Source organism: Arachis ipaensis, chromosome B7 (assembly GCF_059453495.1).
Source record: "Arachis ipaensis isolate K30076 ecotype BB chromosome B7, ASM5945349v1, whole genome shotgun sequence".
NCBI lineage: Eukaryota > Viridiplantae > Streptophyta > Magnoliopsida > Fabales > Fabaceae > Arachis > Arachis ipaensis.
Genome location: NC_142442.1, coordinates 129,286,705 through 129,358,793, shown reverse-complemented (window position 1 = coordinate 129,358,793; position 72,089 = coordinate 129,286,705). Strand labels below are relative to the sequence as shown.

At 36.4% G+C, this 72,089-nt stretch overlaps 4 protein-coding genes across 6 annotated transcripts; 3 read left to right on the top strand and 1 right to left on the bottom strand.

The window, feature by feature from the left end:
• Positions 1–21,313: 21,313 nt before the first annotated feature.
• On the bottom strand, positions 21,314–26,475 carry LOC107605856 (P-loop containing nucleoside triphosphate hydrolases superfamily protein). Of its 2 annotated transcripts, XM_016307783.3 has the most exons (6): positions 26,010–26,472; positions 25,155–25,455; positions 24,329–24,487; positions 23,867–24,162; positions 22,453–22,573; positions 21,314–21,673 (listed from the first exon to the last, which is right to left on the bottom strand). In XM_016307783.3, exons 1-6 carry the CDS (start codon positions 26,205–26,207, stop codon positions 21,669–21,671), a joined length of 1,080 nt encoding a protein of 359 aa, XP_016163269.1. In that variant the 5' UTR covers positions 26,208–26,472; the 3' UTR covers positions 21,314–21,668. The 2 variants fall into 2 exon arrangements, with proteins under 2 accessions (XP_016163269.1, XP_016163268.1); XM_016307782.3 differs by lacking the exon at positions 21,314–21,673 and having other exon boundaries at positions 22,185–22,573; positions 26,010–26,475.
• Positions 26,476–26,665: 190 nt separating this feature from the next.
• Positions 26,666–30,637, top strand: LOC107605860 (metal-nicotianamine transporter YSL3). The gene is made up of 8 exons (XM_021106255.2): positions 26,666–27,473; positions 27,792–28,184; positions 28,284–28,456; positions 28,551–28,648; positions 28,760–28,894; positions 28,991–29,180; positions 29,267–29,381; positions 29,478–30,637. The coding sequence occupies exons 2-8, from the start codon at positions 27,803–27,805 to the stop codon at positions 30,407–30,409; spliced, it is 2,025 nt and encodes a 674-aa protein (XP_020961914.1). The 5' UTR covers positions 26,666–27,473; positions 27,792–27,802; the 3' UTR covers positions 30,410–30,637.
• Positions 30,638–33,233: 2,596 nt separating this feature from the next.
• Positions 33,234–36,863, top strand: LOC107605855 (metal-nicotianamine transporter YSL3-like). The gene is made up of 9 exons (XM_088493218.1): positions 33,234–33,435; positions 33,543–33,689; positions 33,889–34,277; positions 34,416–34,588; positions 34,793–34,890; positions 34,992–35,126; positions 35,219–35,408; positions 35,502–35,616; positions 35,734–36,863. The coding sequence occupies exons 3-9, from the start codon at positions 33,911–33,913 to the stop codon at positions 36,663–36,665; spliced, it is 2,010 nt and encodes a 669-aa protein (XP_088349344.1). The 5' UTR covers positions 33,234–33,435; positions 33,543–33,689; positions 33,889–33,910; the 3' UTR covers positions 36,666–36,863.
• Positions 36,864–59,677: 22,814 nt separating this feature from the next.
• Positions 59,678–62,309, top strand: LOC107605859 (cytochrome b5). Of its 2 annotated transcripts, none has more exons than XM_016307787.3 (4): positions 59,678–59,943; positions 60,092–60,189; positions 61,264–61,330; positions 61,632–62,309. In XM_016307787.3, exons 2-4 carry the CDS (start codon positions 60,103–60,105, stop codon positions 61,880–61,882), a joined length of 405 nt encoding a protein of 134 aa, XP_016163273.1. In that variant the 5' UTR covers positions 59,678–59,943; positions 60,092–60,102; the 3' UTR covers positions 61,883–62,309. The 2 variants fall into 2 exon arrangements, with proteins under 2 accessions (XP_016163273.1, XP_016163274.1); XM_016307788.3 differs by having other exon boundaries at positions 59,817–59,943; positions 60,061–60,189.
• The last annotated feature ends 9,780 nt before the right edge of the window (positions 62,310–72,089 follow it).

Below are 72,089 nucleotides of genomic sequence, written 5' to 3'. Positions count from 1 at the left end.
ATTCTGAGTCAATTTTATGAAACACTTTCCTTGATTGTTGGTGAAATTAGTCAACAGGATCTTTCAATCAACCCTTTCGGTCCCCTTTGGGTTGTGAATTTGTGGCTCAAAACTGTTCTTGAGCCTCGACTTACAGCTTCTGAGTTGGCAATCCCCAATACTCCAATCGATGGCATTCGTCTTTCTCAAGTTTCTTGGACGAAACCAAAAACCATGTCTCCCATTGGTGCCTTTAGATACTTTGTCAGAATTCTGTTCGACATTAATGAAGACAATAATATTTCACATTTTTCAAACCCATTTTCGTTTCATCCTAGTTCTATTTCATGCCTAAACTCTTTTACTAGCTCTCAACCAGAAAAACAAGCACTAGTCAATGATATGTGGGCTAAGATCTTAACTCCTCAAATCCTTCCTGTCAGCTTACCGCATGAATCGATCTCGGCACTTAAGAAGAAACTAGTCGTTTATTCGCCCCAGTATGTAGCTCGACAATTTGGCTTAGCTTAAGCCTTACGCTCTCTTTTGTCTCTCGACCCTAAGGCTCAAAAGGTTCATTATGAGGTGTTGGAGACAAAAGAATTTGATGAGGTATTAGAAGTGAACCACCAGAGAATGTCGACTCAATACCAACATCTGAATGTCACTCGTCGTTTCCTGTCAACTTCTAGTTTTTACAAATGGTGGTCAAAGTACTTCTTTGCTTATTATATATCTGTTGATCAAGCCCTTTCGAATCTTGTCTTTTCTCCTACGCAGATAACGTCAAATAAAATTAGAGGTGAGTAAAAGAAATCTTCTTTCAAGTACTCAGTACTTTCTTAGGCATAATTTCAATACCCAACTTACCTCATCTTTTTAATTTCTCCAGTTACTCGACACACACCTATCAATCAAGTTGCTGCTAACCCACAATTAGTTGAGGAAACTTTGGATATTGATGAAGATGTAACATCAACAGAAAAGACCACACAAGATAGAAGTCAAAGTAGAGGAAGGTCAATTGGTGCAACTCTTACTTCAAAGAAGCATGGCCCCATTGATGTTCTGTCGAGAGCTGAAACACCAAAGCCTAAAAAAATTTGACCTACAACCTCAAAGGTATATACTTATTGATGTCTAATACAACTTAGTAATTTCACCTTATACTTGTAATTTTTCAATATAATGCAGTCAAAGAAATCCCATAAAATGACTTCCTCTCTAGTTGCTAATGTCGACAATCCTTCTAATCAAGAAATAGATCAGCCAGTCTATGCTGAAATAGAATTCCTTCATCTCGCTCAACCTACTCCAACTGTTAATCTGTTTACCCCTGTTTTGATTCCGACTCAGAATCTAGCAGCTCATATTTCAATTTCTTCTCCATTGGTACCTCTTTTACTTAGATTTTATGTTATGTTCCTTTTGACTGCCACCTGATCCTATGTTTTTTCCTAAAAAATTGACATAAAATTCATCAACGAAGACACTACTCCCATACTGTCGATACAGAAATTCGTCGATCATGTTCCTGCTAAAAAAGCTGGAGATTTGAACTCTGATGATTTTGACTTCGACCTGGAAAACCTTTTGTCCGAAGCTTGACAGGTCTATTCCTCTAAAGGAACTGTGGCGATTTCTTCTAGTCCAGGGTTTAAAATAACTGAAAACTCAACTCAGGTAGCGTCGACCAAAGAAGAAGAGGTCATAGAAAAATCTACTCCCCTTGTGGTCCTGAGTCTAAATCCTCAAGTGGTTGATAACATCAATCTTATTCTTGACTGCCTGAATCATTCTATTGAGGATATTAACAATAACGTTCTAATGGCTCAACTTACTGATGCGCTTTCCTTTCTCGATCAACATATTTTTTCCAACATGTCTTCTGCCCTTGGTTCATTTATTAAGGACGTTTCCTCCCACTTTTCCAGAATTCATGATGTTGAGTAAGAACTGAACAAATCACTTGAGACTTTAGTTGACTATGACACTTAGCTAACAAAATATAACGCGACTAAGTCTCAAGTTACTGATGTTTTGTCAGAGGGTCAGACAAAAGAACAACAAATAGTGTCAAAAATGGCAACCTTAGAGAAAGAATTGGCTGATCTAAAATCAGGAAGAGACAAAGTTGTATCCACCAATGCTGCCCTTTATCTTCGACTGGAAATGATTGAAAAAACTCATGCTTCCAAGCTTACCGGTCGAGATGTTTTAGTCGAAGCTGTCACTCGAGCCACCAACGCTAAAGAAGCAGCACACAAATCTTCAAACCTGGACCAACTTCAATAAGATTTGAAGCTAATGTTAAGGAGCATACTGTAATTGCCCTTATTTTGTTTAGTATTTTTGACTTTCTTTGTTTTGTTGACAATGATATTTGTTGAGATACTTTATTTTTACATGCGTTGTTCGATCGTTATTTGTATCTCATTCCATACGCATTATCATCAACAACTTCTCCAATTTCAAAGAGCATCAAAATATTTTTTACTGCAAAAAGATCCCACTTTTGTCCTTTAAAACTTGTGTCAAAGTAATTTTACTAAATCACATGCTCTTAACGTGTTTCTATCAAATTTTTAAAATTTGAAAAATGCTTATAAGAAAATGAAATGGTTTACGTGTTTCTTGGAATGTTAACATTTCTAATGGGCTCTAGGGCCTTTCATTGATTTAAATTCTTTTGGTATTCCTAAGTCCTCATCATTACTCATTACTTTCATCAAACACTTCCCAAAAATTCGTCTCTCTCAAGACTTTCTTACTTTTTTTGCAAAACCTTCTTCATTTGAAAATTTCATTCCATGGCTACTCAATTTGGCCTTAATTCTAGTAATGCCTCCTCTTCATCTACTACTATGGCTGCAACGATTACCACCAACATCCCTATTACTACTTCTACTACGGGGATGACAATGGCATCTGCTTCTATCTCTGCCGCCAAAGCTACTACTGCTGCTCCTCTAGGTAGGGCTTCTACTACTCCCATTTCTTCGTCCCAAGAGAGTGATGACAACGTTCAAGTCGTAAGTCCTCCACCTCTGGTAACCATCATGTCATAATTTTATAATGATGATGGGGCTCTAAGAGATTCCAATCCCGATGTTGAGACTACCGCCTTATAGTGTAGTCAGGTACTACTTTCATTTCAAGTCTCCAATGTCACATATTCATTCTTAGGTCCAATCTCGACTTTAGGACAATTTAAGTCGATTTCTTCTTTCTTTCCTTCTACTCTGGAACACCTTCCTTTAACTTTTTGTAAGAACACCAAAGCTATATACTTTTCCAGTCGAGTATTTAGGACTGCTCCCTCAAAAGAGTCAAGCTCATCTTTGGTAACTTGGCTGTCGAGACTTTCTCCCACTTACAAATCTTTATGGAAGTCTCTAAGTATAATATTGACTCTTCGACTTTCTATCCATGACCTTTCCTACACTGCCCCTTTACTTGGAGCTAGTTTATACTTTTGGTGTCCAGCCACAAATAATTTTCATTTTTCTTATGGGATGATGGGTCCGACCCTAATGAAAATCTTAGCTCTGGCTGGTTTATCTCTCGATGGAGATGTCTGCTGGACAATCCCATGTCTTGAAGATGTCTATGACATTAATTTCGACTCGACCTCCGTGTCGGGATTCATTCAAAATAACATGGGTTCTGATGAGGATCCCATTACCGACAGTGAACATGTTACCTTTTTGCTTTTATGTATTAATGGTTTTGTCGTTTGTCTGAAATCAATCCAAATCCAGAAGAGCAATTACCTTTCATTAGATATCATGCTTCATCACAAGAAATACATCAATCTTCCCTCTCTTATCTTGGGTAAATTGTATGAAACTCTTTCTTTGCTAGTTAGTGAAATTCGACGAGGGGAATCATCAATCAATTTATTTAGCCCCCTCTAGGTTGTCAATTTATGGTTCAGGTTAGTGTTCGAGCCTCAATTTACTACCCCTTCTGAATTTCCAAAAACACCACCTGAAGGTATTCGACTTTCTTCTCTTACTTGGTTGAAACCTAAGGGTATATCCTCCATCGATGCTTTTTGCCACTTTATTAAACTTCTCCTTAATGTTAAAAACAACGATGACTCGACCTATCATCCGAAACTTCTGGCCTGTTTAAAAAGTAAGATAGGTTATCTTCATTCTCTCACAAGTCTCAAGTCTGAAAATTAAGAAGCTCTTGATGAACTATGGGCAAAACCCCTTACTCCTCAAATTCTCCCCGTAGGGCTTCCTCGTGAGTCGACCATGGCTCTTAAGAAGAAACTTGTCACATATTCTCCACAGTATTTGTCAAGGCAATTCGGTCTCGCACAAGCACTACCTTCCCACTCTCTCTTGAAGCTGGAGCTCAGATGATTCATTATGAAGTATTGAATTTGAAAGAATTCGAACAAATTTTAGATATGAATCATCAACGAGAAACTATCCAATACCAAAGATTTGGTCCCAAATTCAGCTTCCTTTCGACCCCTAATTTTCACAAATGGTGGTCAAACTATTATGCTTCTCATTGCCTTTCAATTGAGCAAGCTCTTTCTAACTTGGTTCTTCCTCCTACACAGACTACTGCTGTATTGAAGAAAATCAAAGGTGAGCACATTAAAAAAATTGTTGCCTTTGAGAAATATTATAAGGTAAAATAGCATTTTTGCAATGTAAAGTACGTTTTCATCAAGTCCAAAGAGGTATGAGAAAAGAAAAAAGGAAGCACACTTTCACAAATGTCTCAATCGCTATTTTAAAGCTTTAAGTCGAGACCCCTTTGTGCAGAAAATGAATTTTATGAAACCATTTAAATTTTCTTCTTTTTCTAATGCCCATTTTGGCCTTGTTGATCAACTATCTGACCCTCCTAAAGGAGCATTAGGAGTAGATTATCGATTCTAGAGAAAAGACCCCCGTACCCTGGACATAAATACTACTAGTTCCATCTATTACCCATGTTCCAGGGATAGAATTCATGGTCGAACGAGAATTGCTGGATATCCTCTAGGTACCATGTTTTTCTTAGTACTTAAAAAATCTTTTAAGTCCTTACTTTCTTTATACCCTTTTACTTTTCTAGCTGCTCGGCTAACAACTTTAATAGGTGTTACTCCCGACCATAAACTGGTCAAGAAAAATGGGAGTCAGACGAGGAAGCTTCCCCTAAGGAAACAAAATCCAAAAGAGGTCAAGGTAGAAGACGATTGAGTGCAAGTGAGGCCACCCTTCCGTCGAAAAAATGTGCAATCGTTGACATCCTTATAGCAGATAAACCTAGGAAAGTACAAAAATCTGATCCAGTTCCTCCCATCAAGGTATTCTTTGCACTTTTCACGTTTTAAAATCGACTTAAATCTTGCATACTGTAATTATCTACTTTCTTCTTTTAGTCGAAACCTGTCACATGTAGCTCTAAGTCTCAAGCTAAACCATAATGCTACTCTGAATAAGGTTCCAGGGATAGAATTCATGGTCGAACGAGAATTGCTGGATATCCTCCAGGTACCATGTTTTTCTTAGTACTTAAAAAATCTTTTAAATCCTTACTTTTCTTATACCCTTTTACTTTTCTAGCTGCTCGGCTAACAACTTTAATAGGTGTTACTCCCGACCATAAACTGGTCGAGAAAAATGGGAGTCAGACGAGGAAGCTTCCCCTAAGGAAACAAAATCCAAAAGAGGTCAAGGTAGAAGACGATTGAGTGCAAGTGAGGCCACCCTTCCGTCGAAAAAATGTGCAGTCGTTGACATCCTTATAGCAGATAAACCTAGGAAAGTACAAAAATCTGATCCAGTTCCTCCCATCAAGGTATTCTTTGCACTTTTCACGTTTTAAAATCGACTTAAATCTTGCATACTGTAATTATCTACTTTCTTCTTTTAGTCGAAACCTATCACATGTAGCTCTAAGTCTCAAGCTAAACCATAATGCTACTCTGAATCAGGTGTTGATCCTTTTGGTGTCAAATTCGAAGTTACTCAACCCCCCAAAGGTTACTGTATATTTGCCTTTCTTAAGTCTAATTTAGCCTATACCCTTGACTGTGGCTTCCCAAGCTTCTATTGATTTCTCAATGGTAATCACACTCTCCCTATTGTTTTATGCTTTATTTATATTGTATTACCATTTCTTATGTAACACTTCATTACTTGCCTAGAAAAGCTACATGCCTCTTCTGACCGATGCTGAAACTCAGCAGAAATCTGGTCTTGTCTCGACATCATCCATAACAACCTCAACTATTGTTCATACTAAAAATCCGACTGATGTCGAACAGGACAAATCTCCTATAAATGTTCCTGCTCCAGAGGCTGAGGATCTGAATTTTGACGACTTCGATTTTGATTTGGCCAATATTCTTTCTGAAGCTCGACAAGTGTATTCTTCTGAAGGAACAAAAGTTTTCTCTTCTAGTCAAGGACCTGAAATCCCTTCAGTGCAAGCCACAGAAAAAGTCATTCCGATCCGTGAAGAAGAAGTCACCTCTCCTGAGTCGCAACTTCCACTAGGACCCGACCCTTTGGTTGTCGAAAGGGTCAGCATTGTTCTTGAATGTCTCAATCACCCTTTGGAAGAGATCAACAATAATTCTGACTTGAAGGCTCGATTATTAAGAGCTCTTGACTTTACAAACCAAAAAATTTTGACTGATACTTACTCGGCCTTGGAAACTTTCATTGAAGATATTTATAATCATATTTTCAAAGTTGAGTCTGTCGAGAAGAACTTCAACAAAGCAATTGAGACTCTGGCTATCCATGATAGACAATTAATGCAATGCGAGATAACTAAGTCTCAAATTGAAGATGTCTTAATAGAAGGTCGTGTCAAGGAAAATATATTGTCACTAAGATTGAATTGCTTGAAAAAGAATTAGTTGAGCTAAAGGCAAGCAAAACAAAAATCGAATCTACCAATACAGACCTTGATCGAATATTTCAGAAAATAAGTCAACTTCATGTCTCCAAAACTTCAGGTTGTACGTCCCTTATGGAAAATGTCAACCAGACCATCAAAGCCAAAGAGGAAACGGTCGAAGAAGCCGCTGCCTTGGGCCGAAAACAAGAAGATCTCAAACTTAAGTTTAGGTCTCTATATTGATTTATTGAAACTTGAACTCTCAACTTCTTTTGTATGCACTTTCCATCTTTTGCTTAATGACAATGATATACTTTAAATATTTACCGTTTATATGCCCTACTTGTCAAGTAGAAGTTATATCTTTTAATTCATAAGCATTGCCATCAAATATTTTTTCGACCCTAAAAGGTTCTTCCCACAGAGGAGACCATTTTCCTTTTACTTGTTTAGTTGGAAGGACTAACTTTAATATCAAATCACCAACCATAAATGTTTTCTTTTTTATTCTCTTATTTTATGACTTGGCAATACTATCTTTTTGTCTCGCCATTTAATCAAGAGCCATTAATCGAGATTGGTTTAATTGATCTAGTTCATTAATCATACTCGACCAATATTATTTTACTGGTAAATCATTTTTCTTTGCCACTCTAACTGTTTGCAAATTAATTTCAAGTGGCAATACTGCTTTATGGCCATATACCAGTTCATACGGAGTTGAACTTGTAGCCTCTCGAGAAGAACATCTATATGCCCATAATACTTGTCTCAAAGTATTATGCCAATTTCGAGGTTGCCTCCCTATATGTTTCTTAATTAAAATGATTAAAGTTTTATTAACAGCTTTGACCTGGCCATTTACTTAGGCATAATATGGGGTCGAGTGTATGGTAGCGTTTGGTGGAGAGACAGAGACTGAAAGACTGAGACTGAGAGACAGAGACTAAGAGATAGAGATTGAAATAAATCTCAGTATTCTGTTTGGTGCAAAGTGGGGGACAAAGATTGAAATAAGAATATAACTCTAATTTAATTTGCATAAAGGGTAAAATTAGAATTAATTAATTGAAATGAGGGTATTTTAGGTATAAAATGTTATTAAAGTTTCAATTTCCGTCTTTAAAAATTTTAGTCCCCTGTGTCCTCACTTTTTGGAGGTACTGAAATACTAAAATTTTGGAGACAAAGACAGAATTTTTAGTACCAGTCTCTAAACCAACAAACATGATATTGAGTCTCAGTTTCCCAGTCTCTGTCCCAGTACCTCAAAACAAACGCTACATATAAGTTTAATTCATCTTGACTCAATGTATCCTTTGACTTGTCGACTTGTGAACATAGTCCCTTTGTCTGTAGTTATGGTTTGAGGAATACCAAATCTATAAATGATCGATTCCTCAATAAAGTCAATCACCTTGGCTTGGGTAACTTCCTTCATGGGCATAGCTTCTACCCATTTCATAAAATAATCGACCGCTACTAAGATAAACTTATGTCCCTTAGTCGAGGGAGGATCGATCATCCTTATTAAATCAAGATCCCACACTTTAAATGGCCATGGCCTAATTACAGCATGTAAATCAGAAGTAGTGACTCTTTGAATTGGTGCATGCCTTTGGCACTGATCGCAATGTCGAGCAAAATTAATACAATCCTTATCATTATTGAATGCTAATATAGTTATTGTCGATGTAGGATCCAATGCATTTTTTGACTCGTTTGATGAGCTCCACAAATACCTTCATGCGCCTCTGCCATAGGTAAATATACATCTTGCATACTTAAGCATTGGAGTAAAGAACCATTGACACTTTTATTGAATAGGTCTCCACTAACCAATACAAGGTTCATTGCTAGATATTTAATTTTTTGATCTATTCTTTAATTGGAGTTTTTAAGGAAGTCGATGATCTTATATCTACAATCATTTCGATCGAGAGTGTTTGCACAACAAACCTCTCTTACCTCTAAAGGAGTTAAATTAGTCTTAACCTTACTAAACTCCTTTATCAACTTGGGAGATATTTTATAGCCAGAAGCCATTTGAGCTAGCTCATTGGTGTCTTCATTCGAGTATTTAAATATGTGTTTGATAGAAACAGAGTCAAACTCAGCCAATAGTCGTACGACCACTGCAAAATATTTGGCCAAACTCTGACTAATAACTCGATAGTTTCTAGCCAACTGTTTAATCACTAATTGTGAATCTCCCAATATTTTAACTTTCTTTGCTCCTTTCTCAATTAAAAGTTCTAGGCCAATGATCAAATCCTAATATTCTACCTCATTATTTAACAAACCTGACTTTAGTTGGAACATAAATTTGGTTAGAATATCTTTAGGGGCGATCAAGACTATTCTAACTCCTACCCCATTTTGGTGTTTCGTCCTATCAAAAAATAACTTCCAAGATTTGTGTTCTAAATACTCAATTTCGGGTTGCTCATAAACCTCAACACAGGGATGTTCTGCTAGAAAATTAGCGATCATTTGTCCTTCGACAATCCTAGCTTTGACGTAAAACAAAGAATATTCGATTAATCCTAACATCCACTTACCAATTCTTTTCCTTAGTATTAGATAAGAAAGGATGTATTTAATAACATCAAATTTCAACACAACATAAACATTCTTTCCAATTAAATAACTTTTCAATTTAGTACAAGAGAAATAAAGGGCCAAACAAAAATGTTCGACAATGCTATATCTAATTTCTACCTCAGTCAACATTCAACTTAGATAGTAAACTACATTCTCGTTTTCATCCTTATCTTCCTGAGCTAGCATGCTCCCTAAAGTTGTATCTCATGCAATAATATATAATTTAAGTGGTTGACCTTTTTTGACTAGTGTCAAGATTGGCGGTGAAGTTAAATATTGCTTTATTTGGTTGAAAGCCTTTTGATGCTCCTCTTTCCATTTGAATTTTTCTCCCTGCTACAATTTCAATAAAGGGATAAATACTTTCATTTTTTCAAATAAATTTGAAATGAAACCTAGGAGAAAATTTATTTTACCTAGGAAAGATTGTAGTTCCTTCTTATTTCTAGGAGGAGATGAGTCAAAAATGGCTTCGCATTTATTGGTGTCAACAGCTACTCCTTTTTTTTGCACAATGAATCCCAGAACATTTTCTATAGAAATATCGAAAGCACATTTTAATGGGTTCATTTTGAGTCGATGATACCTTATCCATTGAAATGCTGCCTCTAAATTACGCAGATGAGCTTGTTTCGATTCTGACTTAACTACCACATCATCAATATAAATTTCCATAAACTTACCAATGAAATCATGGAAAATCGAATTCATAGCTCTCTGGTAGTTAGCTCTAGCGTTTTCCAACCCAAATAGCATAACTAACCATTTATAAGTGGCAATGGATCCAGGGTATCGAAAGGCTATTTTTGATACATCTTCTTGGGATATGAATATTTGATTATATCCTAAATATCCATCCATGAAGCTCAGAAGTTTGCTTTCCGCAGTAAAGTCAATTAACATTTCTACAATTGGCATGTGATACTCATAATTTGGCGTAGCTCTATTTTCAAATCCCTGAAACCAATACACACTCTTAATTTCCCATTTTTCTTAATAACATGAACAATATTTGCAATCCGTTCGACATATCTGGCTGTGCGAATAAAACTAGCCTTTAATAATCGTTCAACCTCTTCCTTGATCTTTATCATAATTTTCGGAGCAAATTGTCTCGGAGCTTGTTTGATAAGTCGAGTATTCTCAACAAGAGGGGTTTATGTGCGACTAAAGATCTATCCAAACCAAACATCTCTTCATATTGCCAAGCAAAACAATCTTGATATTTCTTTAAGACTTCTATCAATTCTTTCTTGAATTCAGGGTCTAGGCATCCACTGATGGAAGTCACTCGCCCTTTTCCACCAATCTCGGTTTCATTGAAAGGATCTTGTACTGCAACCTTTTTCTTTTGCAAATCTTTATAAATTAAATTGGATCTTTCAAACCCTAAGGAGTCGAGGTCATATATACAATCTAGTGCACGTTTTTCTATGCACTCCTTCTTCTCAGCGATATAGGTTGAGAGTCGAGCCCAATTGCTTGATATATCCATTTAAGTAGATATAATGACCAAGTCTTCCTTGGCCTTAGGGACCAATTTCATACCATGGGCCCTTACATAGCAACCTTTGATGAGGGTAGGTCAAAGGTTCTCATATCAATATCCAGTGGTTGAACACTGGAATGATATTCTTTGAAGCTGACATTCATTTGTTCGACATAACAGGGGCCATCATCAGTTTCAATTTCCTCGATCCTTCCATCCTCATCCCACAGCACCAATTTCTGATGCAGAGTCAAGGGGATTGTCTTTACCCCATGGATCCAATCTCTTCCCAAAAGAATATTAAAAGTTGCCTTAGTGGGTACCACTATAAACACTGTTGGTCGTTTGACGCTTCCGACTTTAACCCTGAGTGGGATTATTCCTAGGGCAATTATCGACTTACCATTGAATCCAATGACAGCCAAATTTGTTTTAATCAGATCATCGAATATTTTCTAGAATAATGGGAGCATACTTTCAGGTAACAAATTAATTACTACTCCTCCATCGACCAAAATACGATTAATCATCAATCCTTCGACTTTTGCCTTAATATGCAATGGTTGAAGATGGCCTTTGTTAATCTCATCAGGTCTTTCGAATAACTCTTCCTTAATCATGCAATTTTCAACAAATCGACATTCGTCACTTTGGATTATATAATCACAATCTCCTTCGAGATAATTCCAAGGCCCCTCAGGATCGCCTTGAAAGTGTAAAGGAAGAGTAGAGACGGTGGCAACATGCCTAAAACTAGTTTCACCAAATATCACATCTAGATAATCTTTGATACTAGAGTCAAAATTTTCTGTTAGCGCCTCTTCTTCTTTTCCTTCTGGGATTGAATTGATCGACTTAATAACAGATATCTCTTTTGACTCCTCATTCTCCTGGTCTTTTCTCGGGGATATCTTGTCTTCTTTCTGTTCCTGCCTCTATGGTTACCTACGTTCTTTAGTCAATTCTGAGTATGGCCCCTGTGTATTGGCATAAGCATTTTATGTTTGGGCCACAACTCTTGGAACGAAGGGAGCTCCTTCTAAAAAATTGCATCGATACCTTCCTCTACAATGGCCCCTTCTTCCTGCTCTTTGTCTAGAGTTTCCTCTTTTTCGGGTTTCAGCCCAATTTCCAAAACCACCCCTAGGAACATTAAAACTATAATTCCTAGAGTAATTTGGGGCATTGTTCTGAACCCATTTATTGTTCGATACGTTAGATGGGGGAACTCTAGTTCGACTCGACACATCTTGGGGTTTCTGGTCGACTGTCACCACCGCGCATGTGTTGTTTGACAGGAGCAGTTGCAGATTCTCGACCTTTGACCCCTTGCTTCAACCGAGCTTGGCTTGTTTCTTCCTGATGGACATGCACTCTAATATTTTATTATGAGCTGAAAGCTTTAGCAGCCGACGTGTTGAATAGGGCACTACATCGTGGGCATATAGCTACATTTCCTTCCTCCTCCTTTTGTCGCAACAAGAAGTCTAACAAATCTTCTCCCGCTTTTGAGTAAATGGACCTTTCAGCTTCAAACATGTCCAATTCGAATTGCTCATCTTTTTTCATAGGTTCGACAAAAGCCACATTGACTGTAAACGCCACTTCTTCTGTTTCAGCAAAATTCGATGTGACTTGGAAGGGATCAGAATCTACCTTCATTTCAGGTTTATCAGCAAACTTTAATCGACATTCGTCGATAGCGTTCTGTATCAAATCCCTGAAACGAACATAATTATTGGTATAATGCCCAAAAGCTTGATGGAATTTACAAAACTTCTTATTTCTAATTTCAGAAACCGATACCATTCTTTTTCCTTCAAGGAGTACAAGTTGCTTATCTTTTAATAACATATCAAAGATTTGCTCAACTTTTGTTAGGTCAAAAGAATAATTCTTTCCTCCTAATAAAGGAGTCTTATCTTTTGCCAGATTAAGAGATCGAGACACATAAGGAGGTCCATTTTTTAATTCTGCAGCAAAGGCAGATTCACTGTTTGACTCTTCCTCACTCATGGAATCAACATAATTAACTTTTTTATTGAATAAGGGTTTTCTTTTGTTCGACTTTAGTTCTTTTTTTCTTTGTTTAACTTTTTAATTTGTTGAACCTTATTGGCCAATTGAGCCAAATCAAAGAATTTTGATTTACTAGTTTCTTTCGAACATTAAAATCAAGGTCATTGATGGCAATCTTGACTATTTAAGGTTCAAGAATAGGGGTGAAGCATTTTTTTATCATATTCTTGAACCGTATAAGATAGTCATCGATCGCCTCGGCTTTTCCTCTCTTTATTGTGAATAGATCCAACAAAGTTACCTTCATTTCACCTCTAAAGAATTGATCATGAAAACTTCTTTCTAATTGAACCGAATTAAGGATCGAATTAAGTTGTAGATTCAAAAACCAAGTAAAAGCATTCTTTGTCAATGAAGAGGAAAAATATCTCATTTTCAAATATTCATTATTGGCCAATTCGCCTATTTCGACTGAATATCGAGCGATGTGTTCAACTGTCGACTCCCTACTTTCACCTGCAAACTTGGTGAAGGATTTAGGAGTTTTAACTCCCCTAGGAAGCTCAACCTATAAAACTTAATCAGGAAAGAGGGATATAAAATAAGGTTGATTTGTTATTCCAATATTTAATCCTTCTCGATTCAAGATTTGCTAAACAGCTTGAGTTATATTTTGACCATAAGTTTGAGCAGCATTATTTGCTCTAGCCTCATTTAATACCCTATTTGGATCATCTCCTCTATTCAAAATGAGAAGAGGATTATTACCATGAATTTCCCCAAAAAATTGGACTATTGGTCAATTAATCGCTCTCGCAATATCATTAACTCGTCGAGCAACTTGCTTTATTCTAACATTGTTATTTTTTAACACTGGATTTAATATTGTATCCTTTTGTTGAGTTAGCATATTTACTAGGTCATAATGACTATCCTCGATTTGTTGTCTAAATATAGCTAAAGACTCGACTGTATTAGGCGAAGATGCCCGTACGGGTCCCTCCTATCGACACCCTAGGGTATCCTACACCCTATGTCAAAATGACATTCGACACCATAGGAATGGTTTGTGGTATGGGAACAGTCCCAAGATATTGAGGGTTGTGTATTAAGGGTTGATAGGCATTATAATTTGCCATGTAAGGGTAATATTGATGGTGTGTCCCCATTAGAGGATAACCTAATGGAGGTGTTGGATTATATAAAAGATTATTTCTTATAGTGTTAATACCTCCAATATATATGGCATTAGGATTCTCCAAGGGTGTTGAGTAATTTGGGGGGTAGTTCATATTGAGGCCATATGACGGCTATGGCCGTTGGAATAACTTCTGTCGACCATTGGCTCGAAAGACTGGTCAAAGGGACTGCCTCTGTTTCAAGGCCTCTAATGGAATTTTCACTATCATTATTCGACATATCCGTCGAAGTTGAAGCTTTATCCGTCATGATTAACTTACCACTACGTAATTGCATACACAACTTGACACGAATCTAATCCAGGGTCCCACCGGACGTGCCAATTTGTTTCAGTCATTTTTTGGTTGACTTTGACAAATAGTGTCAAAACGAGCTTGTATCAAAATCTCAAGTATCGGGGAGCAAATACGACTTCTCTGAAAAAGAGTTATCTCGACCCGGAAATTACTTGATTATGGTGTCAAACAATTTTATATCGACATTACTAGTGGCAAAATTATGGAAAACAATAAAGAAATAAATAATTAAATAAAGAGGAAAATGAAAGTGTGAAATATTGATCAAAGTAAAATGATAACAAAAGTTTAAAGAAAGTAAATGAAAGTGAATCAAATAAACAAAATAAAAACAAACTAGAAATTTGACTTCCAACACTCACATACACTTGCACTCTATGTTCTTCCGTTGTGTCGCAGAGACTGGGAATTCTATGAGTTTATGTGATGATCTAGTGTTCTTGATTGAAGTCCCAGTACTCTTATAAGTTTCTACTATTTATAGGCCATGAACTTGATTTGGATCATGTTGCCCACTATTTTTCTTCCTCCTTTTTCTCAGCCATAACCTTGCCCTGACCATGAGGAATCTTGATCCCCAAGTTTTGACACCCACGTCTTCCTTAGTCTTCAAGTCCCATGTCTTTTCATCATGTTCTTCCAATTTTGCTCCCATGTTCTCCTCTTCAGTTTGAAAGTCACTAACTACCTTTCCACTTCGACGTTCTTTGTACCCTCTTTCTTCAACTTCAACTTGTCCGTTTTCACTTCTAGTAGTCAAAACACCTTCTTGTCGAAACAATTCATTTTTTGTACTAACATATACAAAATTTACATTCTTTTTCACTACTTGCAAAATTTATTTCGATACTTATGGTCCATAAATTTTGGGTTAAGATTTTTTAAAAAGAGTCATATCTGCTTCTCGAATTGAAATTGTTGATACAAGTTTGATTGACACATTATGTCGAGATTGAACAAAAAATCTAGCAAAAATTATTACATTCAATGATACCTTTGTTGGTTGCCGCCTTTGATACATATTGAAAGTTGGAAAATGGCAGGTTGCTAGTTTTGAACCCACAAACCTACTAACCTAGTTTCAATTATCAAGCATTGACTATTAAACTGCCTATTGTGCCTATAGAGAGTTAAACTCTAAAGTGGTCCCTAAGATTTACGAATTTAACTGATTTAGTCCTTGATTTACCAATTGCACTATTTACATCTCTGATATTGTAAAATATACATCTAATTGGTCCCTCACCTCATTTTCGACCATTTAATCTTGCCGCCGGCAGTGACGCGGCAAATGAGTACCACGTTGGAGCTTGTTTGCCTCCCGCCGCTCTTAGGCCCTAATCCCGTCGGAGCTTGCCTCCGCCGTTGCTCAAATAAGAGCCATCTTCGCCAAATGCAAGCCTTCATGCTTACCGCAGGTTTTGTTGAAAATGATATACTCCTCTCGCGATTCATATACGCCTCTGCGTCGCTTGATTTTTTCTCTTATGCCTACTCCATATTTTCCAATACTCACACGCACTGTCCCAGCATCTTTGTCTACAACAACATTATATGGGCTCTCTCTTCCTCCAATCTCCTTTTTGGCCGGTGGAGCTGCCGAATCGGCCTCCTCGGCGGCGCTATCGATCTTCCGGAGTTTCCTGGAATCAAGCCAGAGCCATCTCGATCGGGCTCTAATTCCTCATCAGCAAACGTTGTGGCGTCGGACTCAAGCATGGCGGTGCAATTGTCGAGTTGGAAATTATTGGAGGAGAAGGCCTGGAGGCACCGCCGTGAATTGCGGAGATGGTGAGATGGTGTCCTGCGAAGCGCGATTGATGTCAAGAAGAGTCTGGAACGGCTCTGGGGAAATGCTGAAGGCGGAGGCAAGCTCGGTGGGATTAGGGCCTAAGAGCGGCGGAAGCAAACTCCAGCGTGGTACTCATTTTCTACGTCGTTGTCGGCAACATGGTTAAAATTTTAGGAACGCAAATAGCGCAATTAGTAAGTTAGGGACTAAATCATTGCATTTTATGAATCTCAAAGACCATTTTAGGGTTTAACTCTACCTACAGATCTAGTTGTTCATTATTTACTCTTATTATATTGGTAGAGTACTTTTCATGCCGTATAATTCTTTGTTAGTTTATTTTTATATTAAGTTTAATTACCCTGCAGGTCCCTATAGTTTTACCGAATTTTCAATTAGTTCCCTATACTTTTTTTCTTTTCAATTGGGTCCCTGTACGTTAATTTTTTTTTTCAATTAAATCCCTGTTAACGTTAAACGTTAAAAAATGTTAGTGAATTGTGAAATTACTTGTATACCCTTAGGGACCCAATTGAAAAGAAAAAAAATATAGGGACCTAATTGAAAATTTGGTAAAACTATAAATATTCAATTAAAAATATTTCTATAATCCCTATTTAATGGTTTTACGACATGAAAGATATTTCTATAGTCCTTTTTATTTTGTCATTATCATTTTTTTTGCTTATTTATATACAAATTGTATCAAAAATATCTTTTTTTTAATTTCAAAATACCTTATCTTAAGAACATACAACAAAAAGAAAGGGATAAAATGAAACAAAAATAGTAGTAATTAATATATGTAAAATTCAGTTTCCATTATTCAAGTATTCATTATGATCATGTAACATTTTACATTTGTGTAAATTTATGGAATATAGTTTATGTCTTTATCATATCATAGTACACCATAGAAAATCACAAGACTATGTAATTTGTATTATTGAAATTTGAAATCTAAAAATGAAAACCATAGAAAATGTAGTTTTCAGTGCAATACAGATAATATAGAAATCAGTTCTTGTGTTGCAGTCTCCCATACTCTGAACTGGTATAAGATTAACAATAACATTGATAACGGCCAATTTTCAAGTTGAAAAAGATTCTGAAAGAGCAGACTTGAGTTCATCAGGTGTCCTAACAAGATAGTCATTTTCATCAAAAACTTCAATCAAAGCATGGTATCCTGCTTTTGAAACAAAAGAAGTTGGAGTAAAATCATCTTTGTGAGATCCATTCATCTCTTTGGGATTCTTCGGGCACTTCCATATACACCTCCATATACCCATCCCTAAAAATAAGAAATGCATAACTATATTTAACACATTTCTATTCGCAGCTTTTACATGCAACACCTATATAACATATAATCTCAGATATACAGCATTTCAATCAACCATGGATGTATTGAAACCATTATGATAAAAAAAATAATGAATAATCTTACCTCAATGAAGTTAACAATGGCATTCAAGTTAGATCCCAGACAGTGCTTCTAAAACCATTACATTGTACCTGGGGAGAAGATAAACAAAAGCAACTAAGTCTCGAAACAATTCAAAAATAACAAAATATCTTTTTTATCTTATTGAGGCATACAACAGTTTTAACCACAACTACAATCCTAATCCACATTATTTAATTGTAATAATCCATATAGAATTAGTGACATTAATTCACAGGAGAATTCTTGGCATCTTCATCATTTTGAGAGGAATTACCAACAGCAACAGAAAAATTAGGTTGATGAATCATAGTGGTGACAAGAGTAGCATCTTCTCCAAAAACAACAATGGCATTACCAGCAGCAACGGGGTAGCACCAGTAGGAGAATTACCATAAAAGAACAAAAATTAAAAACCCTAAACTCTTGATTCAGTTTTCTCACACTCAAATTTTACTATTTATCCAGAAAACGGAATACACGAAGGAGAATTAGGCACATTGCAGTGATTTATGTCTATGGTAAAAATCTCCATCATTACATTAAAAAAAAAAGAAACAGAATCCTAATAAAACAGCATCATCACAGCAATAACAATAAACAATCAAGAATAAACTAAATTCATCATCAGCAAAATTAATTTATATGTCAATTCACCAATTAATAAAATTTCTGTACATAAATATCCATATTGTAAACCCTAAATAAACTATTATATCAAAACAATCCAAAAATCAATTCAACAAATAGATACTCAACCAATGCCATATCTTAAAAAAAAATTAGCATAAACATCAAAGTTTTAAAGCTGAAAAAAGAGGCTTTTTTTTTCACCTGTTTACAAACAGTTCGAATACAGGGAGATCGAACAAAAGCACAATGCGAGGACGGGAGGCCAGGCGCTACGAAGCTCGGCTCCATGCGGCACAGCGACGTCAGGCGAGGTGAAGCACCGCGAGGGATGGTGACGGCTTGGACGGGCAAACAGCGCACAAGACCTCCGAACAGAACAAAGCAGAGCAGACCAACACAGAGAAGGAGGCGACGGACAGTAGACCACCAAGCGTCCGTTGCAGATGACGCCAGAGACAGATGACGACGATGGACCGACGCGATCTCTAGAGAACAATTTAGGGTTTTTTTTCTTTTGGATAAAATGTAAGGGGTGCTTTTGGTATTTTGGAAAAATTAATATTTGTTCAACTAGCTACTCCAACCAAATGACAAGAATATTCGTTTTTTATCAAGAATTTTCTGTTATCTTAAACGTTATTTTTACAGTATGGACTTAATTGAAAAAAAAATTAACATATAAGGACCTAAATGAAAAAAAAAATGTAAAAACCTAATTGAAAATTCGATAAAACTAGAGTGATATGCAGAATAATTAAACCTTTATATTATTGATCGCTATCCATATCGTCCTTGCAGAAACGCAATAGTAAAATTACTCTGAGCATCAATCCTTTTTAATAGAAGTGGTCATTGTAGAACATAATCATAAGATTTTACTTTATCAATTGATTAGGGGATCTCACAATGTATATTGATCTCGAATCAAAAGCATTTGTACGTGTTTTATATATATATATATATATATATATATATAGTTCGATAGCAAAACGATGCAAGTCGAAAAATACTTGGGGATCAAGTATTAAATAAGTCGAAGGGAAAATAGAGTAGTCAAATTGATAAGAGAGGAAAAGGCAATCAACACGTGGTAAAGATATTGGAGCATAATGGATAGGATTCACCTTAACGATGAATATTATGATGTCTTTTACATTATACGTAACTTATTAAAAAAGATAAATAGATAATATTTAATAAATTTTAAATATTTTATTTTAAATATTTTATTTTTTATTTTTAAAAATAAATTAAACAATTTAAACACAGCAACAAAAATACCATAAAATTTGCCTTAACTTAAATGTAGAGACTGTTTTTTGACTTCCACGATATAGTAAAAACGTGGGTAGGCCTTGGAGAACAAATAATATAGAGAACGTGGTAACTGTCAATAGAAGGGTCTTAACTCAGGATTCTCTCTATAAAGAGGAGAATCAAAAAATTTTAGAAAAACTTCAATCTTTCAACACTATAAGACACACTAAATCTTTACAAAATTCTAAATCACACCACGACTATAGAATACAAGTGCATGTAAATATTAAGAATCAATTTCTATTTTTATTATTGTTTTTACTGTTTCTTTATTTTTCTTTTGTCAAGTTTGTTCCAGCTTTCCTTTCAAGCATTTTAGTTTTTGTCTTCATTTCATGTTTTGATCTATTTAATTCAATTTGTACTTTGTAGCAAGTGTTCGACATTTATCTTTCTCAATATTACTAATACAGGGTTTTAATTACTTTTTCATTAGTTGCAAAGTTACCATTTATACTAAAATCGATAAATTCCGAATTCGAGCCCACTTTTTTATAGGAGTCGTATCTACTTTTTGAATTGATATCATTGATACAAGCTTGAATTGACATCTATGTCGAAATCGAAAGAAAATCAAGAACCAAAATCAAGCTCGAATCGATATTTCCATATTTATTCAAATAAAAATAAATGGTGTTGGAAAAAAGAATAAATAGTATAAATAATTAAATAAAAGGATAGTTTAATTAAAATGGACATGAATTTCTAGGAATATATTATGGCAACTATTAAGAAGAGACATATTTCTATTTAAGGATTTGCTACTAATCAATGGACTGTTGCATGCATAAAGTGAGATTCAAACCTCCAACATTTATTTAAGCGGATTAATGAACTAACCACTAGACCAACTCAACTTGGTTTAAGAAGAGACATATCTAAATCTAAAATATTGTACTTAAAACTGACTTTTGACCGAGGCGATTGATTAAATCTTGACCGTGAATATAACGAGATATATCATATACGGTTTGACAATTTTCTTTTAAAGGAATTGTAACTGCAAAAGAAATTCTCTTATAATGGACATAATTGAGTTGAGTATGACAAGATACACTATGAATCTTTAGGGACAGTTCATTCTTGCTGATCTTTCGAGGCTTAAAGATCTGAGGGGCCAGCATCGTAAATTTAATAGCTATGACTTACTATTAAATGATTGTGGTCAGTGCCCAGCGGCTACAAACATGGCCATGTTCGTCAAACAATTAAGCCTTGTCATGCCACTGACAGCGACACCATATTTGGCTTCTAAGTAAAGAAGTTTGCTAAATTCCCCAACAAAAAAGAAATGATGGATTAATTGTAAAGAAACTCTTCTAAGAGATTATTAGCCTTTAATTTTCTTAATAAATTTCTTTACTTTAAAAGTACAAAATTTGCATTATTATCTCCATTTCTAAGGCTTCGATCATGACGGGGATATTTCTGAAACCAACCGCTAATCATAAAAAGAAACACCGTTCCTTCTTGTATTGTTTTCAACCTTTCCTTTACTTTATATATTAAAAAAAAAAAAAAAAAGAAAAAAAAAAGAAAAAAAAGAAAGAAAGAAGAAGAAGAAGAAGAAGAAGAGAAAAGCTTCCATGTTCACTTTTTTAAACTTTTTTAACCCTCTAACCTTAAATTAAAAAAGTGGTTTAGTAATTATGGAACCACGAGGGAGGAGCATCAACCAAGCCACACATAGTACAGCCCTCACTAGTGGTCCTGTTTCCACTGTATAAATATATGTTCGAGAGAGAAGATAAAGTACAGACTTGTGGTCCTAAACCATATATAAATATATAATCAATGAATGAGATTGGGAAGAGCTTTCAACCTTTTTCTACGGGTTTGAGTTAATCATCATCTTATGCGGGTGGACCAGAAAGACAACAAAAACACAAGGATTATTACTGACCCACAATGCTTAAAAGTAATAACCATGCCGAACACACTTCAATGCCAGTTTATTTCCCCCGAGGGTCTCAATCATTGATGGTTGTTGGCAACTTGCTTACAGCATCCTCTTGATGAATCTTAAGCTTATTCTGTTGAAGTTGTTGCTCATGTCAGTGTTGGATCTAACTCCATTAATCAGAAGTTTAATCATATATAATACAGCAATGCAGGTTAACATGTGGGTTATCTTAGTAGCAGCAAGATTAAATATAAGTTTTTTTTTTTTTTGGTTGAAACTGATTCATATAGCATGATTTTCCTCTTCCCTATAAATCTAGACAAGACTTAACAATGGGTTGGTTATTTAAACCTGGATCTTTAGTCCACTAAAGTCTAAAGTCTAAACTGTTCAGGCATGAAGAAAATATTTAATTTTGCCCCCATTGTGTATCAGAATTAGTACTATACGAGTTGTAGAATGTGGATGTATCATCTATCTTAAATAAAATGAGCTAAACCTGTTACTCTTTTGTCATTTCAATGCATCATATTATATAACAATATCCAAATTTATTTGCGTAGCAGGTATAGTAATCATCCTCCATAGTTACCTATACATATAAATTTAAAAAGTGCTGCAACAAAAATACGTGCAACATATAGAGCAAAATGCAAAAGCCAACCACGAATTTCTATAATATAATCAATATATAGTAATAATAAAGTTACTCTAGAACTACTATAAGTCTATAACTAGGAAGTAGTAGTTGTTAGCCTGTTACAATCTGGAATGGGCAACATAAGTAACAGCAGAATAATGCTCTAAACAAAGTCAAAACATTTTACGGATCCTGAGCATGGAGGTTAATCATGTGAGAAACCACAAGCTTAGAAATTTCATTGATTGCAGCTTGAAGTTGATAATCACCTGACTCACTTGGTGTCCACCTTGATGATGACAACCCACTATATGCACTTGCAGCAGCCTTCGTCTTCTGGGAAGTGTCAAGGACCTTCTCCAAATCCAACTGCGACAAAGGCCTAGGCACCTGAAAGGTTAAAAATAGATTAAGCTCAGTGAATGTCAACATCTCCAGCACTTCATATATGATAACGCCACCAACTCCCTTATTCTACCACTTCCATCCATAAGTTACAAAACAACAGAAGGCACGGGCAGCTTCTGTTTCAAACTTTCAATACTGTATAATCTAAAAGCCTTTGAAAATAAAGAGCAGTTTGGATAAACAACTTAATTAAAATCTTCTAGAAAGGAAGCTTAAAACATAAGGACTTATATTAAAAGTAGCTTATAAATAAGTTATTTTGTATTTGACATTTTAGTCACAGAAGTGCTTATTTTGAAAAGGGAGTGATAGACAGCTTTTTGTTATAGTTACTCTTTTTAACTTCTTCATAGGCACTTCAAATAACTTCTCGAAAAGTCACAAGTTAATTTTGAAAACTGTACCAAACATTAATACTATAACTTTTCATAGTTTAAAAGTTAAAAAAAATTTTCTGGACTTTCGCACTAAGGGCACATGTTAGTTAAACCCTTCCCAAAAAGTAACTATAGAAGTCATATTGTAACACCAAGTCACAAACTGATCTACCACATTCTGTAGTTGCTTCCTTTATACCAGTGTAGTTCAAGCATGCAAATAATATAACTATTGAAACACACAATAATGGGTAAAGTATTGTTTTGGTTCCCAACATTTGGGGTAAATCCTATTTTGGTCCCTAACGTTTTAATCGTTCTATTTTTAGCCCAAAACGTTTAAAATGACGTCAATGTTATCCCACCGTCAAATTCTTCACTAATACTTAACGAAATTGATATACTATTAATAATGCTTTTGTTAAAGCTACGTTTGCTCAACCCCCTCTCCCACCTTCACCCTCTCAACAAGCCCGAACCCCATTCTCCTACTCTCTTCTTCCTCCTCCTCAAACCCCTCTTGGAGAATTAATAGAGTAAAAGGGAGTAGGAGAATGGGATTTGGGTTTGTTGAAAGGGTGAAGGTGGGATAGGGAATTGAACATAGCTTTAACAAAAGCATTATTGATAGTACATCAATTTTGTTAAGTGTTAGTGAGAGATTTGACGATGGGATAACATTAATGCCATTTTAAACATTTTGGGCTAAAAAAGGATGATTAAAATGTTAGGGACCAAATAGGATTTACCCCAAAAAGAAAATCAATTTGTCCTTTAGTTAACATAAGTGAACTGATATCCATATGGATTCCAGTCAAGTGAGCTGTGGATATCCACCATAGAGAAATGGAAAGATCGAGGTGGAAGACAAAGTACAAGAGATAAAAATTGTACTTACGGAAGAACGTTTTCCCTTCTTCTCTTCATCCAGTAGTTCTCGAATAGGAAGATAGGCAGCCTTCTTGCAAAGGTCAAACAGATCTGACCCAGTATAACCCTCACATAAGCTAGCTATATAATCAAAGTCTATGCCTTCGTCAACCCTCTCTCCCCTTAAGATAACCTTCAATATCGCAGCTCTCTCCCTCTGGTCTGGAATTCCAATTTCAAAAGCTTGAGGAAGGCGTCGAAGTATTGCTTCATCAAGTTCAGAAGGACGATTGGTAGCTGCAAGGACCATAACTCGAGCATTATCTACACACACACACAGGAAAGCAGAAGTCATCAGAAATTACTCAAATATAAATAACTTGAAAAGACTAAATAAACCTCCATCAAAATTGCTATTATCATATTTACAACTTATTTTGAATATCTTAGCATAAAAGGAATATTATGTCATAATGATTACAGAACTTACGATCTGTGGTAAATCCATCCCATAGAGCCATAAACTCAGTTTTCATGTTTAATAAAGCCTCATGATCCGATGTACGACGTTGACCCAAAAAACTGTCAACCTCATCAATGAATATGATGGCAGGCTGGAGCTTATTAGCAAGGGTAAATACAGCAGTCACTGCAAAAGAATAGCAGAATATTATCATTAACATTAAATTAGATATAAACAAATAAAAAAATTTAAAACACAAAAACCAAACATCAAATGAAGAACATTAGGAGGTAAGAACATTAAAAATCAAAGGCAGGCTTGAAAACTAAGATAACTTATCACAAATGCATTATCATTATTATTCAAAAATAATCAATAAGCTCAGCAGATTACATTGAAATATCATCTTACAACTTATCTGTAAAACTTCACCCATAAAAATAACTAATAACTAAGATAACTTGTGTTGAATTTGTCACAGAAATTTTGTCATATATAAACAGTATTTCATATAAGTTTTTCTATCTGAATGGTAGTAACTACTCGCATAATTCACTAAAACAACAGAACGTGTATAACAATAAGTACAACACAGGAAGACAAGCCAATTTTCAATAAACATAAAACAATAGTCAATGATACACTACTGTATTATCTTCACAGTTGAACTTTTGTGTGTGACCGATAAGAGCATAAGAGTTTTAATTTATTGAACAGAAAGCCGAAGTCGACAATAACTCTGCATGGACATTCAAATATTCAATCAGGAAATAACAGTGTCTGTCATGATAACTATAGTTTTGATGTTTTATAGTAGAATGTAGGATTATTCATGAAGATATGTGGCACTTACCAAGCTTTTGGGCATCACCAAACCACTTGCTCATCAGGTTTGATATCCTCACATTAATAAAAACAGCTCCTGACTCCTTAGCAATTGCTTTCGCAAGCATGGTTTTCCCAGTTCCTGGAGGTCCATACAACAGGACGCCCTTTTGAGGTCCAAGAAGCTTACCATACGAAAACAAGTCCGGTCTTTTCAGAGGCAGTATAACAAGCTCAAACAGAGCTTGCTTGATTGTTTCCAATCCCCCAATAGAGTCAAACTCCACATCGATGTGATCAGGATTTATAACGTCACCTGCTATAACATCCTGCACACAATTAAGGGCACAAATTAAAAAAAGAAAATACAATCCTATGTTTAAATTAACGCAAAATCATACTAATCTGTCTTGAGATTTCGGTAAAATTCCACCAAACTTCTTTAAGGCTTGGGTAGATTTGCATAATAAAACACTCCGTAGTTTGTAAACGATAACATTGAAAACATTAAACTCTGCACAAATAGAAGGGAGTCACAATGGATTCCACCAAACCTCAGGCAGATAAGTATAGTTTGCCCTTAAAAAATAATTTCTTCATCAAAGAGGATTCCAAAACCATAATTGAGACTTAAACTAACAGGTCTTAGGAAAGTTCCTCGTACACACACAGTCATCCTAACTCCTAACCAAAACAAATGGAGACTTAAACTAACAATTCAAAATTCAATACTTAAACTAACAATTCAAAATTCAAACCAATTCTATGTATTTGGAGCAGTAGCAACATCGTAACTCAGAAACTAAAGGGCATAAAACCAATCCTAACAAATTCCAAAGTAAACTGAAGAAACAAACAAACAAACAGAGGAAAAGAGAGTAACCTCGTAAGGGTTGGTCTGGACAAGGGGTCGACCAAGACGCTTGGCAATCTCCTTCTTGTGTTCGAGGACCTTTTTGGAAGCCTCCCGGGTTGGGTCAAGTTGTCGTAACCCAACGAAGAGAACCAGGCAACTCATAGCAGCGCTGGCCGCGTATAATAGCAAGTCTTGCAGGAACCTCGTATCTGATGAACCCCCCATTTTTTTCCAACCCCTTAAGTTTCACCTCACTCAAAAAATCTTACTTTTGTATGGCGATTTTTTTTTTCTTTGCGATATGGATAACAAGCATTCACAATCAAAACCCTTTCTTCTTCTTCTTCTTCTTCTCTATATCTATCGCGCTCTCTCGAAGAGGGTCGGTCTGTAAGGCGAAAAGAATCCTAACGTGATTGCTTGAGGTTGAGGATGACGAAAGGGGGCCACACTTTTGGCCCTTGTTTCCTCGGCCCAGTTTCTTCTGGGCATCGCTCACCTGTTGACTCCAGCCCAATTAAATTAGTCGAGATTTCTGAGCCCATTTTTTTAACCGAAATTTTTGTCTTGTCAACTTGACGTTCATACAACGAAAAAAAAATTGACCTTCATTTTCCCATGAATTTAAAAAAAAAAAATATCAGGAGAAATATAGTCATGGACATGGCTCGTTGACCTATCATAACGTACAGCGTATAAGAGTGGTATATTTCCAGTCTTACTCTTACCGCATGCTTTGGCCACACGCCACTCTCTCCAGTCTCCACCACCACCACCACTGCTAAACAACACATAACAGAAATGGAAAAACACGCACTGATTTCTTAAGCTTTTAAGCCAAGCCATGAACAACAAAAACATGTTTAAGTTAGTGAAGCTAAGAACATAGCAACTACCCCAATTATTTCCTACAACTCGTCCCATCTATGAGTCAACGCCAACCATTTTCATTTTCCCATTAATCATTCCAATAAAATTCCACAGCCGAACACATAGCGCGCGCACAAAAAACAAAACTTTACTTCCAAAGTGGGTAGTTGTGTAGTACAAAAAAAATTCTTACAAATCGCCTTTTTAGAAATTGGTTTGTAGTACCACACAGTTGCGTTGTACTACATGCAGAGAGGGATATTGATGAAGGTTCATCTGTATTCATATATAAATAGCGCACTTTGCTGCTTATTTTCACCTATGCTATTGCCTTCTACATACTGGTCTTTTTATCATCAATACTAACGGCTATTTCAACGTTGAAGGACTCGTTCTATTGGTGCGTCTACGTTCTGTTCTGAGTTTCACTGATTTGAAAGCTGCAAAACTCTGGATTGTGGTTTTTTCTGTCTCAGACTTTGTTGTTTTAGGTGGCCAATATTATTGTCCTTCTTCATCTTTTTCTGATCCTGATCGTGGAGAATTGAAAGCTTTGGTCTTTGTCTCAAAGATTCCATTTTTGTTTTTGGGTGTAGTTGAAGAGGAAAGAAGAATTAAGCGGTAATCTATCTGTTGGGGGTTTCATTTCTCACCAGTCATTACGTTGAAATAAAATATCTGATTTTTCCCAGCTCTAGGATCAGATTCTAATATCATTTTGTCCTTTTGGTCTCTGGACCAGATATCTTATTAGAATTTTAATTTATTCTTCATTTAAATATTAGTATATTTCCTTTCCTCAATTACAAATACGGCATTGTTTGTTCTCTTTGCGTAATAAGTTTAACAATCAAGTGTATCAGCAAGGAGTTTTAATAACAATCATTGAATATTATGCTTCCTAATTGTCTTTTTTGGTGGTGCTTGATTCACTCACAGGTGAGGATTTGATGAATCCAATGGAAATCAATAGTATAAACAGTGAAGATCTCAAAGAAATTGAGAATTGCAACAGAGAGGACCCTGAACAGCCGCAGATTGAGGGTGAGGAGCTGAACAGGATAGCTACATGGGGAAAGCAAATCACTGTCCGGGGACTAATAGCTAGCTTACTGATTGGAATCATTTACAGTGTGATAGTGATGAAGCTGGGCCTTACAACTGGACTAGTACCTAATCTCAATGTCTCGGCTGCACTGCTTGGCTTTGTGTTCATTAGGACTTGGACTAAGCTCCTTTCCAAAGCCAATATTATTTCAACACCTTTCACTCGGCAGGAGAATACCGTAATCCAGACTTGTGCAGTGGCTTGCTACAGCATCGCCATAGCAGGTTGGTTTTCTCAAGCTGTTGAATTGTGTTTGTGTAAATTATACTGGGAGTGCTTTGCATATTTGGTTTATTGAATTGAACTCTATTGTTTGGTTGTAGGTGGTTTTGGTTCTTATCTCTTGGGATTGAATAGGAGGACATATGAGCAAGCAGGGATTGATACAGAAGGGAATACACCTAACAGCATCAAGGAACCTGGAATCGGCTGGATGACAGCCTTTCTCTTCGTTACCAGTTTTGTAGGGCTATTGGCGCTGGTCCCCATAAGAAAGGTATTGAATTGAATTCCATCTTTTTTCATAATCTCAATTGTACAAGAATTTTTACTTGAATGGTGTTGCTGATGAAACTTTTGTTCTTTAACAGATAATGATAATAGACTACAAATTGACTTATCCCAGTGGAACAGCTACTGCAATTCTTATTAATGGATTCCATACTCCTAAAGGAGACGCCATGGCCAAGTACAAATCTGTTTCGTTTTTTCTTTTTGTTGATTTCTGGCTTATCTTATTTTGTCCAACAAAGTAAATATTTATGTATGAAAGGTAAAACTAACTCAACTGCTTTTGCAGGAAGCAGGTTCACGGTTTCATGAAATACTGCTCATTCAGTTTCCTTTGGGGATTCTTTCAATGGTTTTATACGGGTGGAGATCAGTGTGGGTTTGTTCAGTTTCCAACTTTTGGATTGAAAGCTTGGAAAAACTCGTGTGTCTCTTCATCTAAATATCTTCCATTTAGTAAATGCATCATCCACGGAGTACTTGTTCATTGTCATTGATTAAATCACTTTGAATTTGGCAGATTTTACTTTGATTTCAGCATGACTTATGTTGGAGCAGGAATGATTTGCTCCCATCTTGTAAATCTATCCTTGCTTCTCGGTGCTGTGCTTTCGTGGGGCATTATGTGGCCATTAATCGGCAGACTAAAAGGCGAATGGTTCCCTGCGAGCCTACCAGAAAGTAGCATGAAGAGTCTTAATGGTTATAAGGTCTAAATTTTGTTAGAATTGAAGGAATCCAAATACACACACATTTCAAGGCTTTAATTTTCCTTCAATTATCCCCTTTGATGTAGGTCTTTGTTTCAATCGCCTTGATCCTTGGTGATGGGATCTATAATTTTGTCAAAATTCTCTGTTTCACAGCCATTAATATCTATGCAAGCATGCAAAAGAAGAAGCGTAATACATGTAATCATTCTAGTCCATGTGTCTTTCTGCATAGAGCTGTTGTTTGGTTTGTCTGTTTATGATCTCAGCCATTTTCATATTTCTTTGTCACTGCAGATTTGGAGAACCAGAGGCAGCTGTCTCATGACGAATTTAGACAGAATGAAGTGTTTATAAGAGATAGCATTCCAGTATCGTTGGCGGTTGCAGGGTACATATTGCTCAGCATCATTTCCATCATTGTGATACCTTTGATGTTCCCCCAAATGAAGTGGTATTTTGTGGTGGTTGCCTATATTCTTGCACCTGCTCTTGGATTTTGCAATGCTTATGGTGCAGGATTAACTGACATGAACATGGCTTATAACTATGGCAAAGTGGCTCTCTTTGTGCTTGCATCCTTGGCCGGAAAAACTGACGGTGTAGTTGCAGGGCTTGTGGGGTGTGGCTTGATCAAATCAATTGTTTCCATTTCTTCTGATTTGATGCATGATTTCAAGACCGGCCATCTCACTTTCACATCCCCTCGTTCAATGCTTCTAAGCCAAGCAATCGGCACTGGGATAGGCTGTGTTGTGGCTCCACTCACATTCTTCCTTTTCTACAATGCCTTTGATGTTGGGAAACCAGATGGTGATTACAAGGCCCCATATGCCCTCATTTATAGAAACATGGCCATTCTTGGCGTCGAAGGCTTTTCCGCCCTCCCCCATCATTGCCTGCAACTTTGTTATGGTTTTTTCGCGTTTGCGATAGCAGCCAACTTGGTGAGGGATCTTTCCCCCAAGAAAGTTGGAAGATGGATTCCACTTCCAATGGCAATGGCTGTCCCTTTCTTAGTTGGTGGATACTTTGCAATTGACATGTGTGTGGGTAGCTTGATTGTGTATTCTTGGCACACACTGAAGAGTGAGGAGGCAAATTTGATGGTTCCTGCAGTTGCTTCTGGTTTGATTTGTGGTGATGGATTATGGATTCTACCTTCATCCCTTCTCGCTTTGTTCGGGGTTCGGCCACCAATCTGCATGAGCTTCTTTACATCCAAGTAGTATTTCAGAATCTCCCTTCATATATGGAGAAATAGATGAAATATAGATGTAGCAGAAATACTAGATGAGGTAATTATAGCATAATGTCATACGAGGAGGATGCTTATTAGTTACTGGTCCATTCCTAAATGGTGGTCCTTTTGATTTTTTTTTTGGCTACATTCATGAATCAGAGATCAGTGTATCTAGTTTGCAACTACAATTCATTGGAAGGCAAAACAAATTCTCAAGTTACATGACCAAAATGACACTTAAAAGTGGACGGAAAGGGTATGGTTTAAATAAATATTATTATTCATGGGGGAACAAGTTTTTGCATAAGGTGTCGAAGACTGCCTTTGATGCATGAACCAAATGTTGAATAAACAAAGATTATGTGTACAGCAGCGGAGCAATGTGACTAATAGTATAATGATCACTTTCTTCAGCAAAAAGTACTAGAATCCTTTCAATGATGAAGGCTCCTATTTACTCAATTATTCTTGCTTTTTGGACTGATATATAAGCATATTTCAAATAATATTCTGAGGAACATCATCCGAATTATTCAATAGGATCAAAATTAATTATTTTTAGATTAAGATAATAAAACACATATTTTATAAAAGTTACAAAATTAATAGTGATTAATATTCTCCGCGACCCTAACCTAAAAGCTTGGGATTGGTGGAGTCAATTCATGGAAGTTGAGAAACCCAATTTTAAAATCAGAAGTGTTCAGGTGGCTTACCTTCTATTGCAGATTTGGTTGGCGCAGAACGCTTTAGTCTTTGAGGACCAACGCCAAGAACCTGGGGAAATTCTGTCTCAGGTGATATTGTTGAAAGAAAAATACCGACGACATCATTTTCTCAAACCAACCTTCTCTACGAACAGCAGTTACTACCGCTTTGGAACTTCTTCCTCTCTTAATTGTTTTATTTCTCTTCTTTACCCATTAAATAAGTTTTATTTAACATCTCTGTTGAAAAATTCTTTTGTCTTGAAACTCCACAAGAACATAATATACTCCAAATATAAAGTTCTTTTATGCAATAAAAGATATATCTTTAAAAAAAAATATTTACTTTATCAACTTTCTCACTTTAAAAGATCTTAATTCTATTCAATATAATCACATACGCTTTGTCCATCCTATATATGGCTTATAAATGGTGATGGTGATTCTATTTTTTTTTCTTTTTTAATCTGTTTTGTTTTTAAATTATCTATCTTTCCCAATCAATGCACATACACCAGTCTCCTTCATTATTGTTTTTACCTTTTTCAATTAGAAGAATAATTTCATAATTCCCAAAATCAATAATATCACTTTTTTGTGCGATTTTATTAATTATCTTTTAATTTATTATTTTATTTCTTATCATTTTTTTAAGAATAATTTGCTAATAATATACAATTAGTAAATAATATTATCATTTAAAAAGTGAAAAAATTTATTTTTCTTTCTAGTTCTAAAATTATTTATAGTGATAAAGTAGACGAAGAAAAAAGGTTATTTTTTAAGAAAAATTGTACTAAAATTTTCTTTTATTAGAAAGGTGAAAGGGAGTAATAGAAAAAATATTTGTGAGTATTCAAGTTGTGTGGAATGATACAATATAGAAGAGTATTTATGAGTGTTAAGAGAATCGTAATAATAAAAACCTAATATTCTATAATAAATATTCAGATATATTAAATAATTCTAATAAATGTTAATTGATTCTAATATATTCCGACATGCTGGAAAACTACTGAAAAGTAACAAAGTGTGAAGAGATGACAAATTATCGGAAAGTGATGAAAAACATATGATTTCTCCATGAGAATAAATAAGTAGTGAATTAATGAACTAATCGGGTGAGGTGAGAAAGCATCGAAGCATTGAGAAAAGAAAAGGAAAAAAAATGACACTGAAAAAAGTACGAATACGGTGATTTTACCTAAAGATAAATAACATATTCTCTTAGAAAGGATAAGAAAAACAGTAGAGAAAATGTTTGAATCTATTCAAATTGTGTAGAATCATACAATATAAAAAGGAATTTATAGATGCTAACTGCTAAGAGAATCGTAATAATAAAGACATAATATTTTATAATAAATATTTAAATATATTAAATAATTCTAATAAATACTAATTAATTCTAATATACACCCAAGAACATCGCTGACCTTTACGCGTGAGAAATCCCATCATTTTAAAAAAAAAAATTTAAAACGACAATACTAATAAAATAATAAAATAATATTTTAATCATCTTTAAATTTATAATATTTGTTATTTATAAATCTATTATCTTAATTTAAAAATAACTAATGATATATTTTTTTTTCTAAAATACCAATATAACTTCAGATCCCATATTTTATAAGCAGATTTATTACCGAGAGCTTTGTCAACATATGAGTATGTGATTGTGACGCAGAAATCTTGGAAAAGTCATCCCCTGCCCTTGCATTAATTAATCCAGGTCCATATCTATAACTTTAAGATAGGAGTAAATTATGGTTCGTTTTCGTTGACCATTTACCACTGAATTGCAAAGAGAGAGACTGCCTGACCTGTCCCCCTAGTAAATGAATTAAATAAATATAATTTAAAATTTAAATTATTATTATTATAAAATAAGAAAACTTAAAGAAAAGAATGCTTTTCAATAAAAAAATTTAGTCATGATATCATAGATAAAATGATTAGAAAAAGCTTTTAAGACAAGAATTAGTAATCAGTTATTGTTAAAGTGGGGTATTTACATTTAAAAGTTCAAAAAAAAAATCGAATATTTCACCCTAGAAATATGCAAACTAACAAAGTGGTGGCGGTGGCCCTTTGCTGAGTAATTCTGATCAAAGTGGAGTACTGATTGAGTGACTGTACTGTCTGTAGTACAACAAACAAACGTTTTAATTTTTATTTTTTAAAAAGAGGTAGTTGGCAGTACAACACAACAACGTTGTACTATCTCACACGCAGAGATGTTAATTTGTTTTTGGTAAAACGAAAACAATTCAAATTCTCTTGCAATGCCAAACACACATTGGTAATTACCAGAATTTCGTTCATCTCATCTTGATTCTGTTCTTGCTCCATTTCAGGTACCTAAGTTTCCGAGATTCTCACGCTTCTCGTCTCGTCTCTTTTTCTTAGTTAGAACATGCAAGACAGCTCAACGTAATTGCATAATTCAATTACAATTCACCGAGGGAAGAACACAATTCTTGCCAATTACACTCAAGAGTTCATTGTTCTTCTTTTGAAAATTCTGCTTTTTTCCACCTCCAGCTGGAAATTCAGGTAATAAGATTAACATTTGGAAATTTTTTTCAGCACTAATTACGTTAAGTATAGCATTAAAAATCTTGCTTTTTTTTTTCATCGTAGAATCAGATTCTCAAATTCCTCTGTATTCTTATCATCTGATTGGTTTACATGATTATCCTTCTCATATATTATGTTTCCCTATTCTGTTTCCCTTGCTGCTGGAATCACCAAGAGCTGAAGATTTGTCGAATCCAATGAATAATATAAACAATGAAGAACTCAAAGAAGCAGAGAATTCCAACAGAGAGGACCTTGAAGAGGCTTCCATTGAGCCTGAGGATGTGGCTAAGATAGTTCCATGGACGAGGCAAATCACAATCCGCGGACTAGTAGCTAGTATATTGATTGGAATCATTTATAGTGTGATAGCAATGAAGCTGAACCTGACAACTGGATTAGTCCCCAATCTTAATGTTTCAGCTGCACTACTTGGCTTTGTGTTCATTAGGACTTGGACTAAGCTCCTTTCCAAAGCCAATATTGTTTCAACACCTTTCACTAGGCAGGAGAATACCGTAATCCAGACATGTTCAGTGGCGTGCTACACACTTGCAGTTGGAGGTCATTGTTTAACTGTTTTAGGAATATTCTCTGCTGTTTACTGTTTAGATTAACCCCTAATTAAAGCTTGTTTCCGTGTAAATGATGGTGTTTCTCAACTCTCTTATGTGTGATGTGTATAAATTTGTGTAACTGCAGGTGGTTTTAGTTCCAATCTCTTGGCCTTGAATCGGAAGACATACGAGCTAGCAGGGGTTGATACATATGGAAATAGTCCTACTAGCATCAAGGATCCTGGATTTGGCTGGATGTCATCCTTTCTCTTTGTAACTAGTTTTGTTGGGCTATTTGCATTGATCCCCATAAGAAAGGTATTTTTATTAGCAAGGAATTCTATGGCTTTTTTTTCAAACTTCATTGGACACAATTGGTAATTTAAAGGCTGTTATTCTCCTAGTTTATTGGTTTAGTAGTTTGATGTAGAAGTGATGAATTAATAAGCTTAATTGTACAAGAATTTGGTTGTGAGTGACTTTAATGGTGTAATTGATGATGATAATATTGTTGTTTAACAGATTATGGTAATAGACTACAAATTGACTTATCCCAGTGGAACAGCTACCGCTGTTCTTATTAATGGGTTCCATACTCCTAAAGGCGATGCCATGGCCAAGTGTGAATCTGTTCCTATCCTTTTTCCCTTTTTCTTGGAGTCTTTCAAGTTGAAACAAGGTCAATCTATATAAAGGATAAACTAGTTCAACTTCTTTGCAGGAGACAGGTTCATAGTTTCATGAAGTACTTTTCATTGAGTTTCCTATGGGCCTTCTTCCAATGGTTCTATGCAGGTGGAGATCATTGTGGATTTGTTCAATTTCCCACTTTTGGATTGAAAGCCTGGAAAAACTCGTGCGTCTTCTTTGTCTCTATTCTTTTAAATAGAAGTCTGAATCATAGAATAGTTGTTCAATGTAATTAATTAAAGCACTTGAATTCAGCAGATTTTACTTCGATTTTAGCATGACTTATGTTGGAGCAGGAATGATTTGTTCCCATCTTGTAAACGTATCCTTGCTTCTCGGTGCTGTGGTTTCATGGGGCATTATGTGGCCACAAATCAGGGGACAAAAGGGAGAATGGTTCCCTACTAATCTACCAGAAAGTAGCATGAAAAGTCTAAATGGCTATAAGGTATATTAGCTAGAGTTGAAGGACTCCATAAGATCTATATTGTTTTCATCTTTGAAGGCCTCAATTTTTGTTCAACGTTTTATACCCTCCCAGGTCTTTATTTCAATTGCCTTGCTTCTTGGTGATGGGCTCTACAATTTTGTGAAACTTATCTGTTCCGCAGCCTTGAAGATACATGAGAACAAGAAAAGAAAAAATCTTGATACGTGTAAGGATTTTGAGTAAACAAATATTAAGGCCTGATACATGTAGTATAGACTGTTAGACATGTATGATTACTGAAGCTTATATGTCTGTGAAATCTAATATTTCTTTGTCCATGTAGGTTTGGACAAGAAGAATCAGCTGCCTCTTGATGATCTTAGAAGGCATGAAGTGTTTCTAAGAGAAAGTATTCCAGTATGGTTGGCAGCTGCAGGGTATATTTTCTTCTCCGTCATTTGTGTCATTGTAATCCCTCTGATGATTCCCCAGTTGAAGTGGTATTATGTGGTGGTTGCTTATATTCTTGCACCTGCACTTGGCTTCTGCAATGCATATGGTGCAGGCTTAACTGACATGAACATGGCCTATAACTATGGCAAAGTGGCGCTCTTTATGGTTGCGGCCTTGGTTGGAAAGAACGATGGTGTAGTTTCTGGACTCGTGGCCTGTGGCTTGATCAAATCAATTGTTTCCATTTGTTCCGATTTGATGCACGATTTCAAAACCGGCCATCTAACTTACACGTCGCCTCGATCAATGCTTTTGAGCCAAGCAATCGGCACAGCAATAGGTTGTGTTGTTGCGCCTCTGACATTCTTCCTTTTCTACAAGGCCTTTGATGTAGGGAATCCAGATGGTGAGTACAAGGCCCCATATGCCATCATATACAGAAACATGGCCATTCTTGGTGTTGAAGGCTTCTCCACCCTCCCCCAGCATTGCTTGCAACTTTGTTATGGTTTTTTCGCGTTTGCCATAGCAGCCAACTTAGTGAGGGATCTTTCCCCCAAGAAAGTTGGAAGATGGATTCCACTTCCAATGGCAATGGCTGTCCCTTTCTTAGTTGGTGGATACTTTGCAATCGACATGTGTGTAGGTAGTTTGGTAGTGTATGCTTGGCACAAACTAAAAAGTGAGGAGGCAAGTTTGATGGTTCCTGCAGTTGCTTCTGGTTTGATTTGTGGTGATGGATTATGGATTCTACCTTCATCAATTCTTGCCTTATTTGGGGTTCATCCCCCAATGTGCATGAGCTTCTTTTCATCCAAGTAGAATATCACAAAGGACCCATGTTACTACCTAAGGTAACTATAGTTATAATGTTGTAGAAGGAAGTTATTAGTTATTAGGAATTTAAGTTATAAAGATGTATAGCTCTTAGTCAAATGACAGTTTAGAGTTGTTATGTAAATAAATTCGGCTGATACTTGGTGTAATTGTTGACAGAATTACTGCTTCCTTATTCTTTTATTTTCTTTTCGTTCTCTTAATTGTTTTTTTTCTTATTTTATTTAGGACTGGAAGTAGATTTTTCTTTGATCCTAAAGCCATTTAAGACTTTTCATAATGATTGACAAAACTAAAAGAATTAAATGTCCATTTGGATTAGAGATGTACATGGTTAAAGTTTGTTTTGTCGATTTTTAGCAAATCGATGGTAGTTCGATTCTAATAGTCTGGGAGCGAAACCAACTCCTCTTTTGCAGGTACCAGTTTTCTATAAGTGCATCAAAGTGTCTTCGATTAGACAGGTATTGAAACAATAAATAAATAAAAAATTGTAAAGGGATAAAAGAGGTTTATCGAAAAGATTGCGTTGAAATTAAAAGAAAGCAGTAAAGATGCCTTCGACTGGGTCAAAGGGCTTTTGACATAAAAATTAAAGGTACTGGAATGTAAATTACGTTTGAAACTTAAATGTTTGCTTGAAACATAAATTTGCTTGAAAGATAAAGTTTACAGAAAATGTAAATGGAAAATAAAGACATGTGGAAGGAACCCTACACATAATTGACTCGAGGCAAACTCAAAAAGTCTTTGGGACGTGAGAGTGCATGAGTAATTTCTGAAGCAAAGTTCCAACCTTTATTCCCTAAAACTTTCTAACATTTATAGTCTACTTTTATAACCGATTATCGATTACATGGTGCTGTTTTGAATGCGCACTGTTTGGTAACCGTTCCCTCTCTTTTACTAATGAAATGTTACCTATCAATTCCTCATGTGGTAAAAGCCTTCAACTTCTCCATCTATGTAACCGTTCGATCCTTTATTCGAGCAATTATTCGATTTCTCATTCGAATACTTTGTTCGATCAGGCCGTTCGATTTAAGAAGGAATCCAAAATCGAGTGCATGTCAAGCAACTCCCAACTAATACCTGCACGTGCACCTTTTTCTACATCTGTCTCCCTTCTAATTATTTCTTCAATACTTCGAATTAGCATCACCTAATCGAAATTATTTTTCGATTAACAAATTGCCCCCTTGGATTAACGTGTTTGTCTTCGAAATCATTTTTGGAAGATAAAGCACTTAATCCAAATTCAAAACTTCAATTTCCTAAGTCGGTAATAATTATCATTTATTAATACTGACCCGTTCGACACGTTTCCTGTGACTTGCGCTTTCTTTCTCCACCACTTCGCCTTCTTTGCGAAGTTACCTCCTTTCCCTTTGAATTCCATCTGCGATAACGGCTATAGTGAAATTTCCTTTAAATTCGACACTTCCATCTTTGACAAATCTTTTCGAACCTTTATTCTCTCGATTTCTCTTGCATCCATCTTCTCCGCGACCACTATTCTTCAATCCCTAAACTTCACTCTTCTCTGTTCTGCAATGGCCGCTTCATCGCCTCATACTGCCGCTCAAGACAAAGGCAAAGGCCCCGCAGTTGAACCACCGGCTCCACCATCTCTTCGTGTACTGAACTAAGTCAATGATAACAGAATCCTGATCCCTTTTACAGTGGGTGGAGATGTTCATTATTTCCTTGGGCCTGTCGAAACCCTGGAAAGGGCCAACAAGAAACTACCTTTCTTCCCCAGTGCTCAAGGAGAGGATTTGTTAATCAACCAATCCCTTGACATCTCTTTCTTCATCAATCAAAAATCTTTCAGAAACAATTCAAAGATTAACCCTCGAGGGGTTGACTTCACGGCTTGGCCTTTCTGTTTTATTGGCTAAATGCAATCATTTTCTGCTCCCGAAGTGTCCAAATATCAAATTTTTTTCTTCCTCTGGCTGCTCTGCTTCATGAGGAAAATAATCTTAATTTGGCCCAGCTTCTTCTAGGGTATATTTATGAAGAGCTTGGTCAATTTGTAAATTGTCTCCGAAATAATTATCTGATAAGTACAGGTGGCCCTCTCTGGCTTCTCCAACTATGGCTTAATGCCGTTTTTGAAAAGTATATGACAAAGCCTGGAGGTGGTGCTACTGATAAACAACACAAGGAAGGCTTTCGCTTGGCTGATTATAAGCCAAATTTCTCAAGTACACAATCGGATGAAGACCAATTTTGGGCTGTCTTTTCTCTCTTCCATTCTTGTAAAGATTTTTATAATGAAAACCTCAATTTCGCTCCCTTTTTGCATCGAAATTGTGGTCTTGCATGGCTTGATCGCTTGCTCTTTCCACATGATACTGAGGAAAATGAACTGGCTAATCGAAATTGGGCAAATTTGCTGGCCGTTCAAGTAATTCCTACAGGATTGCCCCAGCACAAAAAAGAAAAGTTCAAAATAACCCTGTATGCCCCTCATTTCACAGCCAGGCAACTGGGTTTCTCACAGGTCATTCCAACCCCTCTTCCTTGAAACAATAAACCATTTTGCCACATCACTCTAACTTCTCAAATTGAACTTGATTTCTGCCTCTTAACAAATCAATAACAAAGGGAGCATTTCAATTTCCTCGTTTATGATCGCAGTTCATATATCACCAAGTCTTGTTTCGAATGGTGGACTGCTTACTACTTTAGGTACAGTCGTACTTTAGAGGAAATCCAGCAATCTGCTATTCGAACAGCCCCTATTGCTGAAGGTTCTCCCAAAAAATTTTAAAAAAGAAAAGCTGACACCACAACCTGCTCAAGACAACCACAACACAAGAGTCGAAGGACTCCCACCAGGACTTCCAGAAGGGTAACTATTTCTGCATATATCCATACACTTTAAATTGAAATATTCTGAAAATCACATTTATTTAACAACTCTTGATTTTGATTTTTTCATCAGTTATGGTTACAACCGTCAAGTGAGAGCTCCGATGGAAGTGAGCAATCCATCCGGAACATCCTTGCTGCTTCCTCTCAATCAGAGGATATAGCCGATTCAGATCCTGGTCCTCAATTAATTCGAAAGCCAAGACTCATTCTGGTAACATTATCATTTCTACATATATTTCATTCGAGTTAGAATAAATCTTAACTTATAACTGTGTACCTTTCATATCATCCCACTACTGCTGCTCACTCAATCATATCTCCTTTGGCACCTTATCAACCACTTCTACAACCACATCATGATATGGGATATTCCACATCTCATGATTCAATCTAAGCTACGGTGTCCGTTGAACCACTACAGATTCCTTTTCCACCTCCCACTGGAACACCGGTGGTTGATTTGACCAAAGACCCTACTCACCACTCTCCAACACAGACTCAAATCCTTGAGCCTACCTCACCAATCAACCAGGCTGCACTTTCTACTGAATACCAAGTGGCTCCAGACTTTGACTCTGTCTCTCGAGTTACTGAAACTACCAATTCAGATTCGCCTCGATCTAGAGTCTTAGAAACTCCCCAAAGGCCCTCTAGTCCTCCCCAGCAGGCTGAATTTCAAACTCCTCCTGGTGAAGGATATGGGAATTTGGGTGTTTCTACCACACCAAAAAGTGCCACCTTAGCCAACCTGGTTTCCATCTTAAATCAAGCCATCCAAGAGGATGAAGTGCCTGTTTCTGCACCAATACTTCCAAGATCTTCTACATCTAGTTCTTTATTCGAGTTGAATGTTGATACTCAAGAACAACTTCGGTCACTTCTTAAACTCTTGGACCATCCACCTGCTACATGGGTCAATGATGCAATTCTCAACCAGCTTTTATCTGATCTTTTGAATTCTGCCTTTGAACTTTCGGCTTCTACTCCACATTTTGCCATAGTCCGCCAATTCAAACAAGTTGCCAACAACAGTGTAGCTTTTCAAAACAAACTCCAAGAGATCGAGAACAAGAAAGCTAAAATCAAAACTGAAGTAGAAGGTTGTGTTGCAGCCCTTAAACCAATCAAAGCTTCTCATGAAGAATTTGATCTGAGAATCTCTCAGGCTATCTCTGTTCATTCTTTTATGACAAGGAAGAGATAAAACTTGAAACAAAATTATCCCAGATCAATGAAAAACTTGCCGAAATACGCAAGAGACGAGCTAACATAGCCATACCTTTGACTACTGCCCAGCAAGAACAACAACAACTCATCCAAGAAATTGTTTCTATTGAGACCAAACAAGATGAATATGGGAAACAACTTGACAAGGTCCAATATGAAAAATTCAAGCATGCTGAGGCACTTGCAGCTCTGGATCAGGAAAGAGCAAAGCTACGCTCAGACTTGGCAAATCTCATGATGACTCATACTTCTTCTTAAATTTCAGTATTTGTAATAGTTTTATTTCTTTTCAGACTTATGCACTTTGACTCTAATTTAGCAAACAATAATATTGCTTTAAGTATTTTCCATCGATCGAATCAATTATGTTTCCCGATTCGATATTTTTTATCCGATATGCATTTTCCGAATACAATCCTATTACTTGGAAAGGTCCTTCCCAAGTATGAGACCATTTGCCAAGAAATCTCGATTTTTTTTCCATTGGCAAAATAACTTTTAAAACCAACTCACCTATACTGAAACACTTTTCTTTTATTCGACGATTATAACTTCGAGCAACACCTTCTTTTTGTCGAATCATATTCTCAAGTGCCAAGATTCGCTCTGAATCTAATTCATTCAACTCATCAAATATTGCATTCCAGTAATCATCGACTGGCAAGTCATTCTGTTTTGATACTCTCAAAATATTCAAATTAATCTCTAGTGGTAGCACTGCATCATGGCCATAGACCAATTTATAGGGTGAAGTACCTTGACCCCCTTGGTGAATTTCGATAAGCCCATAATACTTGGCTTAAAGTTTCATGCCATGTTCGAGGTCTATTCCCGATATGCTTTTTTATCAGACTTATCAGGATTTTATTTGCTGCCTCTACTTGCCCATTAGCCTGTGCATAATAAGGAGTTGAGGTAATCATATTAATATTCCTCGAGACTGCAAAATTTTTAATCCGCTGACCAGTAAACATAGTCCATTGATCAGTACTCAATGTTTGAGGAATTCCAAATCAATGGATTATATGTTTCTCAATGAAGTATATTATTTCATTTTGACCAACTTCTATTAAGGGAATCGCTTCAACCCACTTTGTGAAGTAATCGATTACTACCAAGATAAATTTATGCTGTTTTGATGAAGGAGGGTGAATTAACCCAATTAGATCCAAAGCACAACCTCTAAATGGCCATGGTTTTATGATCGAATGCAACTCAGATGTTGGGATCTGTTGTATCAAACTATGTTTTTGATACTCTTGACATGCCTTTGCATATTCAATACAATCTTTGATCATAGTTGGCCAATACACATGATTGTGATATAATACCCATTTCATCTTCTTCCCAGCCTGATGGGCTCCACATATCCCTTTATGGACTTCGCCCAGAGCAATATTTTGATCATCTTGGCCTAAACATCTCGACAAACTTCCATTGATTCCTTTCTTATACAATTCATCAGCCATTAAGACAAAATTTATTGCTTGCAATTTTATCTTTCTATCGATTGGGATACTGGGATTCTTTAAATACTCAACAATAGGCTTTCCCCAATCATTATCTTCCAATTCATCTATGCACAAAGCCTCTCTTTCATCCACAGGCACTAATATTTGATGAATATTAGCCAATTTTTTAAGAGTTTCTGGACCTATTTTATATCTCGAAGCAATTTGGGCTAATTCATTAGCAATTTTATTATAAATCATTGGGATGTGGACTAGAGAAACTTTTCGAAAGGAGGTTAACAACTCCCAAAAAGTTGTTAAATAATTTTGCAACTTCTCATTATTGCATTTAAACTCCTTCGATAACTGCTTTAAAACTAACTGAGAATCCCCTAGTATTTGGACTTCCAAAGCTCCTTTACTAATTAATATTTTGAGACCCAAAATCAAAACTTCGTACTCTGTCACATTATTCGAGCAGGGATATTTTAACTCAAATAAAAATTCTGATGGAATCCCTTCTGGTGAAATAATAAGAATTCCAACACCTGCATCGTCCTTATGCTTCGATCCATCAAAATATAACTTCCAATAATCGACTTCAATATCGATTACATTTGCCCTCTAGTCATTCAGATTATTCGAATTATCAACCAGAAAATCTGCACTGACCTGACCTTTCACAGCTTTAGCAGGGACATGCTGTAAATCAAATTCTATTAAAGCTAGCATCTATTTTCCTAAATGTCCCCGTAACATCGGAAAACTTAACATATATTTAATGAGATCAGTTTGTACTACAACTTTTACCGATTTGGCAACCATATAGCATTTTAACTTCATACAAACATAGTACAAAGATAAACACAATTTTTCTATCGGGAAGTACCTTGTCTCGATATCAGTTAATACTCGACTAAGGTAATAAACTGCCCGTTCATGCCCATTCTCATCATCTTGGGCTAGCATACACCCAATTGTGTTCATAGATGCTGCAATGTATAATTTTAAGGGCTCATATGGACGAACATTCGCCATAATCAAAGCCTTAGATAAATATGCCTTAATCGAATCAAATGCCAATTGGTGTTCATTTGTCCATTCAAACTATGAGTCATTCTTTAATTTCACTAAAGGTGCAAACACTCGAGTTCGGTCAAAAAGATTTGAAATGAACCTTCTAAGGTAATTCACCTTTTCTAGGAAGGATTGCACTTCTTTTTTCGATTTGGGCGCAGACACCGCTAATATTGCATTGGCCTTATTTTTATCGATTGCAATTCCTTTCTTATGAACCACAAAACCTAGGAAATTCCCAGCCGATACACCAAACAAATATTTTAAAAGATTCATCTTTAATCCCTTCTTCCTCATGGTAACAAATACTTTTCTTAGGTGATCAATGTGTTGATTCACTGAAATCGACTTGACCATAACGTCATTGATATAAACCTCCATAAATATCGCAATATATTCATGGAATATAGCATTCATTGCCCGCTGATAAGTTGCACCAGCATTTTTCAAACCAAAGGGCATAACTACCCATTCATAAGTGCCTAACGCTCCAGGACAACGAAATGCAGTTTTGGACACGTCATCCTCTACGATGAAGATTTGGTTATATCCTGAATAACCGTCCATAAGACTAAAATTTCGTTTCCTGCTGCAGAATCAATCAGCATATCTGCAATTGGCATAAAATACTTATCCTTTGGAATAGCATTGTTCAAATCTCGAAAATCAATGCATGCTCTTAGTTTTCTATTTTTCTTCATTACAGGTACAATATTCGAAACTCATTCGACATAGCGTGCAGTTCAAATGAACCTCGCTTTAATTAACCGTTCTATCTCTTCCTTAATCTTTTGATTAATTTCTGGAGCAAAACGACGAGGGGTTTGCTTCACAGGTTGAGCATTTGGTTTCAATGCTAATCGATGTTCTACAAGAGAACGATCGAAACCAGGCATCTCATGATAATCCCAAGCAAAACAATCTTTAAATTCATTTAAAAGATGAAAAAGTTCAGTTCAAAACGGATCAACAAGATCTTTACAAATATATGTAATTCGAACATCATCAAGAATCCCTAAATTAATTTCTTCTAAGGGATCTTGAGATTCAAATCCTTGGAAATGATCATCATCTTTTACTGAATATTTTTCGAAACCCACAGTTTCTAAATCATAGATGCAATCAAAAGAGAAATCAACAGATTCCTTAGAAATAGAATAAACTGAATCATTTACTAAATTAATATCAGCTTGATTTTCAACACAATGTGACTCTGCTATTAAATCAATAGTTTGTCTTGAAACACCACTTCCCTTACAAAAAGAAGAAAAACTAAAACCATGACAAAACTCGATAGAAGGCATCGAGCTAATACCACTATTAAAGATTTGCATCCCTAAATGATTCCACTTCATCAGAGGAACCATTTTTATTTTCTACAAGAAGAGAATTACTTAAATAATTATATAAAGTTACCAGGTAGTCTGAAACATCTTGACCCTGGTCCATCGAGCGAGCCTTCAACAATCCTTAAGAGAGACAATCCCAGTCAGTCGGGTTCACATTCAATTGTGGGTAACGTAACTTCATCGTCAGACCTTCTGATGACAAGTAACAACCTTCACAATTGTAAGAGTTCAGCATCCTGTCGACAGTCAAAGGCTTCAGTTTTGGATTATACATCCTGAAATCAACATGCAGTTGCTCGACATAAAGATTCGAATCTGTCTTAACAATCTCAGGTTTGCCATCTTCTGTCCAAAGAAGGACGCTTTGATGCACAGTTGAAGGTACCGCTCCAACATTATGGATCCAATCTCGCCCTAACAAAGCATTATAACTTGCTTTTGATGATACCACCACGAACACAGTATTTCGTTCGGATGATCCAACCTTTACTCCCAAGGTAACAAGTCCCTTTACTGGCGTCGAGGCACTACTAAAGTTTGTCACCACAATGTTAGTAGGGACCAGATCGTCAGGATGCTTTCCCACCTTCATTAGCATCCTTTCTGGAAGGAGACTTATTGCTGCTCCTCCATCGATCAGAACCTTGTTTACTTTAATCCCACTCAAAATAGTGGTGATATGGAGTGGGTGGAGATGAGATTTCTGCTTTTTGGTAGGCGTTAGAAAATAACCCAGTTCATCCTCATATCGGATGAAGGAAAAAGCTTCTTCAGCTTCCATGTCATAGTCTTCCTTTAGGTCATCTTCATACTCTCCCAAATATTCAGTATGAATAATGGAAATTGTTCCAACCATTTCGTCATCCCCCTCCTCAAAGTACTCTTCATCCAAATCAACTTCCTTGATTTTGTAAACCTCTGAGGAATGAGCTACTGCCTTGCCTTTCTCCATCTTTGCAGGAGATGGAATCCCCTTTGGGCATGTCTCTCCATCAGAAGAAAAAATAATTCGGGAATGAACGGAAGGCGTTGCCCCCTTGTTTACATCTGCTTGAGGCTTTTTATTTTGACTAAGATTTCTTCTACCCCTACCCCTGGGGTATCCTCTGGCTCTACCACGGAAATGAGAATACTGATTTTGAGGAGGTCCTCGATGTCTCCATTGAAGGTTCCGTCGATACAAAGCATCTCGATTTTGGAATTCCTGAAAATTCTGAATCCATTGTATACCTATAGCCTGAGACCGGCTTAAAGGTGCAACCACACTTTGTTGAGGGGTTTTGGAGCTTTGACCCTCTATATGCCGAATCGGCTGTCTCTGACGCGCTTGCTCCTCTCTATGCGCCAATTCTTTCTTCATCCTTTCTTTCTCAAAAATAGCTTCAGCTTCAGCATCGAATACAGCGTTACATCATGGACATAAAGACACATCACAATTTTTAATCTTCTCCTGTACCAAGAAATCGAGCAAGCCATCTCCTGCTCAAGGATAAACAGATCGAACCTGTGACTCGAAATCATCCAAAGCCACATCAAAGTCATAGGACATACCAACCATATTCACTCTGAAATATGGTTTAACGAAAATAGCATCCGCATCAAAAGGATCAATATCCACTTTCATTTCCTTGTTACCATCATCGAACTTTAACCGTCCTTCCATTATAGCTTCCCGAATTAAGTCCCTGAAACGAACACAGCTATTAATCGAATGACTGGTTGCTTGGTAAAATTTACAATAAGGTTTTCCTTTCAAATCTTTCACCGAAAGTAAAGTTCTACCCTCAGGCAGAATTAACTGTTTATCTTTAAGCAACACGTCAAAAATTTGATAAGATTTTGAAATATCAAAACTATACTTTTTTCCACTTTTCAGTTTTGAATCATTCGACTTTTCATTACTAGGAAGCTTTTTAAGTAAGGAGCAAACATATGGAGGGCCCTTTTTAAGTTCGGCCAAATCGATCTCTATTTCAAAATCGAGTTCCTCCTCTGAGGATTCCATAGTCACATAAGCAACTTTCTCTTTTCGAGTAAAAGGTTTACTTTTTGATCTTTGCTCACTCCTATACTTCTCCTTCTCTTTCTTCATGAGTTCGGTCTGACGGACCTTTTCAGCCAGATGGGCTAAATCAAGGATATGCACATTAAGCAACTTTCGCCGCATATAAAATCCTAGCCCCATAATTGCTATTTTCACAACTTCACCTCGGGTAATGACACATAGCATCTGCTTCTAGCATTTTTAAAACGTATCATATAATCATTAATGGTTTCACCATCCTCACGTTTCAAAGCAACTAGATCAGTAACTGCCACATTCATTTACCCTCGATAAAATTGAGCATGAAAAGCAGTTTCCAACTGATTCCATGTCGTTATCGAATTTGGCTTGAGATTCGAAAACCAAGTAAACTCATTCTTCATTAACGAAGAAGGAAAAAACTTCATTTTCAAATTCTCATCATTGGCTAAATTCCCAACCTCAACCAAATAATCGAGCAACATGTTCAGTGGTTGACTCTCCAACTTCCCCTGCAAATTTTGTGATTATTTTTGGATTTTTCACCCATCTTGGCACTTCAGCCATTTGAACAACTTGAGGGAAAGCAGACACAAAATGAGGTCGATTTATAAAACTAACATTCAGACCGACTTGATTAAGTACTTCTTCCATGATTCTCGTGACTTGATAACGTTCACCACCATGATTAGCACGTAATCTAGCTAGAACCTCATCAGCATATTGACCACGGAGAACTATATGAGGATTTTTCCTATTCAAAACATTGTTCTCATTTTGAAAAACACTTTTGAATCCTTCATTATTTTCCCTAGCATCATGCCTCTCACCTTCCTCTTAATCTACGATTCGAGAAATTCTTTCGACTTGTCTAGAAAGACGTTCGAATTTCTATTCCTGATCAGCCATCATTGGATTTAGAATTGTGATCATTTATTGAGTCAACAAATTGACTAAGTCATGTTGACTCTCCTCTATTTGTTGTCGATATACTGTCATAGAAATAACAGCATTTGAAGTAGAGCCCACATTATAATCACGAGAATACTCGGAATATTGTTGTGGGTTTTGAGAATTATCCCCTCCATTTACACTTCCAAATCGAACAGGAGGAACAAAGTTATTCACTGGTGGAACATAACCTGGAGGAAGACCATAAGGAGGCCAACCAGTGGTTAATGGAAGCTGGGTCGGTGGTAAAGTACCACGTGGACGAATATTGCGTCCAATATTTCCAGTTTGTACGGTAGTAACCACTATACTCTTACTTCCGATTACATCTTCCGAACGTGAAGTCACGTCTGCCGATTGCACAGTTACTGGTATACTATCATTGGTGGATGAACCACCATTCACATTCGACAATTCATCAGTTATGTGAATGATTTTCCCACTTCTTAATCGCATACACCAAATGACACCAAAAACTATTTGACACACTTCAATTTAAAACTGTCCCACCGGGCATGCCGATTTGTTTTATCAATTTTTAGCAAATCGATGGTGGTTTGATTCTAATGGTCTGGGAGTGAAACCTACTCCTCTTTTGCAGGTATCAGTTTTCTATAAGTGCATCAAAATATCTTCGATTAGACAGGTATTGAAATAACAAATAAATAAAAAATTGTAAAGGGATAAAAGAGGTTTAAAATAGTAAATTTGAAAAGGTAAATTGACTGAAATCGAAAAGATTGCGTTGAAATTAAAAGAAAGCATTAAAGATGCCTTCGACGGGGTCAAAGGGCTTTTGACATGAAAATTAAAAGTATTGGAATGTAAATTACGTTTGAAACTTAAATGTTTGCTTGAAACATAAATTTGCTTGAAAGATAAATTTTACAAAATGAAAAATAAAGACATGTGGAACGAACCCTAGAGATAATTGATTCGAGGCAAACTCAGAAAGTCTCTGGGATGTGAGAGTGCGTGAGTAATTTCTGAAGCAAAGTTCCAACCTTTATTCCCTAAAACTTTCTAATATTTATAGTCTACTCTTGTAACCGATTATCGATTACATGGTGCTGTCTTGAATGCGCACTGCTTTGTAACCGTTCCCTCTCTTTTACTAATGAAATGTTACCCATCAATTCCTCATGTGGTAAAAGCCTTCAACTTCTTCATCTATGTAACCATTCGATCCTTTATTCGAGCAATTATTCGATTTCTCATTCAAATACTTTCTTTGATCAGGCCCGTTCGATTTAAGAAGGAATCCAAAATCGAATTCATGTCAAGCAACTCCCAACTAATACCTGCACGTGCACCTTTTTTGACATCTATCTCCCTTCTGATTATTTTTTCAATACTTCGAATCAGCATCACCTAATCCAAAATATTTTTCGATTAACAAAGTTAATCAAAAAAATAAATCTATTTTTAGTTAACTAGAAATTTGGTTTAGGTTAGTAAACTAAATTAGTTTTAAACAGAAAAGTCGGTTATTAATCGATTATAAAATTAATAAATCAATTTTAAACAGATTATAAAAATAAAATCTGCTTTTAAAAATAATCGTTTTTTTGTTTAAAAATTTTCCAGTTTAAAATCGATATTTTCATTTAAAAACCAGTTTTTCCATTTGAAAACTTATTTAAAAAAAATCAAATTTAATTTATAAATTTAGTTTTTGACATTTTAAGAAACCAATTTAGTTTTTTTTTAATTATAAAATCGGTTTAAATTTATAACATCTATAACATATTTATATTAAAAAATTAATTTTAAAATTTCAAATCATCAAATTGATTTTGGGGCAAAAAACCATATTAAGCCACATGCAGAAAAGTTTAACCAAAATACGCCAAATAGAAATTTGTTTCAGCAATAAGCCAAGAGGCATTTTTATATAAATCGAACCAACAAGGTTCGAACTCTATTAGCAAGTAATTCGAACCACATTGGTTCGAACTACCACTAAAAAAATGTGAATAATTCGAACCGGTCAGGTTCGAACCAGGAGAGCATGTAATTCGAACCGGTTGAGTTCGAATTATGTGGAGATTAGTCAAGTGTAATAAATCGAACCAGGTTGGTTCGAATTATGGGAAGGGTGGTCGACTGAAGTAATTCGAACCAGGCTGGTTCGAATTACATGTACCTGGTTCGAACCAAAGAGAGGCTGATTGTTATAATTCGAACCAGCCTGGTTCGAATTACATGTATCATGGTTCGAACCAGGTTAGTTCGAATTAGTAGGAGTCAGAGCTCTATATAAACGCTGTAAACGTGATTTGCTCTCATTAGAGGACTTAAGATGGCTAGTGAAGAGGAGAGTTTTGCTGTTTTGGTACACCACAGAGGATCCATCAAGAGGAAAACTCGGTCCGGAGTGAAGTTCACAGATAAGAATCCTCTCTATATTGTGGTGAATCGAACGACAAGCTATGATGACCTGGTTAGAGCTGTGCTGATGAAACTTGGCCTGGAAGGTGCGAAGCGGATTAAGAAGTTTTTATATCGCATTCCAGTCACGATCCTGCACGATACGGTGAAGTATGATTGTCTCACGATTGGTAGTGATGAGGACCTCCAAGTCATGTTTCTTTGTCGGAGGCAGTTTCCGGAAGTCCGCACACCAGAGTTGCTGGCAAAGCTGGTTGATGTGGTATCCAGCTCAGGCGGTTCGAACCGGAATACCGCCAATGTAGCCACTGCAGCTGGCTCCAGTTCGATGGCTGCTGTGGCTTCTTCCTCCGTCCCAGTTTACGAGCCAGCGGCCCAACTTGTCGCCTCTCCGTCATTTGCTGTTGATTTGAATGACGGCGTCCGCGACGAGGTAGGATCCTTTGATGTTCTGCCAAACGCTTTACACGGCGTTCCACCGGTTGGCGTCGGAGACGGAGAATTGGGTGATCCTGATGAGGACGACGTTGAGCCCGAAACGATTGAGGATGATAGCGGGGACGAGGTTGTAGCAGCTGGGCCTGCATTGGCTGGCGGTGGTTCTAGCTCTGGCACACAGCAGTATCCACCATATTTTTCTTCGCTGGACCTGGACGCCATGACGCATGAGGGTGCGCTAGGGCACCATGTTGGATTCGGAGCTAGAGATGCGGAAGGGACTGCTGGTCTCACAGAGTTCCAGGTTGGTCAGCAATTCCAGGATAAAGATGAGGCCCTGTTAAGTGTGAAGACTTACAGCATCCGGCGAGGGGTACAGTACAAGGTGGTGGAGTCCGATCACCGCCGGTATGTGGGGAAGTGTTCCGAGTTCGGGAATGGGTGCACATGGTTGATTCGGCTCAGTCTCCGGAAGCGCAAGGGCATTTGGGAGGTCAAACGGTACAATGGCCCTCACACTTGCCTGGCCACATCCATATCAAGTGATCACAGAAGTTTGGATCATTCTGTGATTTCGGCGTTCATTATGCCAATGGTTAGGGCTGACGCATCCGTTAGCATCAAGGTGCTCCTGAACGCCACGGCAGCGCATTTTGGTTTTAGGCCGACTTACAGGAGGGTTTGGATGGCGAAGCAGAAGGCCGTTGGCCTCATCTACGGTGACTGGGATGAGTCATACAGCGAGATACCTAGGTGGGTGTTGGGTGTCCAGCTGACGATGCCTGGTACTCTTGCGGTCCTCAGGACGAGCCCGGTTATAGTTGGAGGACAGGTGGACGACTCTCAAGCTTATTTCCACAGACTTTTCTGGACTTTCCCTCCGTGCATCGAGGCATTCCGGCATTGCAAGCCGCTAGTCAGCATTGACGGCACACATCTATATGGTAAGTATGGGGGAACGTTGCTCATTGCGATTGCACAGGACGGGAACTCCAACATTCTACCTGTCGCATTCGCACTAGTAGAGGGTGAGAATGCGGAGTCGTGGACCTTCTTTCTCTCGCACCTTCGGCAGCACGTGACCCCGCAGCCCGGTCTGCTGGTTATATCGGATAGGCACAACGGCATCAAATCTGCGCTTGAGGCCCCGGACGGAGGTTGGTTACCACCATCTGCGTACCGTGCATTCTGCATACGACACGTAGCGGCTAATTTCGCCCTAACCTTCAAGGGCAAAGACGCTAGGAGGCTTCTCGTGAATGCAGCGTACGCGAAGACTGAAGTTGAGTTTGATTACTGGTTTGATATACTGCGGTCTGAAGACCCGGCGATGTGTGATTGGGCGAACCGTATTGATTACTCCTTGTGGACGCAGCATCGCGATGAGGGGAGGAGATTCGGTCACATGACGACGAATATCTCCGAGTGTGTGAACTCAATCCTCAAGGGTGTAAGAAATCTTCCTGTAGCATCCCTGGTGAAGGCAACATATGGCAGGCTGGCCGAACTCTTTGTTCGCAAGGGGCGAGAGGCTGAGGCCCAGATGGGCACCGGACAGCAGTTCAGTCAGCATTTGGTGAAGTGTATCGAGGCCAACTTGAAGACGGCCAGGTGCTTCACTGTGACGTTGTATGACCGTGATAACTCCGAGTTCACTCGAACCTCAATACACTGTCCTGACGAGCGTCCCAGTATGCATGCCACTTCGGCATGGAAGAGGGGAACCATCGATCGCCGCCTCTCCCGTCCTTGGACATCAGAAAGTCGATGTTCAAGGCGGGACGCGGAGGGGCCTGTACCCCTCCAAACTGAGGAAGAACACGATCTATCTGATGCCACTCTATGACAGCAAAGTAGATCAGCGCGGTCACAGAGCGCCACACCGCCATGTGCCGAGGCTCCAAAACCTCCGGGTGCAACACCTGAAGTACGTCGGGGCTACTGTACGGCATCCATATAAACTGCAGAACAAACCCACAATTATCAGGGCAACTGTACGAGCCAAGTGTAAAATATTTAACTAAAAGAGCATCAGTTATTAATTAGCATACTAACCTCCCTGGACTGTAACCGGTCTATCCTAAGCCTCCATGCCCGCACTCTCGGACCCTTCTCGCTATCGGAAGGGTTGTAACCTGCCCATCTGCACCATACATATGAGTTACATATACTGATATATGTGTTTACATTATGCAACAGAGTATTAACATACACACAATTCTGTAAGTCATATTGAAAAAGAATAGGCCCAGTATACTACCTCGACGCCAAAGGCCAGCTGAAGGCCTCATATCCTGTAGGCCTAAACTGAGGAAACCGCCAAAAGATCCAAGACTGCAGTAGCTGGAGCGGGCCCGCTAACTTCACAACATGTCTGTTTGCCACCCTGCACATGCACCGGTACAACCAGGCCAGTGCTGCCGAACCCCAGCTGTACGTACCCAGCTCCTCCAGCCTCGCTACATATGGAAGCCATCTAATGTGAATCCGGTTGCCAGACTTGTCCGCAAACAGCTGCGTGCCCAGCAACATCATGATGTACGCCCGGACATATCGGCGAACAGTGTCATCATCTGCATCCTCAGGGCACTCACCAAAGGTCTCCTGAAACCAGGTGCAGTTCACTGCATACTTCTGAACCTGACTGGGAGGAGGTATAACTCCTAGCAACTCCTGGAACCAGACCCAGGGTGGACGGCCGCCATCGATGTATATATGAAACTCTGACAGGCACCCGCTCACGTAACGGCCATCGACTGGCAAACCCAGCTGGTATGCCACGTCCTGGAGTGTGATCGTGCACTCTCCGAACGGCATATGAAATGTGTGCGTCTCGGGACGCCATCTCTCCACGAATGCACTGACGAGCGCCTCGTCTAGCCGGAACCACCGGTCGTTCAGCCTTGCAAGATGGTATAGCCCTGCCATCTGCAAGTATGGAACGTATCTGTCATCAAGACGCATGCCCTGCTGCCGCCTCATGCTCCTAATGCATCGCTCGGGCTGCGCATGAAAAGAAATGCATACTGAGATATATAACTACACAGGTTTTACAGTAAACCGGTTCACATAAACCGGTTTACAGTTAACCGGTTCACATAAACCGGTTTAAAGTAAACCGGTTTACATAAACGGGTTTACATAAAACGGTTTCCATAATCCGGTTTACATTAACCATTTCGCTAAATTAAACAGCATAACATCACATGAAAGATAACTAACTGGAAAACAAACCCTAAACCACACAACTAAACCGCTAGCATATACCACAATTAACGAGAGCCATTAACAAGAAAGAAATTCAATAAACCGGCTTACTTAAACCACCTAGCATTAAACAACTACCCTAAACCACATATAAAAACCGCTTGCAAAAACCGCTAACAAAAACCGCTAACATAAACCACCAACATAAACCACTACCAAAAACCACTGACTTAAACCACTAACAAAAACCACTACCCTAAACCACCACCCTAAACCACTAACATAAACCACTAACTAATACCACTAGCTTAAACCACTATCATAAACCACCTACATAATCCCCTCACCTAAACCACCTACATAAACCACTAACATAAAGTACCGTCTAACCAGGATACAAAACCACTAAAGCACAACTAACGCTTGAATCAAAAATATTTCCGTACTAACCTCGTCGTTGATGACCCCGGCTATATGAGCGACTCCGTCCAACCGATATAACTGTGCCGGATCGTCCCCCATCAGCAGAGTAGTCCGTTCAGGTCTTCCTCGGAGAGAATCTGGGTCGTTTTCTCTGAGATTTTGTGGGGTAGGGGTGAAGGGATAATGGTTCGAATGAGGGTGATTCGAACTCCTTATATACTCGAATCACACCTAATTCGAACCAGCCTGGTTCGAATTATGAAGGAGTGCATTAGGAGTAATTCGAACCGGCCCGGTTCGAATTACATGGAATCGATTTCAAAGCATAATTCGAACCAACCTGGTTCGAATTATGTATGAGAGAAGTTCGAACCAGGGTGGTTCGAATTATGTATGGGAGGAGTTCGAACCTTATTGGTTCGAATTATTCAAATACGTACAACACTAAATCGAACCAGGTTGGTTCGAATTATGAAGGAGAGCAATTCGAACCAGCTTGGTTCGAATTATATTAAAATACACTTTGGCTCATTGCTGAAACGAAATTGGATTTGGCGCATTTTGGTTACACGATTCTTGCTTTGGCTCATTATGGTTTTTTGCCCTTGATTTTGATTTGGTTAACCAGTTTAAAATTTGGATTTTACTAATTCAGTTAACCGCTTTTTAAAAGTTGTTATAATTTATAAACTACTTTAAAAAACTTATGATTTTTTAACTGGTTAATTAATTTATTGGTGTTTGATGAACGACCCTAATTTAAATTAGTTTTTTTCTAAAAAAATAAATAGTTAAAAAGTAATTTTATATAATATAAAGATGTTTGTTTATAATTTTTTTAAAAGTATTTTTAAAATAAAAAACTTCTTTTATCTTAATTAAGAAATATGTTATTTAAAAAAAATTAAAATTAATTTTTTTAATGAATTGTTAACTAGAAAAAATACTTCATATATTTTATATTCAAATATTTTACTTTTTCTAATAAAAAATGATTTTTTTAATAAATAAATAATAAATGAATTTTTTTTTTCAGAATTCAATCTAACTGAGCTTGATATTACTATAGATTCACAGTCATAGGAGAAGAGAACAACCAATTTTTACACAACAATTAATTAGACTCACTATCTAACCGAAAAATTAATTAGACTCACCATCATTGAGCCCTGTCAGCCCTCGTTTTGACATGCGAAATTGTTTTTTGGTGACTTTTTGGTTTTTTTGGTGACTAAATTATGAAACCATTGACAGATGCTTTAATATTTTCATTGGTTACGTAAATCAAAGGAACTTGATAAAAAATTAAAAACACATTTGAAAATTGAAAGTATCCATTATTGTTTTCTTAATACATTTCATTTTCTTTTACTATTATCTATTCTGCTATAACAGAAAATTTCTTCTATAATAATTTTTTATAATTTTTTTAATATTAGGAATGAGACTTGAATTCGAAATCTATATACATACTACATAATCGATTCTTATTTTTTTCAAAAACTACGAGTATAATAAGAGTTTCTATCGACAAAAGGATCATCTAAAATAATCATCTTGTGACTATTGAGAATGAATCAAATTAAATAGTTCTATTTCTCAATTCAAAAATTAATTTATAAATTTAATTTTTGACATTTTAAGAAACTAATTTAGTTTTTTATTATAAAATCGGTTTAAATCTATAACTTATTTATATTCAAAAATTAATTTTAAAATTTCAGATCATCAAATCGATTTTGATTTGGTTAACCAATTTAAAAATTAGATTTTACTAATTCAGTTTACCGGTCTTTAAAAGTGGTTATAACTTTTATAAACTATAAAAACTGATTATTTAAAATTTACTTAAGATTTTTTAACTTGTTAATTAATTTATTGGTGTACGGACAATCCTAATTTGAATTAGTTTTTTTCTTAAAAAAAAATAAATAGTTAAAAAGTAATTGTATATAATATAAGGATGTTTGCTTATAATTTTTTTAAAAGTTTTTTGAAATAAAAAGCTCAACACACTAGGTGGAGCAAGCAGAATCCAAAGACAAAGTATAACTGAACAAAAATAACAACTGAAGAAAGTAGATCAACTCCTAGTCATCTTCGGCATTGCCATCAACAACCAAAGGAATCACCACCAATCCATTCGTCGGAGAGCTCAAAAGACCTGTTGGTAATTTTCGCTACTCCTGAGCTTTTATTCTGGAATACTCGATTATTTCTTTCCAGCCAAATTGTCCAGATTACAGCAAAGAACCCAATCAACCACCTCTTCCTGTCATCTTTTCTTTGTGCAGTAGCTGTCCAGCTCTCAAATTGTTGCTTTAGTGTCCCTGGAACGGACCATTCTCTTCCAAGCGCGTACAGCCAAGCACACCACACCTGCCAAGTGATCTCACACCCAAGAAACAGATGAAAAGCAGACTCCACAGACTTATGGCATAAAGCACACAAATTATCAAACTGGTTAATGACTCCTAATCTACAAAGTCTTTCTTTAGTATTCACCCTCTCAATTAGAACAAACTATGTAAATAATTCGACCCTTGGCGGGGCAAAACCCCTCCAAATAGCACTAGTGAAGCTATAGCTTGTTACTTCCTCTGGGAGGACTGCTTTCTGCAATACCTGCACAAAGGAGTTAGTAGAGAAAATACCAGTTCTATCAAATTTCCAAACCACCCTATCCTCTCTCTCTGTTGTTAACCTAACTTAACGTAATATCTCATGGAGGTGTCTCAAAAGTTCCAGCTCCCATTGAAATAATTCCCTCCTCCACTGAAAGCTCCATATCCACTCTAACCCATCCCAAAACTCACAGTCACCTATCACAGAACCTTTAAGGTTTGAAACCAAGAATAGTCTAGGGAACAAATCCTTCAATGCACCACCAGTTAACCAGTCATCCTCCCAGAATCGGACTGTTCTGCCATTTCCTACTTCCATTGACAAGCCTCTAATCATCATGTCTCTGATTTGTGGCTCTTTGATTTGGAGTTGACAAATGTCCTTCCAAGGACCCCTCTTGAGGGAACAGGTTGACCATGTAGCATCGCAGAAGGATTCATGTTATTACAGGAGCAGACTACTTTCTTCCATAAGGGGCACTCCTCTTTTGAGAACCGCCACCACCATTTGAATAGAAGAGCTGTATTTCGAACCACGGCATCACCCACTCCCAAACCACCCTCCTTTTTAGGGGCCATCACTACCTCCCATTTCACTAGTGGTATCCCAATCCTCCCATCCTCCTTGCTCCACAAGAACCGTCTTTGTAAAGATATCAACTTCTCCGCTACTGCCTTTGGCATCTTGTACAAACTAAGATAATATATAGGCAAGCTATTGAGAACCGATTTAATGAGTACCAGCTTACCTGCTTTATTGAGAGTCTTTGCTTGCCACAGACTCAACTTTTCTTTCACCTTATCAACCACTGGTTTCCACGTCTTAACTAGCCTCGGATTTGCTCCCAAAGAGATGCCCAGGTATCTGACAGGGAGTGAAGCCTCCTTACAACCCAGCAAGAGACACATCTTGCGTGTCCACCTCTGTTCACAATTAACTGGAATGAAACTGGACTTCTCAAAATTAATACACAACCCAGACATCAGCTCAAAGCAGCGCAGTAGACGCTTGTAGTTCCGAATGGTCGCTTCCTCTGGCAGGCAGAACAGTATAGTGTCATCTGCAAACTGTAAGTGTGATAACTCAATATTATCCCGTCCAACCAACAATGGTAATATGCGCCCATTCCTCACTGCCTCCCCAATCATTCTATGAAGCACATCAACGACGAGCACGAACAGAAAGGGAGATAGAGGATCTCTTTGTCGTAGGCTCCTTTCCATCTTAAAGGGCTTAGAGGGTGACCCATTAATGAGCACTGACATAGACGCCGAACAAACACATTCCTTAATCCACCCCCGCCACCTCTGGCTAAAGCCCATCTTTTGCAGCACTATATCCACAAAGCTCCATTTGACCCTATCGTAAGCCTTCTGAAAGTCCAGTTTAATTATCGCTGAGCTCCTTTTCCTCGACCTTAGCCAGTGAACTGTTTCACAAGCTATCAAAGCCCCATCGTGGGTTTTCCGGCCCTGCACAAAAGCAGTTTGAGTTTCACCTACCAGGTCCGGCATCACTTTCCGCATCCTCCGAACCAACACCTTAGATATGACTTTATAGACACAACCCACCATACTGATCGGCCGGAAGTCTTTTATTTCTGTAGCTCTAATAAATTTCGGTGCCAGCGCCACCCAAGTGACATTCGAGCCCGCAGGTAACAGTGCTGAATGGAAGAACCCCATCACTGCATCCGTAAATTCTCTCCCAACTTCTGCCCAACACTGCTTGATAAAATTCATGTTATACCCATCACTCCCTGGTGCTTTCGTTGACTCACAATCCCACACTGCAGACTTTATTTCTTCAGCAGTCGGCATCAGTTCCAGCTCTGTTGCCTCATCCTCAGTTATGTGCCTTACCAGTCCGTCTCGAAATCCTATATTTGGTGATGGCTCTTGATGGTACAATTCCTTATAGAACTCCTATATAGCAACCTTAATCCGAGATTGATTCCGCACTAATCGGCCTTGAATCTTTAAGGCCTCAATCCGATTATTCCTTCTTCGAGCTGAGGCTAAGTTGTGGAAGTACCTAGTGTTTTTATCTTAATTTTTTTAAAAGTATTTTCGAAATAAAAAACTTCTTTTATCTTAATTAAAAAAGATGGTATTTAAAAAAATTAAAATTATTTTTTTAATGAATTGTTAATTAGAAAAAATACTTCATATATTTTCTATTCAAATATTTTACTTTTTTTAATAAAATTTTTTTTTTAATAAATAAATAAATTTTTTTTTTCTTTTCAGAATTCAATCTAACTCAACTTGATACTACTAGTACTAGAGATTCACAGTCATAGGAGAACAACTAACTTTTTTGACAGATGAGATTATGAAATTATTGACAGATGCCTTAATATTTTCATTGGTTACGTAAATCAAAAGAACTTGATAAAAAGACAGATGAAATTATGAAACCATTGTCAGATGCTTTAATATTTTCTTTGGTTACGTAAATCAAAGGAACTTGATAAAAACGAAAATTTCTTTTATAGTATATATTTTTTTTAAATTAGGAGTGAAACTCAAAATTCAAAATTTTTAAGTGAGAATGAAAAAATTATGTCTTTTGAATTATAATTTATTGGCTATAATAATTTTTTTATTTTTTATTTTTTAAAAAATTTAATCTTAACAGAAAACAGAATTTAGCATAGTTTTTTTAATAAATAATTTAAAAAAATAAACATTTATATAAGACTATAAAATTTTTATTCTTATGCTTAAAATAAAGGTAAAAAATTTGAATCATATCTTATATAGGCACTAATTTATTAATTAATAATAGAGATGTTTTGTCGCGACTGCTAGATTAGGAGATGCCTCAAGAAAAAAAAATTACTCAAAAAGATAAAACATTCAAATTTTCAACATGATTAAAATTTTCTACTTTTTTTTTTTTTTTTTTTACTGTAGGTTGTTTTTTGTTTTATTTTTTTTCTTGCTTTGTATTGTTTTATTGTAGTATCATTTAATTAAGAATTTCTGTACAATTTGTCATCTGTTGTCTAATTATGTAATTTGAATATAACACAAGGTTATTTTTGTAATCCAATTCATATATAATAAAGCGCACACAGCAAATTCTCACCGAAAGCCAGTGTGAGATTTCTCAAGCTTTTGGCAATTGGCATAAGAAATAGAGAGAGTAGGGGTTTTCTCTTCCACAGAATCTGTAAAGTAACATAAAGGAAGTTCCTTCTTCTTTCTGCTCTGGTAAGTGTACTTTGACCTACACGAATTCCTTTGAATTAATGCATAATTGAATTTGCCTTTTTCAGTCTTTAGATCTTTCAAAACTGTGGCTTTGACTTGATTTTTTGTGGGTTTTAGGTTTTTATTTTTGTTTGGAATTTTGTCGCAGTGGGGGGAAAAATGGCTTCAGATCCAAAAATTCACAAGTTCGAAGAGGTGGCAAAGCACAATCAGACCAAAGATTGCTGGCTTATTATTAATGGAAAGGTTATTATTATTGTTATTATTTTCGGAGGAACAGGAATTTTCTTTGGATGATTGTGATTGAAATTAGGGAGAAAAAATGTCAAGCATATGCTGCTGCTTGTGGATTATTACTTTTAATATGTTTGTATACATAATAGTGAGCTGAGATATGTTTACCTATATAATATCTTATCATCTTTGCTGGCTATGATTAATAAATGCAACTTGTATGTCAAATTTGTTGACTTTTTTATTTTTTACTCCTTTTTTTTTAATGGAATGCTTCGTTTGGTTGTATACATCATGGTTTTCTAAACCTGATCAAATCTATTTGGGTTTTGTTTGTGTCACTTTGGATTGTGTGAATAACAAATCAAGATCCCTATCGTGAGTTTGCCTCATGTACTTTTACAAGATTACATTTTCTTTTACATGGCTACGGAATCTTATTTTTATTTATGAAATTGACCGGGTAACAAAAGTTCACTTGTCATTATTGTTCAGCTCATATGCCAAAACCCCGGCTATATGTGATATTTTGCAGAGTAAAACTCGTTTCTGGCCTGCATTATTTACACATGTGTCCTACTTTTGTCATCTACTTTTCTGATGCTTTGCTACTTGGTTTGAGTTCCCCTACTTGTATGTCATTGATTAAGCTTTACTAAGAAGATACTCCTCTTGCATGTGCATTACTAGTTTGTGTAGCAGCTTTGATCAATGTACATTACTATTTATACCGTCATCTGAATGCCTTTCATGCTTTTGTTGGCGATAACATCAATTTAGCCTCTTGGCTTGTTTATGCATCTTTTTTTTTTTTTTGGGGTTATGGCTTGTTTATGCATCTGAATGCTCCCTTCGACACACTAGTAGAAGGCAATTTATTTTCTCTATTTTAACATTACATGAGATAGTACTATTGATATTCAGAAGACTGATTTTCAAGCTAAAGGCCCTTGTAAGAAAATTATAAATAACTTTGAACTTTGTCTCTGGTTGAAGAACCCCCAAAACACAAGAGCTCTCTATAGTATATCATGATGTTATTATTAATATCAGCCATTTAACACATTTTTGCTTCAACCATATTAGGTCTACGATGTCACCCCTTTTATGGACGACCATCCTGGAGGTGATGAAGTTTTGTTATCTGCAACAGGTATGCTCACTAAAGGGAGCATTTTCGGGTACCGAAATAAAATTTAAGGCTACAAGTATCTATCAACTGTTTGAATTGCTAAAACTTTATAAACGTCATTCAAATTATGCTTAAATTGATTATCAATTTACAATTGTCATATATGGTACAGTTACTGATACCTTCATGTGAAGAAGAGTACTGAAGGAAATTCCTTGCTCAGTTACTGATACCTTATTGTGAACAAGAGTACTGAAGGAAATTCCTGGCTAAAAACACGAAAAATAACTGTATTGTTGAAATACTCTACTCTGCATTACAGGGAAAGATGCAACCACCGATTTTGAGGATGTGGGGCACAGTGATTCTGCAAGAGACATGATGGACAAATACTACATAGGGGAGATTGATGCATCAACTGTCCCATTAAAGCGCACCTACATTCCACCCCAGCAAGCTAACTATAACCCTGACAAGACTCCAGAATTTGTGATCAAGATTTTGCAGTTCCTGGTTCCTCTCCTGATATTGGGCTTAGCCTTTGCTGTTAGGCACTACACCAAGAAAGATTAGGGTCCTTTTCTCTTGTTTTTAGTTATGTCATTGTGAAGGGTCTGTGCTAGTGTGTTTTTTCTTTAATTATTATTCTATACAGGGTCATTTAAAAGGACATTGTTCTAGCTTCTTTGTGGTGTTTTGAGCATTGACACTGGATTATAGACTATTCAAGTTCAGGAACGCAATGCCTTCCAACCTTCTTTGGCAGCTGTACTAGTGTCGTTACAGTTGAATAACCTTATGTTGGATGATAAGTTTCTTCTTTTAAATTCAGTATCGATGCTTCATAAACATTTTTGTTAAGTTATTAGGAGAAACGAGTGGTTTGTACCTAACTTTGTGTGGATTAATAATTTGTTTCCATCATATATATATATATTGGTGGTGAAACAATTATGGGATCAATTTGATCTTAAAAAGATAATGGATTACTATTCTTTATTATAGAGAGTATAACTGAATTCTTATATTATTTTCATTTTATAGTTGATATCTATGGCTGGGTTTGTTTTCGGAGTGAGATTAAGTATGGTGTTTGGTGATCGAGATTAAAATTAAAATTTTAACTTTAGAATACAAAATTTCAATGTTTTAGAAAATAGAGATACAAAGAATTGAAATTTTTATGAACGGAAATTGAAATTTTTTAATAAGACATTTTTTTATATATTTTTATTTAATTTTTTTAAATTTTAAATTTATTATTCAATTTTATATTTATATTAAATTAAAGGTTAAGTATGATTTGATTCTTAAGATATATACTGAAAGTTTTTTTCATTTGAATCTTTTTTTGCATACAAAATCGTCCCTAAACTTTAACTTGGTTTTAAAATTGTTTTTACCTTAGAGACCAAAATCGAACGAAGGTGGCGGTGGAAGCGAATGCAGAGGTAAATTGTGAACAACTTCTTTTTCTTCTCTTTCCCTTTCTTCTTCTTCCCTTCCTTTTCGCAAGAGAGCACTCTTTTTCTTATTTTTTTATTTTATAATTTTTATGGGTAATTTAGTTCAAAATTTTAATATTTAAGTAAAAACGATGATTTTAAAATTTGGTTTTAAATTTTAGGGACGATTTTCTATGCAGAAAAAGATCAGGAAAGAAAAAAATTTCCACCTATACTTTAGATCCAAAATCGTACTTAACCCTTAAATTAAACATAATATTAAGATATAACAAAATCTTATATACTTCGTACGAAACATTATACAAAAATTAAGACTTAATTTTGTTTCAGTATCTCACTTTCTGTTTTAGTCCTTTTGTTAAATGCAGTTTAATTATCTATGTTATGTGCAATTTATTCTTTATATTTTTAGGTGTACAAAAATGACTATGTAAAAAAAAAAGCTACAACAATATTTGATCAAAATTTATGAACATATTTGTGAATAATTTTTAAATTTGAAAAACAACGTACTTATTAAATAAAATAGTAAAAAATAACAAATATTATAACACATTTTATTTGAGAGGAACAATTATTATGTTGAGTTTGAAAACCAAAAACTTGATTAAAGTGATGAATAAATATTATTGGGTGATTATCAATTGTTTGTGTAATTTGTTTGGTTAAGTGCACAAAAAATTGACCCTATTAAAAAAAGTTCATTAAGCAAGTCCACATACATTTTGACCAACGTCATCTTTAGCTATATAACTCACTTACTTCAATCTAACCCAAAAATGGTATATGAGTAAACCAAGAAGAAGAAACCGAAACAAGCATAAACCTTTCACTAGCCCATTCGGTGGTTCAACACCCAAATTCATACACATCACTGAGTCACAAGCTAAGAAATTAAAATTCAATTCATTTGATTTTATTTTCAATTCTACCGAACACATACTCTTTCCTCTCTCTTTTCTCTCTCTTCCCTATCACATCAAGTCACTGAACCAAAAAAGAAGAAAGAGGAAAGATCCGAAGCTAGGGCTCGGCGAAGAACCAAAAGCTGGTTTCCAATTTTAAGTAAGAAGAAAGACTACAACAAAGAAGCAAATCCCATTTGGACAGAGCATTTTCAAAAGTTACTTTTTTCATTTGTGCTACACCAAGGAACCGTAAAGAAATCTACTGAACTTCAAGCACAAATCAGGAAACCATGGAAAAGAAGAAGTCAATGATGCTCTGCCTTGAATCCACAGTCCAAAACTAAATTTGGAGCCAAACAAAAGATTCACGGTCAAAATCAAAGGAACTTGAAGAAAAAGGATGAAAGAAAAAGGTATGTTGCATGTCAAAGATTTGGCCTTTTCTCTCTCTCCACTGACCACGCCGCTGCGAGCTCTGATGAAAGAGGAAGAAGACAACCCAAGTGTTGAACTTAGTTCAAACCTTAGAGGCTTCACTCTTCTATAATAAGGGTGAATAACCAATGGTTGAGCAAGGAAAGTGGAATAGAGCACTTGGTTCAGTTCTCATAACTTCTTAAGTTGTTCTAAGTTTTTCTCTTTCATGGTTACCATTTTGTATTTCTTTTTCTCAGTTTAGTCTGTCTAAGTCTAATTAAAAAAGGCAAACATGGTAAGGTTAGTAAGAAAAATCTAATGAGTGGAACAGGCAGTGAGCTAGACTTGGAGAAAAAGCCATAATTATCTCATGAATTCTTTATATGTATTTCTGTTTTGTGTCATGATCCTGTGGGGACTTCCTTGCAATTTGGGTTAGCACTTTGCTGTTGAAAGCTAGGTTGAGTCCTAGTCAAGTTCAAATTTGGTTAGAATCTGGACTTGTCCCAGATAGGATTAGGTAGATCCTAGGGAGAATTGGTGATTGTAATCTGTTGAAAAGATAGTGAAATTCTATCACTGTTGTGATAAAGACTGGATGTAGGCTACATTGCACTAGATAGCTGAACCAGGATATATCTGTGTATCAATCTCTACACTCTTCTCTATTTTTGTATTCTGCACAATAGAAGACAAAACAAAAGTATCTCCTACCAAGTTAAGAGACAAAACCAAAATATCTCCTGTATTTCAGAACAAAAAGCAAGTTCACACGAGAAAGAAAAAAAGGGGCCAAGATCCAACCCTCTTCTCTTAGCCACTGATAACCATCAATTGGTATTAGAGCTTGGTCTCAAAGAGAACAAGTTTTGGAGCTTGGAGGAAAGATCCTGATGGCAAGCAACAATGATTCCAACGTGGTGGCATACACTCTAACAGAAGAATAATCAAACAATAGACCTCCATTCTTCAATGAAAAAAACTACAACTATTGGAAGGAAAGAATGAAGATCTTTGTTCAGTCGGCAGACTATAACATATGGAAGATCATCATGAACGGTCCTCAAGTCTCAACCAAAACTGGAGCAGATGGTGTTGTCATTTCCAAGATTGAAGGCAAATGGAATGATGAAGACACAAAGAAGATAGAACTCAACGCCAAAGCTGTCAACATGCTAAACTGTGCAATCAACTTTAAGAAATACCGAAAGGTATCAAGGTGCAAAACAGCAAAGGAGATATGGGATAAGCTCCAGGTAACACACGAAGGCACCATCCAAGTAAAGCAAACTAGAATAGACATGCTGTGTAAAGAATACGAGATGTTCTCTATGAAGAAAGGAGAATCCATTGATGATATGTTCGAAAGATTCTCTATCATCATCAATGGCTTAAATGCTATGGAGATTACACACTCTGAACCCGTGCTCGTTAGAAAAGTTCTAAGAAGTCTCACAAAAGAGTGGGAAACAAAGGCTATAGTCATAGCTGAGAATGGTAACATTAGTCAAATGACTTAATGATGAACTGAGAGAAAAATTACTTGCTTTTGAAATCACTCATTTGAAAAATGATGCAAAAAAGAAAGGAGTTATTTTGAAATCATTTATTGAATCACTGGGTGATGAATCCTGTGATGATTCATCAGATGACGAGTTTGTATTTTTTGCCAAAAAACTTAGAAGAATGATGAAAATGAGAGGAAGAGGTAAGGGAAGTAGTTCCAAAAGACCAAAGAATGATCTAAGCAAAATCATTTGTAAGCAGGACACTACAATTTTGACTATCCCAAACTAAAGAAGGAAGACAAAATCCACAAAGACAAGAAGAATGGGCTTATGGTCTCTTGGAAAGATCTGAAGAATGATTCAGATGAAGATGAGGATTCAGAAAATAGTTCTTAAGTCTGTCTTACGGCTGACTACACTGAAATTGATGAGTTAATTTTTATTGAATCCTCTAATGAAGATTTTCATCTCATGATTGATCATCTCACTGAAAAATTAAGAAGTTTTCTAAATCAGTGTCATGATTTTGAATCGGCAAATGACATCTTAAAAACTGAAAACGCTTTTCTCAAGAAGAAATTAAGGGAAGCCAAAACCGCTATTGATCTTATTGAACAAGATAAGCGGTTGAAGGTTGAACTTAGTAGCTGTGAGAAACAGTATTTAGTGATTGCATACTTGAACTATTTTGAAGAAAATGATAGGTTGCTTAAAAGTCTAAAATAAGATTTAGCCCAGTTTGCTCAGAGTTCTAAAAATTTAAATAACCTACTAGCTAGTCAAAAACCTCTTTATGAAAAGGCTGACTTGGGCATTTATGAAAAATCTGAAATAGTTCTTAAAATATCACTATTTGAAAATATGACCTCCATTTCTAATGACATAAGATTTCAAAGCCCAAATCTTCTTAAAGAATAGCAACCTAAAAGATTTTGTCACTTATGCAATCGGGATGGACATTTTCCTATTCAATGTTTTATAAATTGAAGAACAAATAGGTGATAAATTTTACAAAATAGTTGATAACTATAATGGTCTTGGCCAAAGGAGATGGTTTGACATTAAAGGATCCAAAAAGATTTGGATGCCTAAGGTCATTTAAGAACTTTATGCAGCTTTGCTTAGCATCCAAGAGGAAGGACAACATGTGGTACTTAGACAGTAGATACTCTAGGCATATGACCAAAAAGTCTACATTTTTCATCAAACTTGACAAATATGATGGAGGCTTCGTAACTTTCGGTGATAATGGTAAAGGTAAAATTGTGGCCATAGGTAAAGTAGGTAAAAAATTTTCTTCTGTTATTAATGATGTTTTTCTTGTTGATGGATTAAAACATAATCTACTAAGCATTAGCCAACTGTGTGACTTAGGATACTTGGTTATCTTTAAGAAATTGGAATGCTTAGTTGTGTGTGAAAAATCTGGTGAAATATTGTTTGAAGTAAAAAGGTGCAATAATGTGTATGGACTCACTCTAGAGGAACTAAAAGATCAAAATGTGACATGTTTCACTTTCATGAAATCTGAAAAATGGCTATGGTATAAGAAACTAAGTCATGCTAGCATATACTAAATTTCTAAACTTGTAAAGAAAGAGTTGGTTAGAGGCCTTCCTAATATAAAGTTTGACAAAGACATTACTTGTGATGCTTGTCAATTGGACAAACAAACCAAATCTTCTTTTTAGCCCAAGGATGGAATCTCTACCAACAGGCCATTGGAAATGGTACATATTGATCTTTTTGGCCCTATTAGAACACAAAGTTTGGGAGAAAAATATTATGATTTAGTAGTAGTTGATGACTACACTAGATTGGGATGGATTCTTTTCTTAGCTCACAAAAAAGATGCGTTCATTGCCTTTTCTTCTCTTTGCAGAAAGATTCAAAATTAAAAAGATTTAAAAATTGCTTGTATAAGAAGTGATCATGGAAAAGAATTTGAAAATCAAGATTTTGAAAATTTTTGTAATGAATTTGAAATTTCTCGTACTTTTTCATGTCCTAGAACTTCTCAACAAAATGGAGTTGTTGAAAGAAGAAATAGAAGTCTCCAACAAATGACTAGGACAATGCTTTGTGAAAATGAAGTTCTAAAATTTCTTTGGACAGAAGCTGTAAACACAGCTTGCTATATTTTAAATAGAACCATTATTAGAAAAATGTTAAAGAAAATACCTTATGAGCTACGGAAGGGAACAACACCAAACCTCAAGTACTTTCACATATTTGGATGCAAATGTTTTATGTTAAACAATAAAGATAATCTTGGTAAATTTGATCTAAAATCCTATGAGGGTATGTTTGTAGGGTACTCAACCACTAGTAAAGCATATAGAGTTTATCTCAAAGAACATAGAACCATAGAGGAATCCATACATGTTTCATTTTGTGATATTAACATCATTCAAAGTTCTGTTATAGAGGATGATGTAGGAACTGAAGTTGAGGTGAACCCACAAGAGAATCAAGAAAAGGACAAATCATTCCCCTCAGTGGAAAATCCTACTTCTGACCCTACTGTTCAAGATGTAGGAGATAATTCAATTTTGTCTCCTGAAGAAGCAGGAGATTCTGAAAATGTAAATGTTGCAGAACCGAATCAAAGCCAAACAGAAACCACATCTCAAAAGCCTAGAGAGTGGAAGTTCTTGAAGAACTATCCCCACAAATTCATTATTGGAGATCCGTCCTATGGAGTCACCACAAGATCCTCTAGCAAGAAGAAAGCCGAAATCAACAATTTTGCATTACTGTCCCATTTGGAGCCCCAAAATGTGAAAGAAGCTCTTAAAGATCCATCATGAGTTAAGGCTATGGAAGAAGAGTTAGTCCAATTCGAAAAGAATGAGGTTTGGACTCTCGTGCCTTACCCAAATAGAAAGAAGGTAACTGGTACCAAATGGATCTTTAGAAATAAATTGGGTGAAGATGGTAGTGTGGTTCAAAATAAGGCTAGATTAGTAGCCCAAGGGTACGATCAAGAAGACGGCATTGACTTTGATGAGTCATTTACTCTGGTGGCTAGAATAGAAGCAATAAGATTATTGATTGCATGTGCTGCCTACAAAGGTTTTAAACTTTTCAAATGGATGTCAAATGTATATTTTTAAATCGCTTTATTGATAGAGAAGTATACGTAGCCCAATCCCCCGATTTTGAAAACAAAGAATTTCCAAACCATGTTTTTAAACTTGCAAAAGCACTTTATGGTTTGAGGCAAGCTCCTAGAGTTTGATATGAAAGGCTTAGTTCCTTTTTGTTACAAAATGATTTTCAAATGGGTACTACGGATACTACTCTCTTCAGAAAAGAATCTAATGATCATTTTATACTTGTTCAAGTGTATGTGGAAGACATTGTGTTTGGATCGACAAATGAATCCTTGTGTGAAGAATTTGAAAAACTAATGACTAGTGAGTTTGATATGAGCATGATGGGAGAACTCACATTCTTCCTTAGTTTGGAAATCAAACAAACTTCTAGTGACATTTTTGTGCACCAAGGTAAATATGCCAATGAATTGGTAAAAAAGTTCAATTAAGAAAGCTCTAAACCCATGAGTACACCAATGCATCCTAATACAAAACTTGACAAGGATAAAGATGAAAAAGATGTTGATGAGACACAGTATAGAGGAATGATCGGATCTCTTATGTATCTAACATCCTCTAGACTAAATATTGTTCAAAGTGTGGGTGTATACTCTCGATTTCAGTCTCAACCAAAAGAATCACATCTTTCGGTTGTTAAACGGATCATTAGATATATTAAAGGCACATATGACCTTAGTTTATGGCATCCTAGAACTAATTATTTTTGTGTAGTTAGATACTATGATGCAGATTTTGCGAGTGATCGGGTAGATAGAAGAAGGACTTTAGGGATCTGTTGTTTCTTTGTACAATCCTTGAATGTTTGGTCAAGTAAGAAACAAGCTACTGTTTCCTTATCAACAGCTGAGGCTGAATACATCTCAGCCTCTTCTTGCTGTTCTCAATTATTATGGCTCAAGACACAGCTTGCCGATTACAAACTGAAAATAGATAGTATCCCTTTATTTAGTGATAACTTAAGTGTCATAAACATTTCCAAAAACTCTGTTCTACACTCAAGAACCAAGCACATTGAAGTTAGATTTCATTCTATAAGAGAATATGTGCAAAAGGAAACTATTGACATTCAATTTGTAAAATCAGAAGATCAATTGGCTCTTATCTTCACAAAACTTTTGTGTGAAAATTGATTTTGTAAACTTAGAATTGCACTAGGATTGGTGGATGCCAAGTCAATGGATTAAATCTAATGTATCTCTGTATTTTTATCTCTCAGGTCGCAGGAAAACTAAGCTGGGAAAATGATGAACTTCTCTATAAGGCTTGAACAAGGCTCAGAAATCTTCTGAGATATGAGCTTGAAATAAGACTCAAAGTGGTATCGAGTGATTCTTCATCACCGTTGAGCCTAAGTGAGATAAGCTTTGCTTAATGAAGTGGGCCTCATACTTACCTTGATCATTAAATTATGAAAATTAAAATTTTGTTTCCCTTTCTCTTTCTTCTCTATTTCAAGTCATATCTGTCAGTTATCTTTCAAATTCATCATGTTATGACGTTGCAAAAACTGCATATTTTTTTTAATTTCAAAATTTCCCTTGAAACCCGTTTTATTGAATAAATTCATGTTTTCAAGAGAAGTTTTCATTATGCATTAAAGACGGTTTCTTAATTAAGAAAATCTCTCTCTTCTCCACTACTCCACTGCACTGTTCTCTCTCCCCTCTATTCACTTTTTTCTTCTTCATTATGAGAATGAAGGTTGCTACTAGAAGAGGCACTGGCACCTATATACCTCCTCACAACCCTCCTCATTCAAAGAAACCTCGATCACACACTCACATACACATTTATTCTCACTCGTCTTTTTCTCAGTCACCTCAACTGATGGAATCTATTGCAAGAAAGACCATTCATCCTAGGGCTTTCTCAGCACAAAAGGGGGCCGAGTCATCTCAGGCTAAGGGAGGAAAAGGAAAGGGTCTCATGCATGAAGAAGATCGCCCACCGTATCCTCCTCCACGCTCTAACCCTCATCCATCAGGTCATTCTGTTTCATCAAGTTGTCCCTCCAAGGGCTCCAGAAGACCAGTTCTCAAACCTATCAGGAAACCTCCTAACCTTGACTCCCTTGATTACAAAACCTCCTTTGGTAAACTTTGTCACTCTCATTATGATCCTCTCCGCTTCTCTTCCTGTATAGATTATGAGTTTCACAAACAAGTAATTTCAAATCGTATTTTCTGTTCTATTTTTTTGTTGACCTTGATGCTCTGGCTAAAAAAGGAATTGATTTCAAAGTTAACTTTCATCTTTTGAAATAGAAAAATATTTTCAAAATCTGAAAACCATTATATCTGAATTTGGTCAGAGAATTTTATACCAACTTTCTTTTTCATGAGTGAAAAATTCACTCTTATATCAAGGGTTGTCAAATTGTTTTGAATAAGGAGACCATTAGTGATGCCCTCGGTTATGAAGACATCGGAGTGAGAGCATACATTTCTGGAAAATGGGATGACCATCTAGGTGTCTCTCATCAGGATGTCCTGGCTAGTATTTGTGAAATTTTTCACTTATGGATGGTATGATTACCACTCATAAATCTCTGGGTCCTGATAGAGCTCAACTGCATCGAATCATCACACACATTCTTTTGCCTCAAAATGGTTCATACCAGCACGTTACAATATGTGACATTTTGGTACTTTATGCTATTTCGTATCTTGCTCTGATTCTTTTGCCTACCTCATGATCCGTCATATGCTAGACTGTGTTAGAAGTGAGAAAAATATTTCTCTTCCTTATGGAATATTTCTGACTTGCATCTTTGAATATTTTTTAATTGATCTGAGTAATGAGCCTGTCGAAAATAAAGTTTCATCACTAAAGGGCGGTGGTGCAATGGAACAAGTCAAAGAAAAGAGCACTAAGACCACTAAAGATCCATTTTTGGATGAAAGTGAAGATGAAAGCCTTTCCTCACCTTCAGTGGCTGGTACTTCTAACTCCCACAAGTACTTGATTGCTGGGGTTGTCAAAGATGTCCTTCAAGAGTTTGTGTCTATGACCAAACAGATTGTCCAATCAAGCAAACAAACTCGAAAGATTGCAATTCAAACTGAAAAATCTTTGATGAAATCCCATGACAGAATTAAGGTACTTTTGAAGCACCTTAATTCACCTGATGAGGATCAGGAGATATCAGAAAAAGAAGATGTATTGGGCACTGAAGAAGAGGACTCTGATGCTTGAGCTTGAGTCTCCCGCTACTACTGAAAGATTGCTACTCTGCTGTTAATTCTGTTTTCTGAACTCTTCTATGATGACACTATTTTTAGTGCTCTGGACACTGCTTTACATGCTGTGTTTTGGATGAGTGTAATAGGACTAGCTCATTAATTCTGTTATTAAAATGCTTA

Excerpts from the sequence above, each read along its gene's own strand:
- LOC107605856 (XM_016307782.3), bottom strand. The coding sequence starts at position 26,207 with ATGGGGGGTTCATCAGATACGAGGTTCCTGCAAGACTTGCTATTATAC. Across the intron at positions 24,488-25,154 it reads TGGTGATGCCCAAAAGCTTG|TGACTGCTGTATTTACCCTT; the intron begins GTAAGTGCCACA and ends ATTCTTTTGCAG. Across the intron at positions 22,574-23,866 it reads AGAAGGGAAAACGTTCTTCC|GTGCCTAGGCCTTTGTCGCA; the intron begins GTAAGTACAATT and ends TTAACCTTTCAG.
- LOC107605860 (XM_021106255.2), top strand. The coding sequence starts at position 27,803 with ATGAATCCAATGGAAATCAATAGTATAAACAGTGAAGATCTCAAAGAA. Across the intron at positions 29,181-29,266 it reads AGAGTCTTAATGGTTATAAG|GTCTTTGTTTCAATCGCCTT; the intron begins GTCTAAATTTTG and ends CCTTTGATGTAG. Across the intron at positions 29,382-29,477 it reads AAAGAAGAAGCGTAATACAT|ATTTGGAGAACCAGAGGCAG; the intron begins GTAATCATTCTA and ends TTGTCACTGCAG.
- LOC107605855 (XM_088493218.1), top strand. The coding sequence starts at position 33,911 with ATGAATAATATAAACAATGAAGAACTCAAAGAAGCAGAGAATTCCAAC. Across the intron at positions 34,589-34,792 it reads CATTGATCCCCATAAGAAAG|ATTATGGTAATAGACTACAA; the intron begins GTATTTTTATTA and ends GTTGTTTAACAG. Across the intron at positions 34,891-34,991 it reads AAAGGCGATGCCATGGCCAA|GAGACAGGTTCATAGTTTCA; the intron begins GTGTGAATCTGT and ends ACTTCTTTGCAG.
- LOC107605859 (XM_016307787.3), top strand. The coding sequence starts at position 60,103 with ATGGCTTCAGATCCAAAAATTCACAAGTTCGAAGAGGTGGCAAAGCAC. Across the intron at positions 60,190-61,263 it reads GGCTTATTATTAATGGAAAG|GTCTACGATGTCACCCCTTT; the intron begins GTTATTATTATT and ends CAACCATATTAG. Across the intron at positions 61,331-61,631 it reads AGTTTTGTTATCTGCAACAG|GGAAAGATGCAACCACCGAT; the intron begins GTATGCTCACTA and ends TCTGCATTACAG.